This window comes from Haliotis cracherodii, unplaced genomic scaffold (genome assembly GCF_022045235.1).
Source record: "Haliotis cracherodii isolate W230 unplaced genomic scaffold, xgHalCrac1.p SCAF_8, whole genome shotgun sequence".
Taxonomy (NCBI): Eukaryota; Metazoa; Mollusca; class Gastropoda; order Lepetellida; family Haliotidae; genus Haliotis; species Haliotis cracherodii.
The window spans coordinates 61,856,347-61,928,435 of record NW_027266341.1 but is presented as its reverse complement, the minus strand read 5'-3'; the positions used below and the strand labels follow the sequence as shown (position 1 = coordinate 61,928,435).

Here is a 72,089-nt window from a genome sequence, read left to right as displayed (position 1 = left end):
CGGTGTAATGTATAACTAGTGGATTAGCTTCTTGTGTAACGTCGTCTCTCTCACCCACATTCATATCCGGATGGTGGGTCAGCCCAGAAGATAGCAAGTTCACAAATCTCGGACGTGTCCTGGTTTCGATCCCCACACGTGAAGGATTTGTGAACCCGTGGCCCAGTCTTCGAAGACGACGTATACTAGTAGTTCGTGGAGTTGCGTCCCTTAGGCGTGGGCTCAAGTCCCCGGATGTTTGGGTTTGCCTACGCCATACCCGTGCTTGTGGGTTATAACAAAGGGGTACAGGCCTAAGACCTACTTCACTTCGAGCTTTGCTCCCACTTCAAACTGACCCGTGAAGATTCCTGGGTAGCATAGGTCTTCAGCAACCCATGCTTGCCGTAAAAGGTGACTATGCTTGTCGTAAAAGGCGACTAACAGGATCGGGTGGTCAGGTTCGCTGACTTGGTTGATGCATGTTATCGATCCCATTTGCTTGGATCGATGCTCATGATGTCAATCACTGGATTGTCTGGTCCAGACTCGATTATTTACAGACCGCCGTCATATAGCTGGAATATTGCTGAGTGCGGCGTTAAACAACAAACCAACCAACCCACTTCAAGCTGAAATGCCCTGATATAACTTTAATACTGTTCAAAGCGGCGTAAAGCAAAACTCACCCCTCACGACTCACCCCTTACCCCCGGATTCGCGTTCGCCGTACCCCGGCCCAGAGCGTGTGAACCAGGTATCAACGAACACACCAGCATGACTAATGACCAGTGCTGCACAATTGCTCCAAACATTTCTTTGTTGTATGTGGGTTTGACAGTGAAATTACGTGTGACGCTGCCTAAAGCCTACTCATGTGGCGCTTAAAAGATGCTATTACGGACTCTATTGAATAAAGAGATTGCCGGAGTGATCAGTCCCTGAATATGTAGAACAAGAAGCAACCGACAGCAACACACGTATAAAACATAGGTAGTAGCGTATGTGATGTATCAGCGCAGTGAGGAGAGTGTTATATTTAGCCCTGCGATGACTCACTAAAGCTGATGGATAAAAGTTTGTGTACATTAATGACACGAGAAATAACAGGCAACCTGTATCAGTGTTAGACTATCCTGCATAACGTAAGCGGACCAGATGGGGATATCATATATCAAACTGCGCACTATAAATTGAACTGAAACTTTTGCGATCAAACCGTTATATTTACAAGATTGACCGAACAATCGATGCACTGAAAATTTAAGATATGAGCTGTCAATTCCACTCTAGTCAGTCGTCAGGCCATATTGAATTAATTGTTATAGTTTCACTCTCGCCCGTCACTGCCTAACACCCTCCGCCTCCTACACGTCTTCTCCCCAGTACCCACCAGCACAGACAAAGAAAATCGCTACACGTATAAGTCTGGAAGTTAATTTAAGGTACCGACGTTTACTACAATATCTGAAAAACTATCGGACCTACTCCAGTCAAAGTTGGTATGAGATTATTAAACAGTCATACATTACTTGAAGACAATCGGTGCATGAATAAAAAATCTGTCTATTCAGCTATCACTATATTTCATCAACAATCAGACCTGTTCGTCACGGGTGGAACGAGCATTCATTGTACCAGCCATCTGCATGATGCTACCCCTGCGTCACAGGGCCATATGACACAGTTGAACCAATCAACTCAACTCGAAAGGGTGCACGGGTTGCACGGGAAATAGTTATTTGCTATTGTCATAATGTTAATATCTCATCGTTCTTCCACGTAAGCATATATTGTTTTCTGTTTCTGAAACCCGAGCAAAGTGTTTATTTCGCCCCATTGTTCGCTAGCCATTTTAAGCAAAGTGAGTGAGTATTGTTTTAAGCCGCATTTAGCAATATTCCAGCAATATCACGGCGGGGGACACCAGAAATGGGCTTCACACATTGTACCCATGTGGGGAATCGAACCCGGGTCTTCGATGTGACGAACTTTAACCAGACCTCTCCCCCACCGGCCCCTTAAGCAAACTAGGTCATTAAGTACCGACACATAAATACTATCAAATAAACTGCTGTAGCGTACAGCAATAACCAATATGTTGTATCCATACTGCTATCCCCCTAAGCGCTGCTTGTCAGAAAGTATGGTATAGAGACGTCGGTTGAGACAAATACGGTACCCATCAGAGGTGAGGTGAGGTGAGGTGAGGTGAGGTGAGGTGAGGTGAAATTGGGTTTAACGTCGCGTCCAAGATTGTTGCACTTATGTAGCTACGTGTATGCACGTGTGTGTGTGTGGCTGCTTGTACTAGTCCGGACTGATGCCGATTTATAGTGCTAGCCCACTGAGATACCATGCCGCAGTTTATCATGAATACCCCACTTAAACACACTATACTGACTCCGAGCCGACCAGTCCTTGTTTTAGCCCCTTAATGCCGAGCGCCAGACAGGGTAACAACAAGTACCATCTTTTAACGTCTTTTGGTATGACGTGGCCGGGGATCGAACCCCGGACCATCCGCTCTCTGGGGGGACTTTCTACCTCTAGACCACGGAGGCGGTCGGTACCTATCAGACGATGATCTGGTTTGATGCATGACCCGGCGTTGCAGCTGACATTACGCTATGACTAATAAAACGAGCAGGAATTAAAAAAAAACAGGTGTGGACAGCCCCGTGGTTCTTTGGATGACGCAGTGGTCCGCCGCCCATTGTGAATCACCCCTCCATTGATTGTTGCTGACTTTGGGTGATTATCGTGGTGACTATTATCAATTCCGACGACAGTGTAAGGGAAATTAATACAACAAGTGCAACCCCACATTTACACTGACACACCCTGACCAGTACCGCTATGAACACTTACCTTATTAAATGTTATTTTCGATTGAGACACCGGTCAAGTAGAGACGTGAAGATTTAAAAACGTAATTTTTTTGGACCCTTTTAGAGGAGCTTCAAATACACTGTTTTGGCACATGCACGACATGCCAGTGTGATATCCAATCCCACCAATGTTTACATACCTCCGTTGTTCCACAGAACCCATGTGTTATTGAAGGGGCTCTATCTAGCTTGGCGCAGTCACAATTTACATTAAACGGATCGATTTGGTAAGTAAGTATAAACATGTTATATTTTTTAAACATTCCTGTGCGTTCTTTGTTGTTAGAGGCACGTGTGGGTCTGTATGGAGCCGATGGACACCTCACTAGACAAGTTCCAGAAAACAGTCTATAACAGAGGCGACAGGATTCCAGAAACCGCACTCGCAAAGATAGCCCAGCCCGTGAGTAGTCTGCGCATACCCAGTCTGGAAGACCCGAATACGTCACAATTGAAGGACATCGGTGTTATTATTTCCAGTTAGGATCCCTATGTAGAATCTCCCGTGTAGCCTCAGGGAGAGCGGTAATGTAAGCCTCGTTCTGGTATAAAGCAGGAATTGTACAGAACACTCGCATCCCCCCGAGGCAAGGGAATTAACTGACTATAACAGTCCAGTTTCCACCCTTGCCACCCGACAAGGCTGGAATTACGGAGCTAACGAGTCTACCCATAGTCCAATCAAAAATCGCGTGACGAAATCGCCATCCCGTTCGTAAACAACATGGCGACTGTCGTTAAGATTTCGGTAGATTGCGGGATTTGTAAAACATGTGTACCTTCAACTGGTCGTCGACAAATATTTTCCAAATGTTTTCATGCTTTTAATCACCTTACTCAAGTGGTTGGATGCACCCCGCGAGGTAAGACGCGTTTATTTACGCGGAGTCACAGACGAACTGTTTAGCATTCACAGACTGTTTAGAAGTCGCAGACTGACTGCTTAGTCGTCGCAGACTAACTGTTTAGTAGTCACAGATTAACTTTATAATCGTTGCAGACTAACTGTTTGGTTCCCACAGACTGACTGTTTAGTAGTCGCAGACTGACTGTTTAGTTGTCTCAAACTGACTGTTTAGTAGACACAGATTAACTGTTTAGTTGTTGCAGACTAACTGTTTAGTAGTCGCAGACTAACTGTTTAGTTGTTGCAGACTAACTGTTTAGTAGTCACAGATTAACTGTTTAGTTGTTGCAGACTAACTGTTTAGTAGTCACAGTCTAACTGTTTAGTAGTCACAGATTAACTGTTTAGTCGTCGCAGACTCATCGTTTAGTAGTCACAGAATAACTGTTTAGTCGTCGCAGACTAACTGTTTTGTAGTCACAGATTAACTGTTTAATCGTTGCAGACTAACTGTTTGACTGACTGTTTAGTAGTCGCAGACTGACTGTTTAGTAGTCACAGATTAACTGTTTAGTTGTTGCAGACTAACTGTTTAGTAGTCGCAGACTGACTGTTTAGTAGTCACAGATTAACTGTACAGTGGCCACAGACTGACTTTTTAGTGGGCACAGATTAACTGTTTAGTCGTCGCAGACTAACTGTTTAGTAGTCACAGATTAACTGTTTAGTAGTCACAGATTAACTGTTTAGTCGTCGCAGACTAACTGTTTTGTAGTCACAGATTAACTGTTTAATTGTTGCAGACTAACTGTTTGACTGACTGTTTAGTAGTCACAGATTAACTGTTCAGTGGCCACAGACTGACTTTTTAGTGGGCACAGATTAACTGTTTAGTCGTCGCAGACTGACTGTTTAGTAGTCGCAGATTAACTGTTTAGTAGTCACAGATTAACTGTTTAGTAGTCACAGATTAACTGTTTAGTCGTCGCAGACTAACTGTTTTGTAGTCACAGATTAACTGTTTAATCGTTGCAGACTAACTGTTTGACTGACTGTTTAGTAGTCGCAGACTGACTGTTTAGCAGTCACAGATTAACTGTTCAGTGGCCACAGACTGACTTTTTAGTGGGCACAGATTAACTGTTTAGTCGTCGCAGACTGACTGTTTAGTAGTCACAGATTAACTGTTCAGTGGCCACAGACTGACTGTTTAGTGGACACAGATTAACTGTTTAGTCGCCACAGACTGACTGTTTAGTAGTCACAGATTAACTGTTCAGTGGCCACAGACTGACTTTTTAGTGGGCACAGATTAACTGTTTAGTCGTCGCACACTGAGTGTTTAGTAGTCACAGATTAACTTTTCAGTGGCCACAGACTGACTGTTTAGTGGGCACAGATTAACTGTTCAGTGGCCACAGACTGACTGTTTAGTGGGCACAGATTAACTGTTCAGTGGCCACAGACTGACTGTTTAGTGGGCACAGATTAACTGTTCAGTGGCCACAGACTGACTGTTTAGTAGTCACAGATTAACTGTTCAGTGGCCACAGACTGACTGTTTAGTAGTCACAGATTAACTATTCAGTGGCCACAGACTGACTGTTTAGTGGGCACAGATTAACTGTTCAGTGGCCACAGACTGACTGTTTAGTAGTCACAGATTAACTGTTCAGTGGCCACAGACTGACTGTTTAGTAGTCACAGATTAACTGTTCAGTGGCCACAGACTGACTGTTTAGTAGTCACAGATTAACTGTTCAGTGGCCACAGACTGACTGTTTAGTAGTCACAGATTAACTGTTCAGTGGCCACAGACTGACTGTTTAGTGGTCACAGACTGACTCCTTACAGACTGACTCCTTACAGACTGACTCCTTACAGACTGACTCCTCACAGACTGACTCCTCACAGACTGACTCCTTACAGACTGACTCCTTACAGACTGACTCCTTACAGACTGACTCCTTACAGACTGACTCCTCACAGACTGACTCCTTACAGACTGACTCCTTACAGACTGACTCCTCACAGACTGACTCCTTACAGACTGACTCCTCACAGACTGACTCCTTACAGACTGACTCCTTACAGACTGACTCCTTACAGACTGACTCCTTACAGACTGACTCCTTACAGACTGACTCCTCACAGACTGACTTCTTACAGACTGACTCCTCACAGACTGACTCCTTACAGACTGACTCCTTACAGACTGACTCCTCACAGACTGACTGTTTAGTTTGAGCAAGAAAGAATCATGATGATTGTTTTATGTGTTGCATTTTTGTGGTTTTAATTATGATGTGAAGCCATTGTTTGTCAAGTACGTTACAAATTTTACCATCCATTGTGCAATAACAGAAACGAAAGATATGACAAATACACCTTTGATATGCATTTAAAACACATGAATCTTTTCAGGAAATTAACTTCTCTATGATTTGTAACGATGTTTCGAGATCCCTTCATCATGTGAAATATAGCATTTGTTATCCATTAACGTTTCATGTCTTCTTTCGTTTACTTGTTTGTAATAAACTTTTCATTTCCATTGTGTTTCAGTGTATATTCCCCCATCTATTAAAGTCTTCCGGGGAGAAGTTAAACTATTTTGAGATATTTTGAGTTTTGGATTTTTAAGTTTGACCTTTAATCCAGGTGATACAAGGCTTAGACTTCCTGTACCAGAAGGTGAAGGTCACACAGAGGGACTTGAAGCCTGCTGATATCTTACTGAACGCTAAGGGAGAGGTGAAGCTCGGAGATTTCGGGGTGCGGTACACGCAGCGAGGAGCCATGGCGCGACCACGTGACAACGGCAGGTGCCCCTACATGGCCGTGAGTCATACTTATAATAACAATGGTCATTTGTATTGCGCCGAATCCACACGCAGATACATGCTGACGGTTTACATTTCTTATCTAACAAGGATCAGTTTGCTCGAACTTCATTCTCAGTTGCATGATGAGGCGCTAGGTCATCCATCTCATCCTACCGGGTACCCATTAACTGCTTGATGAGGCAAGGTCAGATATGTTGATGTAATACACATTATGTAAGTTAACAGAACACCCAGTATCAGACATTAACGTTCTTACTGCTATTGCAGCATCCCATTAATCGTTCATCGATTATTGTGGCAAGCGCGGATCATACGTTATAGGGAAAAATTGGCGTTTTTTAACATACTGGGGAGGCAGTTCGCAAAATAATTAATTCAAGATGGAAGACGGGCGCATTTCGCATGTGCACAGCACCGTTGCAGCGAAACGGGCATTTATTTCTATAAAAAAAAAATAAAAAAATAAAAAATTGTATAAGTAATTAGCAATATACGGTCCATATTTTCCTTTCTTAGAACGGTATATATAAATGTAATAATATCAATCTAACTTTCTTTCTATCCAGGTCACATGTTTATAGGCTAAACATTCATTTTTATTTTGTGTAATAACTTTGTTTGTTTGTTGTTTACCGCCGCACTCAGCAAAATTCCAGCTATATGACGGCGGTCTGTAAATAATCGAGTCTGGACCAGACAATCCAGTGATTGGCATCATGAACATCGATCCACGCAATTTCGATACGATGACATGCATCAACCAAGTCAGTGAGCCTGACTATCCGATCCCATTAGTCGCCTTTCACGGCAAGCATAGTCGCCTTTTACGGCAAGCATGGGTTTTATTCTACCCCGGATTGGGTAATAACTGATTTCACACAGAAAACTGTATTTACAGGGGCGGTGGGTAGCCTAGTGGTTAGAGCGTTCGCTCGTCACGCCGAAGATCCGGGTTCGATTCCCCAAGCTGATATTGCTGGAATATTGCTTAAAGCGGCGTAAAAACATACTCACTCACTCATTACAATGTAAACACATAAGACCCGAGTTAGAACAGGTCTTCAGCAACCCACGCCTGCCGTAAAAGGCGACTTTGCATGTCATCGTTTACCAATTGCGTGGATTGATGCTCATGATAACATTCACTTGATTGTCAGGTCCGGACTCGATTATTTACAGACCGACGTCACACAGATGGAATATTGCTGAGTGCGGCGTTAAACAACAAACAAACAAACAACAAACATTATAATGTATATTCAATGTTTTGTTATCAACGACATGGTGTTACACAATGATCACTCTTCAACGGTGTGTCGATACAGCCCGACAGAATTGACCCTCCCGAGCCGGATCCAGGGGAGATAACTCCAAACACCATCCACACTGAGCGCTGTTCCAGACTGTCGGTCACAGACCCTCGAGCTGATGTTTGGAGCCTGGGGATCATTCTCGTGGGTGATATTTTGTCATTTACAGCCGCTTAGTGTCTGTCTGAGTAGATTTGTTGATATTCATGACAAGGCTGCATCAGGGGCGATTAGCCGGCCTGTGGTTATAAGGTTCTATCGTCACTTCTAACCGGCTTAGATTCCCCAGACGGGTACAACGTGTGGCTCATTTACTGGTACCCACTTCTATAATGTTGCGGGAATACTTCTAAAGAAGTACTAGCTCACTCACTAACCTATTGCACACTCCGTCGCAGTGGTGACTCAGCATAACACCACTGCCACAGGCTAATTTGCATATCACGTGACCGGACTTTTCTCTTGTTTGTAAACAAACGCGCTTTTTCAGAAATCAGTATAGAGCGGACTAATGTAAGTATTTGGGGGCGCTTTAAATATTGTTTTGCATAAATATATAGATATGATACTACAACTGCGACAGTGAGTTGCATGACAATATATATTTATGCATGAAAGTGACCGTGTCGCTAGCTCTCCGTTGGGCTTTGATGACAGCACGTGGAGCCGTACAACCAATGTAAACATAGGATAACTACGCAAAAACAAGTAGATTTTTACGTATTTGCATACTTTCTCAATGAAATTAACCATTCTTTGACATTTGTGTATGAAAATGTGTAGACTTGTCAAACATGAAACGGATGAAAAGTATATGCAATATCTTGAATGGACTGTGAAAGATGTGACGATGGCCTCTGGCAGCGGTACTATGCTATGCTAGCTGGCTGCCGGCCGCATGGAACTCTGGGTAGGAGAGTGTAGCCTATTGGCCATGTTGTTCATAGGAATCCAAAACGTGAAAATACGTGGATTGTTGATGTCTATGACGTTGACGTTTATACAGTTATTTGAAATACTCCAGATTTAACAAATGCCGTTGCAGGTTGAGTTGGCGACGGGAGAATATCCCTACTCCGACTACGGGCCACAGTTCGAGCTGCTCGTCAAGATTGTAGAGCAGGACCCCCCGCGGCTTACATCCGGGGAGTTTTCGTCCGAGTTTGAAGACTTCGTTTCAGTTTGGTAAGTTACTAGTCATTCCTTAACGGTGATGGACGTTTGGTGATGTTGTCATCTGCTCAAACCATTGTTTTTGACCGTTTCGGTATTTCCTGCCGAATCAGTAGACACTTTTGAAGTTTGTCTCCTATGAATAATCGTTTTTCAATAGAAAAATTGACATTCCGAAAAAGGATTTTTGAAGGAATATTTGAAAAAATTCATTTATCATCCAAAACTGGCTCCCGCAGGAGATATCGCTTGGATGAGATCAAGCGATATCTACATTGTAGATATCGCTGAAATGAAATTGCATCACAATGCTTTGCAGGCCATTTTTACCATGACGTCACAATCAAATGACATCACTGATGGTTCTGCTACTGAAACTGTTACAGCACTTTTTACACTTAAGACACTGCTTATTAATGTCTACAAACTGAAAAAAATTGGAAGAATGATGTTGGATGATAAATATAATCTCACCCTCATGTCTTATGATATCAAATATATCAACACTCGTTGGCATGAGGGTAAGATTCTCTATATCGAAACCACTTCTCATGTCTTTTAGTTTGAAGAAGAATTACCGTGAAAGGGCGACGTTTGAGCAACTCCTGACTCACCCATTTCTCGAAGGCGGATCTGGGGGTATAGACATGGCGGCCTACTTGAATTCCTACGGCGAACTGGCCAAATGTTGACTGCATAACACTGCTGTCATTACAGTCTTACAACTGCAGTGGATTTCCTGTTGAACATAGGCACACGAAGCTTTCAGAAAGACCACGTCTAATTTTCGTACTGTTTCGATGGATACTGTGTTTGTTCTGTCTGGATGGGAAGCAACTGTTCGAATGTCCAACACATGCAACGTCTCAGATATATATTTCGGTGCACGTTCTCCTTCGTGTACTTACCGTCTTCAGGAACTGAATGTACTGCTGGTTCTATGCTATTATTTATCCTATTGTGCAACTAATGCTGTCAAGCTACGTTTTGAACTTTTGTAATGTTTGTATTCGCTGGATTCGCAAACGGATGACTTGACCGCAAAAGTAGTACCGGAAGTGAATCGCCGGAAGTTTGTTATCCGGAAGTGAATTGCCGGATGTCTGTCTCCAGAAGTGCTTGTCCCGGAAGTTGAGAACCCACTCTGCCTCGGCGTATTAGTCACTGTTTCTTGCCAGAGCTTCTTTGTTAGGTGGTTTTGGTGTTTTAAAATACGTCTTTAAAAATATATTGTATTGATGTACGTAAAACAGTGACCTATTGTGATATAGAGTGTATATTTACGTCAAGAAAATGCAATGTCTGTGATATGGCTTTGGCTGCTTAAACATTGCCATGTATTTTGGTCGACAACCATCCAGCATAGATGTAATGTAAATAAAATTATTCATTGTTATGTAAGTTAACAAACTAGTGAGGTAGGAAAATGGTCTATATACGATTGTCTATATTTGAAAGTTGTTTTGAAATCACGAACGTACTGCCATGAATTCCTGGAATTGATGTTTTTACGGTGAATCCTGTAAATGAGAAAATGTGTGCTTATGGTTTCACATGCTCAGCCGCAATGCTGACACGTGACTCGGCTGTGTTTTGTTTTATGTCAAATATACTTTTTCAGCTTGTGCTTTTTGTGATCAGAAAGTTCATGTGAATGTCTGAATTCCCTTCCATTGCTCAACATTACCATCAGTGATATTTGTTTCCAACAAGCCTAGAATGGCGATTTGTAAATTGCTGCAAACACGATGGTAAGAATAACTCCAGAAAATGAAAGAAAGACGTAAAGGACGTATGTTCTACCAAGCCTTCTCGCAGTGTTCCAACTTTGCATACATGAATTCGAAGTTCTGATTAGAATGATGAAATCTTAAGATTTTTTCTGTGTCAATTTCAATGTCGTATTTCCACGACAAAATGGACGCTATTGGGAATTGTACGGTCGTAGGTACTCGGTATGAGCATACCTTTGAAACCATTACTTTAAGACCAGATGTATGTCTTTACTGAACGATGTTTTAGCGATAAACGTACATCGTGTCATACTGTGGTGACTTCGAATTCCATGTGGGGAGTTGAATACATTTTGTGTAATAGAACGATGACAAAAATTAAAATGAAGTTTAGACCAGTGAATTAAATCAAGGAAGCTAGCTTTCACAAAACCAAAACCTTTCGTTTCCAGTCATTCAGTAGTTCTTGAATTACAAAGGACTATTTTGTAATATTTCTAATTTTTGTATAATTTTGTATAACATATTTGTATGGTATGGTACTTCCACATTCTACAACGAACTTGTTCTTGTCCATAATGCTGGGCAGTATGAGGGAACAGACTCTACTATCTTCCCATTGTTATTTTTTTCAAGTTATACACATTGATGTTAAACGCATTATTTGTTATTGTATGCATGTCATATAACGCGCCCGTGTCTGCATCTTCCCGGGGCAAGGGAGTAAACTGACTGGAATTTCTGTGTTATATTTGGCTGGCCTATCGAGTCTAGGAATAGTCCCATCAAAACCCGCGTAACGAAATCGCCATCCGGTTTGTAAACAACATGACGACTGACTTGCAGATTTCAGTCGATTGCAGGAATTGCAAAGCATGTGTACCGTCAAGTGAGCATCGACAGACCACCCAAATTCATGAAATTAAATCAATGTGCTCAATGTAGTTGAAGCACTTTGCGCGAGGTAAAACCCGTTTTATTACAACATGGACCTTGATTATCGATCAGATCATCTTGACTTGGTGCCGCCATTTATGTATGAAGCAAATGCAAGAGATGTGAGAGGTGGATTCTGATTGGTCAATAGGAAGGACAAAGAAGGTGCAAAAGTCGTAATAGGCACTGGTCGGGACTAGGGACGAAACTGGAATTTTATAGTCAGTTAAATGCCTTGCCTTGGGAAGATGCTGTTTCTGATGCAACATGTTAATCTATAACCTGACATTAAAATTGTGTTGATATACTTTGCATTATCAGGTGATGGATATCGAATGTAACAGGTGCATTTATTTTCTACAGGAGACATTAAACGCATTGAATGAGTGAAGGGTTGGAGTGGGATGAGAGGTACCAATAAGTGATTGAAGATAAAATGTAGATTCGGAACTCGTTGAATAGGAAATAGGGTTTAACGTTGCGTTCAAAATATTTTCACTTCTATAGCGACGTCTATGCACGTGTGTTTCTACTAGTTGGAACTTGAAGACACCATGTCCGATGCCTCCACTCAGACCCAGTGCTTGGTTTATCTCCCCAATGCCGAGCGCGAGGCAGGCAGGGCAACAACAAGTACTATCTTTTAATGTATTTTGATATGACGCAGACAGGGAAGGTCTGGCGCTCGAATTGTCCACGACCTACAGTTACTGTGTGTATGGTCATCATAGTGTTATGCAGAGAAGATATTATAAGTCCGTTTTAATCCCGTAATGTTATAATTTGGGAAAAATACAATTATACCAAAAATGTCAATTCCTGCCATATTATTCCCTCTTCGGAGGAACCAGTGTCAATGGTCTAACGCACCATACCCCACTGTACAGAGTTGCGTACCTTAACCGTACCAGGATTCGATGGCCGATTTGACCTGATTATGACCCTTTGTATGTCCGTGCACCAAGCACGTGCACGTGGGCTGCACTGAACTTTGAGCCTTCTTCGAACAATGTCGACATGTCGTGATATGACCGATTACTATTTACAGCCGAGTTTTAAAAAAACACAACCCATCCAGTTATTTCTGGTAATATGGTCCCATAGTACCAAACCTGACAATCTACAATTTCCTTCCCTTCCCCGTGAAAGATATTAAGACCAGACATAATCCCTATGTATGACATAGGCCACCTGTTTTCCTATGCAGAAAGGAAACTTACATTTAACGGGTCAAATGCCAGTCTATATTTCGTCCAAGCTCTTGGCTTCTGTGTAGTATGGCCCTGTGAACCGGTGTTGAATGCTTTTACAATGCTGGGTAGTCTGCTTCTGTCCACAACTGCCAAAAGGCACGAACATGTCATATTTTCTTTTAAAAGCAATAAAAATATTTGTGCTGCTCTGTTTTTGTTTTTGCCCGTTAATTCAAACTTCGCTGGATATTAACAGTCATGCAAATATTGAATAAGGAGGAGACTGCTTTGAAATGCGAGCTGTTTGTATTAATCTATACAGTGGCTTGCTGTAATCGTTGAAAATAATTTTGGTGCTACTTTCGCGACAACGTACAGTATGTTCTACACTCCGCCCTCGGGTTCACATGAATCAATTTAACCTCTTGGTGACCTGTGAACCTTGTTTGCCTCATTAAACTGTCATCTGAGACAGATGATACTTGATGAGTTTTTCCCAGTTCGTCATATATACTCTTAAAACAAGTAGGGGATCGTGCAATATGAATGTTAAAACCAAATATTAAAACAAAGATAAGTGTTGACGACATTCATCCTATGCAAAAGCGTAAACTTTACGTCTGTAGAACGTAACACAAAAACACATCCTTTTTGCACGTAGCTAGGGTGTCATTCCTTATTTTGACATTTTCAAGGAAGGACGATTTATCTCTGTGGACCATTATTTCTGTCAATTTTATTGATTCTGCTTATCATACATGATTTTGTTCATAGTTTGTTTTGTGGATGAGACCTCGGGACAGATGGTTTGGGGTGGCGTCACTATAATTGGACGAGCTCTGCTCCTTATTCTTCAAGGAAGGGTCAGACAGAACTATCGGGGCAACATACTGACATCCTTTTTTGTCCCGTTTGCAAGGCGTGTGGGTCGACGTTTTGTCTTTCAGGACGACAACGCCCGTGCTTACCGTGCATGGATGGTCACTGCTCACCTCAGCTGATAGATCAAGAATACCGAACCCTTTTGATTGCACAGACGGGACCCCGGCAGTGCGAGTGACCGACTTTTGGTCCGATATTCAAAGCGCGGCGCTAATGAGACTTTTCAAATTTTCTTATAGCTGTCCTGCGTACTAACAACATGGCGCTTAAATTACCATATGCTGAAGAAATTGTTCCAAAAGGATCTTGAGCGTCGGTATTGTTCTGTTTGCAAACACAACTGCAGGCACATGTTGTAACAGTTTGCAACCGGTTTCAGTTTGGTCTGTCTACGAACGAAAGTTGTTATGTATTTACGCTTAAATATATATTTAACGTGGGTAATAATACCACACTCATTTCACTCGGTCAGATACCATAGGAAGTCCACTCGTTTCGTCAAAATGGTATCTAACGAGAATGAGTGAAATATATCGTATCAAATCGTCATTTAGATACAATGTGCTACCCCCAAATCGTCATATAGATACAATGTAATACCACCAAATCGTCATATAGATTCAATGTGATACCACCAAATCATCATATAGATTCAATGTGATACCACCAAATCGTCATATAGATATAATGTAATACCACCAAATCGTCATATAGATTCAATGTGATACCACCAAATTGTCATATAGATTCAATGTGATACCACCAAATCGTCATATAGATATAATGTAATACACCCAAATCGTCATATAGATACAATGTAATACCACCAAATCGTCATATAGATTCAATGTGATACCACCAAATCGTCATATAGATTCAATGTGATACACTCAAATCGTCATATAGATTCAATGTGATACCACCAAATCGTCATATAGATATAATGTAATACACTCAAATCGTCATATAGATACAATGTAATACCACCAAATCGTCATATAGATTCCATTTCTGGTGTCCCCCGCCGTGATATTGCTGGAATATTGCTAAAAGCGGCGTAAAACTATACTCACTCACTCACTCATATAGATTCAATGTGATACCACCAAATCGTCATATAGATATAATGTAATACACTCAAATCGTCATATAGATACAATGTAATACCACCAAATCGTCATATAGATATAATGTAATACACTCAAATCGTCATACACGCCCAATGTAAGTTGAGGCCAAGTTGCCAGTGTTAACGAGGTGGACTTGTATAATGACTGTAACAGTGACTGGTATCCTGAGGTTGAACTCACCAGTACTAACTGACGTGATCAGGTCAAATGTACGACAAAATATTTAGGGTTTGTGTCTGGAAATAGAAATGAAACCAAATTTACTGAACACATTTCCTAAGGCGGGCTCTTAATAATCAAGAGTGATCAAAATGTTGTTTTTTATGCATCATTTTTAGAACCTCAATTTTGCATTGTGAAAATATACATTCATATAAGCGTCGTTTCCAGTTCTGGATTAAACATTTGGAATGAATTAAATTACTTGCTATTTACCTATTGCAATATTAACGTTTCCCAAGAATCAGAACAGTAAAGCGCGACAGCCCCATGGTAGAGAGTGTGGCTCTCCTCCTACACTTTCCTGTCCAAAGGTACGCACGTGCGAGATGTGATCTCTGCATCACACAAGGAATATATGTTTTGCTCCACTTTGTCATAAAGATCGCGTGCTGTACAAAGGTATCGTGTCCTGATACTCCCAGACGACTGGGCCACCCGTGCCCCCTGAGACTAATGGCCTACCATTATGATAATACATTGGTTTCGCTTATCTCTCACTCAATAAACTGTGTTTAGTTTCCATTGTCAACTGGAATGACATGATTTATATTTACTCTTCCCCATTTTGGAAAACTAAGTTTCCTAAATCAATGTTGGGCTTCTGGCAATTTCTGAGGACCTTTTTAACTAGTAATGAGCTGTTCTCTTGAAATGTCCTTTGAAAAGTACGTATGTACTCCGTGAATCGTGCACTCGTCCATAACACTCGCCGACTGGTTCAGTCAATACAACAAAGAATAATCCAAGCAAGATGTACGTCAAACCCTGGAACTGGTTACAAACGACATATGTGTTGAGAAGTAAAGGAGTTTGATCAACTGGAAACAAAGTACTGAAATATTTTGGAATATGTATTGTTATCCCAAAGAAGTCTTTGTAATGAGTTCTTACTGTCAAGATTTCTTTAGATGATGTTTCACTGAAGTAACTATGCCTCTTACACCTATGACATCAAGTATGACGCAGTTAGTTTATACATACACTTATCTAAATTCTGATGTAAGTGCCCACACTTTACTGCCCCTATCATTCTTACTATCATGCTTTGTGCAACTCACACTCATGTAGCCACAACGCATATCAATAACATCACAAAGACCACACGATAAACGAACTTTTCAAAGTGCATAACACAATTATTTATCATGTACGCAACGTTCTTCGACTGGACGAGTAACACAGCAACCAACTGTTCCAGTGTCGTCTCAGATGTGCCCATGTGTGTTTTCTTTTAGACAAAAGATTATCTTCATGTGTCTCTTGCGTGAAATAGATGTTATTCAAATACGTCTCTTACCAGACAAGCCTTTAGTAAGAACTAATCATGACAATCGTTTTCCCCAAGCAAATGAGTCCCTTGGGAGATTTGTCTTAACGTATAATGAGTACTTTTCGTCTGTGACGACTAGACCATGGGTGGTTTGTTTGGCGTAAAAAGCTGTAAATTATTGAAGCAACATCGTAGACAGCTGCCTTAAGGTCTTCAGATTGCCTTCACCCAATCCCCTACTGTGCATCACATGTTGAGTGCAGTATCGCGAATAGCATCACTCAGCAATGTGGTTATTGGTACTGAGGAGAGAGACCGTGTGCTAGTCTATCAGATCAAGCTCAAGTGGAAACACACTTGGTGAATCATGGAATATTTTGTAGCGTTCCTGTTGCTTGCATTGGTAAGATCACTATATTTATTTCACCCAAAACATTCAAATATTTCCACGGTACATGCAAAACATTATTTTTTTAATTTAGCTCAACGATAGAAGTTCAGAGGGAATTATTATTCTCCTTTAAAGATATTGTTTTATTATTAGTGGCAACATTAACTACTTCACAGGACATGCAACCACTCGATATATTTTTCAGGATCTATTGTGTTGCTGACGACGCCCTTGATTAGAGTAGAGAAGGAACACTCCTCAACGGGACTCGTGAAGATCCGCGTTAGAATAGGTCTTCAGCAACCAATGCCTGACGTAAAAAGCGACTTTGCTTGTCGTAAGATGCGACTTACGGGATCGGGCGGTCAGGCTCGCTGACTTGGTTGATGCATGTCATCGTATCCCAATTGCGTAGATCGATGCTCATGATATCACTCACGAGATTGTCGACTATTTACAGACCGTCATATAGCTGTGTACGGCGTTCAACAAGAAAACACAAAAACACACCGCGATCATATAGCTGGAATATTGTTGAGTACGGCGTTCAACAAACAAACAAACAAACAAACAAACAAACAAACAAACAAAACCTCGAAGGTTGTTGCTCCTCCATAACGCTGACATTCCGTGATTTACCATTGCTGTGGTGTTAAAACTCAGCTCACTCAATAACCTAACATAACCATATGTTTCTCTCTATCACTTAGATGTCAATCATTCCCATCTCTGGGAATCTCATCTCATCTTGGCTGAGCAGAAGAACCTGTGGAAGGTTTGCAAGGTGTATATCAGGGTCTGGAGCCGGAGACAATCCTGACCTTGAGTCAAGCAGTACCACTTTCGTTGAGAGTGTAACGGAAAGACAATCAGACTCAATATCTTCAAGTAAGGCTTAATATGTAAAATGTGTGTGTGTGTGTGTGTGTGTGTGTGTGTGTGTGTGTGTGTGTGTGTGTGTGTGTGTGTGATGTTATGTAAAAGTATCACCACAATAAGGCAAATATTCACTCAATACATTGATGTTATGTAAACGTATCCTCAATACACGGACCGCCTCCGTGGTCTAGTGGTAGAGCATCCGCCCGGAGAGCGGAAGGTCCGGGGTTCGATCCCCGGCCACGCCTTCTCAGATGTGTGCATTATAACCTCATTGATGCGTCTACCCCTTGTCCGTCTCGTCTACTGATCGACTATTTAATACATGTCATACATGCAGGAATTAATCTGAATGATCTACATTTTAAATACATTCATTTCTATCAGAATTCAAGGAAAAGTCCGTTCACGTTGCCCCGATAAGGAGCGCTAGTCAATCCTGGTTGCCGGATACATCAGCAGCGGATTCAGGATCTGGAGCTAGCGACAGTCCTGGTCTTGGGCCAAGTTCCCCTTTCCTTGGGAGTGTAACGGAAAGGAATTCACACTTAATGTCTTCTTCAGGTGAGGCTTAAATACATTAATCAAATGAAACTATGTTTCCAACTCAATACACCGATAGTATGTGTAGGGGAAAACACGCCCGATGATGACGGTTTCAAGTCTCATAAAAACCCGAGGGACGGTGTTTTGTCCAACTTACAAACCGAAAGGGTTATGGTTAAGGCAAAGGTTGTACATCTCATAAAAACCCGAGGGACAGTGTTTTGTACAAATATCACCGCAATGAGGCAAATATTCACTCAATACACTGATGTTATCTACATTTTAAATACATTCATTTCTATCAGAATTCAAGGAATAGGGTTACATCTCATAAAAACCCGAGGGGCAGTGTTTTGTCCAACTTACAGACCAGAAGGGTTAGGGTTGGGGTTAGGGTTTTACATCTCATAAAAACCCGAGGGACGGTGTTTTGTCCAACTTACAAACCGAAAGAGATCCATTGTAGTGGATATTATAACATCCCCGTTTATGATACGTACCCCGATTGGAGAACAATAGGATGACGAAACTGGGAGTTTATGGGAACAAGTAACGACCATACGTACAACCTGCTTACATGTGTGTACTCACAAGTCATGGACATATCAGACATATTTTAATAACATTAATGTAAAAATTATGTTGGATGCACTATACACATTATCAGTAGATGAATTTATTTCAGAATTCATAGAAAATTCTGTTCATGGGGTCCCTAAAAAGAGCAAGTTGCCAGAATCGTCGACTACTCACCACGAAACATCAATCTACAAGAAACAGTCAACAACTCCGATCTCAGAGGCTCCATTTGAGACATTGTCTGATTCTGATATCCCAGTAGATCCTGAAAAAACATTTCAAACTGATACATTGGAATATATCGATGACTCACTGTCACCAAGCCCCGAGTATATACTTATGGATAAAACGTATGTGCATGTTCAAGCATATAAATCAAGCTTATTTCCTCTGATCCAGACATCTCATGACATGTCAGTAGGGGATGTTGACACCATGACACCCGGGTCCATGTCATCCTCTCAGTTCAGCATGACAGTATCCGCTACAAAACCCGAAAATACCTGTATCCCCATCACCTCACCCCAATACCTCACGGCTGTGTCATCTTCAAATCCTCAAATGGCTGCATCTCCAATACAACAAAACACTCTGTCGGCTGTGGGCACAACAACGCCAAGAAACCCATTCCCAGCGAGAGTGGTAAAGGAGGTTTGCAAATGTTTCTGTAGGAATCTGAAGCGTCTTCATGCGATCACTCCAGAAACAGTTGGTGCCCTCAAGAAGCACATACGGAGAGAACTACAGGTGGACAAGACCAACCTCTCCAGCCTGATTCAGAAGAAGGTCAGCAGGCCTGATGCCCGACCCTCTGCTTCAGCAGCTGGCTACCTGGGCCTGGTGCTCCTGTGTCTCCCTTTCCTCCTCATCGTCTTCGCCGACGCAATGACGGTGACCACAGCATTGTTCTCAACCACCAGAGCTGTACCTCCGTAGGGACGCCCCGAGCCCCCAGCCTGGGGTTTGTACTTTAGCTGGTGTTCTTGTTCCTTTCAGACATTTACTTTTTGCCCCTCTACCTAATCAAAATCATGTTTAGATATGAAATTGTCAACCTCTTCAGGACTGTTATGATGCCTAACATTCTGTGTACGCTGTCTCCCATTCATCTGATGCTGTTCTGGTTATCGTGCTTTCTTTCTCAGCAAACAAAATGCTTTGTCGCACTTGGAAACGTGAATTTGGTGAATTTATGTGAAAAAAAATAGAATTGCAATCTATAGACATCTATTTTGTCTTTGATTCCTTACATAAATGTCCTTTTCAAATTATAATTCATCATACGTTAGCACAATTACATAATCATCATATCTACATGAAGTAAGTTTTTTAATGTTGTAATATATAAATACAAACACATTTATGCTATGCTTTACATTAACGTGTAGTGCTTGGTTAGGTGGGGTACAATGATGCACAATCAAATTAGCCTGAAAACCCAATCTGTTATGTTTGTTTGTTGTTTAACGCCGCACTCAGCAATATTACAGGTATATCACGGCGGTCTGTAAATAATTGAGTCTGGACCAGACAATCCAGTGACTGATATCGTGAGCATCGATCCACGCAATTGGGATACGATGACATACACCAACCAAGTCAGCGAGCCTGACCACCTGATACCGTTAGTTGCTGAAACCTATTCTACCCCGGATCTTCATGGATTCAGTCTTTCATGGGGGCACGGGTGGCCCAGTCGTCTAAGGCGCCGTGATTCACTGTGCCGAGTTGCGTCCCTTGGGCACGCCAGAAACCTATGATCGTGGGTTTCACTGAGGTGGTAAACGTCTGAGACCTGCATCACTTCGGGCTTTCCTTCCACATTAAGCTGACACGCCGTGATATAACTTGAATACTGTTTAAAGCGGCGTTAAACCCAACTCACTCAATCTATTATGTCGCCTCACATGACAATCATAAATATAGGCTGCTTTCAATTAATTCTATGAAGGCATGTTTGGAGTGACTGAATGAGTAAAGTTTGAATCGGCAATATTGCATCTATTCGCGGCCGAACAAGTATTCACATACATGCACAACAAGATTTTTTCAAGTTTCGTTTCGTAATAACAGCATTGGGATTCTGTTACATAAACGTATCTCCAAAACAATCATAGACTTCCTCAGTCGATATTGTGAAGAGACACATACTCCGTCTCTATTTGAAGTCGCTGAAAGATTTATAAGTGAAAACGCAATATCAGCTGTGACAACATTAAACCACTAAAATAAGGTCCGGTTGAAACCATCAGAAATAGTGCTCCAAGCTCTGAAGGGACACTATCTAAACATATGCTCTGCGTGTCTTTCTAAGCTGTTGCTGGTAGGTTTCCATGGACCGATGGCCCAGAGGGCATACATATCCCCTTGCGTCGTCAGTTTGTCCTGGTGGGACTGACACAACAGCCAGGCCAAAAATGATCCCATTATTGTCAAATAATCTCCGTCCAGGGACCTAAAGTAAACACAGCTGGCACGTTATACACAGGAGGTTTACATGCAGGTAACTCATTACTCCGTCTAGATCTAGTTCCTGGCTTTACGAATAATAACAAGCTTTACGTAATTATCTATAACATACTTTACCAGGTGTACATCACAAACAATTACCATTCTAAATGGATCAGGTTTATCAAGGATATATAGGATTGTTGTGGTTTAAGCTTTGTGTGGTTAAATTGTTGGCAACATACAATGGCTGCTGTCCACTGTAGAAAGTAGGCTTAAAGACCAGTTTATACAGGGATGACACAACGACCAAACTATGTCATCAAGAGGAACATTTCACTCTTGTATCAAACCAGAATATGGCCTTGAACCGTATATTTATAAAAATTATATAAACTTACTACCACTGACTAAATTTAGAACCTGCAAACACTCTCTACCTGTTGAGAAAGGACGATGGATAGATTTGCCCTACGTTGATAGGATCTGTCCACGTTGTAATACTTCTGTCGGTGACAAGTTTCACTACTTGTTTGGGTGTACACAATTAGAAACTGATCGTCAGCGCTATCTCAAAAAGTACTATTATGTCAAGCCTAATTATCATAAACCTCAAGAACTATTTACTACTCCTAAAGTCTCAGTGTTAAGACTCGTCACGATATGGCTGAAATATTGCTGATGTGACGTAAAGCATAAACTCACTTACTCACTCAGTGTTAAGAAACCTCAACAGATTTGTCTCTTGTATACTTAAAAACAGCTAGAGTATATTCCTATAGTTATAATCATGCGAATATCCTCTGCTATTAAATGATGTCCTTGCATTTATAACCATGTACCACTGTGGTTGGTTAGCTATGGAATAAACTATGTCTATGTCTATGTCTATGTCTATGTCTATGTCTATGTCTATGTTAAATGTAGTATCCGGTGTGGTAGATGGGGCTGTTTGTGTAATTTCTGTTTTTAATTGATTGTATTGAGCTAAGTGAATCTGTGAGGATCAGAAGTTTGTTTTTTGTTTTGTCTCTGCCATATAGATTGCTGTTTTTTCGGCGGTATGTATGGATAGGTGGTTTGGGATGCGTGCTGATGTGGTGGTTATGTTTGGTTTGGTTGTGTGTATTGCGAAGACTGTTGTGTGGTCCGTCGGATTGTGCGTCCCGTCCTTCTATGTCTACAATAATTGGAACAGGTCAAACCGTAGCTGGCAGCTTAACTTCGTTGTGGCACTCTTCCGGTAGAAGTTGAAGTTGGGCGATTCTCTCGCCCTATAACATCTCCGTCAGAATGTACCTGTAAGTTTTGTAACTTAGATAAAGTTGAGGACGAAACGCACTTTTTAGTTACTTGTGAGCTTTATTCAGATCTAAGATATCACTTATTCCATCAAGCGTCTTTAATTAACCTATTGTTTGTGGCTATGACTCCTACTAACCAGCTGGCCTTCTTAATGTAATGCGATGAATGATCGACAAGCCTTGCCGCTTTAGTGAACCGGATGTTTCAGCGTAGAAAACATTTTACAATAACTAGTAATATGCCATAGGCCCGGGCGCACGTCGTCTGTCTCGCATTGCTATGTTGCACATGTAGTTGTATCTATCCATCTATTATATTTATCTATATCTATCCAATCATTTACTTAATGCGGGATACATGTCGCGCGCCCGTGCCACTTACACGTTTTACACCGTGTATTTTAAATGTATTTTTTTGTAACATTTGTGTTTTTAGCACACTATGTGCTTTTATATGTACTTATGAGATATTTGGTGTCCCATAGGCCGTATCAGCCGGATGATATACAATAATTGTTATTTACTGTTTGCCCTTATGTATGTATATCATGCGACACCTTAAAAAAGTATTTTCTCCTTCTTCTTCTTCTTGTATGTCCAATCTGGCCAGTGTTGCTGTATGTAATCCATTGGCATTATGTTTTGTTCGTACTTGTTGGATGTTATTTTTGCGATGTTTGTTAGACCAGTGTCTGTAGGAGGAGATGGCAGGTGATACGAGTAGTCATGAATGACAGCGGTGAGTTTTATGTTTTTAAGTTTGTATGTTTTGAGAAGGTGGTTTAGCCGAATGGTGAATGGAAGTCTTCGTCTTTTTTTATTAGTTTGACTTTCTGTCTTAGAGGTCGATTTTCTGTTGTTGTCATGTGGCTGCTTAACAATGGGTTTGTGCATGCTGTAGCTCAGTAGTTTAGTGTGATTTGTTTACGTTTAAGGGGGAGAGCTATTTTCCCAGTGAGCTTTAAGAGAGATGTGAGTGCGGTGCCTGATACTGTATTTAGTGAGATTGTAAGTGCCTTGTATTGTATTGAGTCTGATTTCTTGGAGTCTGTTTGTGTGAGTGCGTCGTAGGCGGGTGTGGCGTACTCTAACTTGGGTCGGATGAATGTTTTGTAGACAGTAAGTAGCGTGTGCTGGCCTGCTCCTCAGGTTGTTCCCCGTAAGCTGCGCATTAAGTTGAGATCATGGTTGCATTTTGTGATAAGATGTTTGATATGGGATGTGTATGTTAAGTGTTGGTCAAGTATTAGGCCTAGAAATTTTGATTGTGTGCTGTAGTTGATTTTGGACTTATTTAGAGTTAAAGATGTGGAGTAGTTTTGCATGTTAGGTGTTTTGAAGAGTATGGCTACTGTTTTGTCAGTATTGATTTTAAAACCCCATATCTTTGCCCATGTGTCAATATGATTGAGTGCTTGTTGGATGTGTTCCTGCGCTGAACCTGGTGTTTTGTGTTAAGTCCAAAGTGATGCCTTCTTGACCGTGAAGCTTATATCTTTATATTCTGTAAATCTTGAAATTAACGCGATCGTGAATTGAATGCGGAGATGCGAGTGCTCTTTGCTTGCATTGATTAACTTCGGATTTATGTCTCCAAAATGACTATCAACCATAAGACGGCTTCACTGAACACTTTGTATAGCGGAAATACCACTTGGAATGTAAACACAAACACGTTTATTGAGCAGCAGTTGTAACAAGTATATAACACCGCATTCAAAGAATAGGAATTACACAATGAGCAATCGGTGAGTTATCACTGCTGGGGTCAAGAGTTTCTACCCACTTGTGTCAAACTAGACATCATAATATTGGCTACAGCAATCCAGACAGACGCCACCCATGCAACACTTCCTCAAAGGCCGACACGAACCAAAGCGCACAGATAGGCTTCACCACACTCCTCAGATCTACAGCCTTTGTCTTGTCATCTGCCTTCAAGTTTGTTGAAAACATTCTCAGCACATCAATCAGTGAAATGTTGTTGGTTCAATTATTTTATTGCCTTTGAACTTCCTTAATGCCAGTCAACGGAATACACAAATAAATAGCGTGTTGTTTTTAGGAAAACTCTTTTAATTGTTTTCATGGAAGTGCTCTATTCAGCGGAAATAAGCGGCGATATTTTCTGTTTGACTGGATAATGGTAATCATATACAGTAATAGTAATAGTAATAATACATAGCGAACTACCACTGAACTAGTCATAACATTCCTTGTACCTAACTATACAAATATACACAGATTGCTAATATCAAAAGTCATAGTGTCAATTGAAACTTACACATAGGTGATATGTGTCTTGGAGTAAATGTACCACTAAATTACTAATCAATGGGATAAATAATTATTTCTTAGAGAGGGACATTGATGTTTACAATACATACTACCATACTTCTAGTCACTTTCATGTTATTGTATTTGGGGAATCGGTTGAACATAACATATGTTGAAGATATCTTTGTGTTATCAAGAAAGTTTATTTGAAAGAATTAGAATTCACACATTTCCGCCAGATTCAATTTAAATGAGATTATTTTTGAATAAATCGTTCTGTATCAATTGCCTGTACAACAGCACTTCACCTGAGTTTTTTTTGGTAATTTGAATGTACAGTAAAGTACGGTTATAACGAACTCAAGGGGACTACTAATTTTAAGGGGACTACTAATAACCGTAGTTCGTTGTAAGTATATATACAGCAAAACTATAGCAAATAGTCGGGACCAAAAAAGTAAGTTCGTTATATCCGCCAGTCCGTTATAAGCGTGTTCGTTATAACCGTAGTTTACTGTAGTTGAATTTTGAGAAATATAGTAAATCAAGGAAATGATTGGTGAGAGTTCGTGACAGAATGTCCATCCATGATGTAGTAGTATATGACTACAGCACCATGGACTCTGAAAGGTCGTCAATCAAACTTACAGCTACAACGAATGTGGTCTCCGTTCACCCTATGCATATTGGAACGAGTCATATTAATTCCTTGGGGAAGAGGCATGAGTGATTTTGGTTTTATCCTTGAAGTAGAGATGTGTCTGTATAATGATTATTAATTGGGAGGTATTAATATGTACGAACAGGCATGTCGCAGACACGCACATTAAAAGTTATGTTTAATATTGTAATATGTGCTCCATAGAATGATATTTAATAAAGCTTACTAAGCGCTTTCGAACCAGAGAGCGGAAGGTCGCTGATTCGATTATCTGGCCGCGTCATACCAAAAGACGTCAAAACATGGTACTTTTTGTTCGGCAATAAGGATGCGTTCACACAGTGCCGATTATGGCTCCCGTTGGAGATCAGACGGCGCTACGACACGAAAAGTGAAAGAGTCGGATTACTATCCTCAATGATCTGGAATGTCCTATCATTGTCTGAACGCAGTCGTATACGTTCGTAAGAGAGTTCCCCGGATCGGAAAAGGCCCAGAGAGGTCGGCCAAGCATTCCCGAAAGTATGGTGCGTCCCGTAACATATTCCAGCTATTTGACGGCGGTCTGTAAATAATCGAGTCTGGACCAGACAATCCAGTGATTGACATCATGTGCATCGATCCACGCAGTTGGGATACGATGACATGCATCAACCAAGTCAGCGAGCCTGACCGTCCGATCCCGTTATTCACCTCTTACGACAAGCATAGTCGCCTTTAATGGCAAGCATGGGTAGCTGAAGACCTATTCTACCCCGGATCTCTAGGTATCCTGGGTCATGTTTAGGGGGAATGCTTGCAACCGATAATGACGCTGGAATATTGCCCAGAATGGCGTAAAAAAACATTCTAATTCTCTCACTCACTGAATCTCAAGAGTTTCATTACCACACTCATGTCACCACACCCATGTCACCACACCCATGTCACCACACCCATGTCATCACACCCATGTCACCACACCCATGTCACCACACCCATGTCACCACACCCATGTCACCACATCCATGTCACCACATCCATGTCACCACACCCATGTCACCACATCCATGTCACCACACCCATGTCACCACACTCATGTCACCACACCCATGTCACCACACCCATGTCACCACATCCATGTCACCACACCCATGTCACCACACCCATGTCACCACACCCATGTCACCACATCCATGTCACCACACCCATGTCACCACATCCATGTCACCACACCCATGTCACCACACCCATGTCACCACATCCATGTCACCACATCCATGTCACCACACCCATGTCACCACATCCATGTCACCACACCCATGTCACCACACCCATGTCACCACACCCATGTCATCACACCCACCACACTCATGTCACCACACCCATATCACCACACCCATGTCACCACATCCATGTCACCACACCCATGTCACCACACCCATGTCACCACATCCATGTCACCACACCCATGTCACCACAACCATGTCACCACACCCATGTCACCACACCCATGTCACCACACCAATGCGGATCCAGTTTAGTGCGACAAGTTGCTTCCCTTAGGCGTGCGAGGATCCAATGGTCGTGGGTTCCAATCCCAGTTTGGACATGTTTTGTCAACGTTTGTTTCACCAGAGAGATAAACGTTCGTCCCCGCCCCAACCCATTTAACCAGCCACCTCTAGAAAAACACAAGGTTAAACTGATGTCGGCTCATGTATTTATTGACTTTATGAATTACCAACGCTTTGATGCAAGTGCAGACACACGTGACGTTGCTAATGAATAACTTGCATCCTCGTACATGCAGAGGTCGGAGTACGGTTCCCGGTAGGAAGTGACAACATGGAGTCGATGGTTTGCGGTATAGACAAGTTTACTCTATACAGGTAGATTATATACAAGAAGCACTGTATGCCAGGTCAGCATATAGTAGTCATGGGAGTAGTGGTTGTTGTCTTGGTTAGCACATAGCCATCGCCACGCCCCCAAAGACAATCAGCACCACAGGGACGAGATAGCCCCAGGCAAGACGGTACACTGTGCTGTCCGTGCATTCGGCCTGAATCACCCACACCAAGCCTGTAAGAAAGTGAAAAGTGAAAATGTTAGGCGTGACAGTCAAGCAGCTATTACTGATAAAGGGTAAGACCCAACCCCATGGAAGGACATACAGAGTAAACTGTGGATTAAAGACGGACACCGAATTTACAAATCAAAGCAACCAGTCTCCATATCCGGTGCAAAGGATCAAACCATACCAAGACACCGTTCAACATCTAATCATGTAAAGGATCAAACTACCATCAAACCATAGAAAGACACCGTCCAACATCTAATCATGTAAAGGATCAAACTACCATCAAACCATAGAAAGACACCGTCCAATATCTAATCATGTAAAGGATCAAACTACCATCAAACCATACTTAGACACCGTCCAACATCTAATCATGTAAAGGATCACACTACCATCAAACCATACCAAGACACCGTCCAATATCTAATCATGTAAAGGATCAAACTACCATCAAACCATACTAAGACACCGTCCAATATCTAATTATGTAAAGGATCAAACTACCATCAAACCATACCAAGACACCGTCCAATATCTAATCATGTAAAGGATCAAACTACCATCAAATCATACTTAGACACCGTCCAATATCTAATCATATAAAGGATCAAACTACCATCAAACCATACTTAGACACCGGCCAATATCAAATCATGTAAAGGATCAAACTACCATCAAACCATACTTAGACACCGTCCAATATCTAATCATGTAAAGGATCAAACTACCATCAAACCATGCTTAGACACACATTTCATGAAGCACTATCAAACAACAAAAGGTGGGCGTATCCTGCTCCTTCGGTGGCACTAACTAACAATATATCAACTGTCCCCCGCTGTGTTGCAAAACGAATATATTAATTCTTTCACGTTTTTCTTTGATCATAAGAAGCAGGATATCTGCACTTGTACACAGCATACGTTATTCAGAATTAACATATCGTTTCAACAAAATCAGTAAACAAGCTATAGTGTTCCTGGAGTTTCACTTGTTTACTGACCTCTCTGTTTGTTTACAGGTGGCCACGGGGGCACTAGACGGCATGAACAACAATCCTTGGGATATCAGGTACCAGTAATACAACAGAGACCACGAAGGAACCTTCCAACAGTCGCCTGTGTCAATTAATGATAAGCAAATATCTGCCAACAAAGGTGTGATGGAACCTACCGACAATGAACCATATGAAGATAAATACGGCGACGGGTGCAATGAGTTTCAGCATGGTCCTTCCCTCAACACAGTGACAGCAAATCCAGATGGCAAATGCGATGGGGATGCTCATTGAGACAAGCCCCTGTACAACCAAGAAGGCCCCCAGTTTGGTGTCACCAGGACAGGTGTCGATGTGCATGGCTCCTGAGAAAAGAAAGTATATTTCAATATGCATATACACGGGATAAGAGTGAGTGAGTGAGTTGGGTTTAACGCCGCTTTTAACAGTATTCCAGTTATATCACGGCGTGTCAGCTTTATGTGGGAGGAAAGCCCGAAGTGATGCAGGTCTCAGACGTTTACCACTTCGGTGAAACCCACGAGCACGGGTATGGTGCTGACAAACCTAGAAACATAATTGGGGTGAACCGGGATTCGAACACACGGGATAAGAAGCCTCATTATCAGTTCATTGTAGTTGTACACACGCTGTTGGAGTGACTATACAACATCACCTCGAGAGTAATATAATGTTGCTATGCATGCACACCCAGACATCACTATTTTCATCATGCATTGTACATAAATGTTTTGTTTTGTTTTGTTTTGTTTGTTTGTTTGTTGTTTAACGCCGCACTCAGCAATTTTCAAGCTATATGACGGCGGTCTGTAAATAATCAAGTTTGGACCAGATAATCCAGTGATTGACATCATGAGCATCGATCCACGAAGTTAGGATACGATGACATGCATCAACCAAGTCAGCGAGCCTGACCACCCGATCCCGTTAGTCGCCTCTTACGACAAGGATAGTCGCCTTTTACAGCAGGCATGGGTTGCTGAAGACCTATTATACCCCGGATCTTCACGGGTCGAACATACATGTAAAGAATGTGAAGAGCATTACCTACAATCATCATCGAGAAGGGGACGGCAGTGAGTAATATACAGCCGATAAAGAAGATGATACTACCTGAAAGTAAAAGTAAACCGAAAGAATTATATTGTGCACTTTGGCACACATTTATTTGACGAATCCTCTTATGAAGCATGTCAAGAGTCATAATAAAAACAAAGCATTCCAAAGTTTTCTTAAACGAGCCAAGGATGTGGGACATAATCTCAATGCCAGTGTTGATTTTGTTGATGGTTCTGTACTGTACTACAGACATGCGTGTCAACCAAGCGAAGTGCAATATCAAATCGGCCCAGATTATTTTTTTCAAGGAGAGGACATCTGAACGACCACTGCATCGCGTTAACGTGCAGTGTGTTGAGACGATTAGCAACCCTGCAGAGTCCTTGGTTAGAATGCAGGTCGTCTGGCCTGAAAAGTGAAACAGAAGACTTTCTGTTTGCTGCTCAGGACCAGTCTCTTCCCACTCGAAAAAGTCAATGTGTGATTTTGCATCAAAATGTAAATATGAAATATAGATTATGCAATGAATTTAATGAGACTGTTCAACACATTGTTAGCGGATGCCCAGCTTTGGTAACTTAATCGACATGATGGAGTAGCTCGATCATTTTATTACCGTCTTTGCAATGCTTATGGTTTTGACACAGAGGTCCATCCATGGTACGACCGAGAATATCGAGGTAAAATGATAAATACAAATTTCTTTGGAACAGACCCGTATACAGTCTAAGGCCAACAAACCCGATCTTGTCGTTTTTGATAAATCCAATGAAATCATTTATAACATTAAATTGTCTGTCCCTCTTGACACTAATGTGATTGACAAGATTCAGAAAAAACATGGCAAAAATGCGGACCTGGCTTTCGAAATGTCACACTTGCATCCCATGTACCAAGTTGTCCGACTCCCCATGGTTCTTGATGCCCTAGGTTTGGTACCTCCCAATCTGTTAACTGACATTGGGAGAGTACCCGGGTTTGCTACCAGGAATACAGCCCTTCTGACAACCTGGGTAATGCAGACGGCTGCAGTGTTGGGGAGTCTTCAAATTAACTGAAAACCTCTGGGTGGGTTTGACTTGGCAGCGCTTCCTGGGAGAAGTCCCATTCGCTGTCTGGGCTGCGTGTAGAGGGGGCAAGGGCCCTGAGCTGATGATGAGCCTAACCAACCTGACTGTGCCAGGATCACCCAGACCCCCTGCACTGCTGCATCGTTTTTATTCAAATCTGTAATAATAATACTAATTTGTTTTCGTGCTACATCTCATGGGTTAATGTAAGGATGTAAAAATATGTCAATGTATACGAAATACCTAAACATTTAAAAATGCAGTTGAATATTTTAAGAGCTTATCATCAGATTAAATGTCGCCAATAACTTCTCTGCTAATTGAAATCACTGTAACCATTAAACTGATAAAAGGAGTCTACAATATGCAGAATTAACTGTTACTGACTTAAGGAACATCTGTCATGGTCTGGAACGGCCACATTGTCCCCTGCAGGAGTAGATATAGTTGGCGGGGGTCGGGCTGTCGTGCGCAGGGCTGGCTGCTGGCGTACTGTGAAACACAAACATTTATGAAGTACTCACAAAGAGGCATACGCTCCCCAAACTGTGAGGAATAAACTACATCAGCTGAATTATACATAAAGGCTTCTATAGGAAAAACAAAAATAAACTATTTTTTCAAAATCAATATTTTAAGATAAAACGTTAAGGCAATATATGGCATACAAATATATTCAAAACGTCAAACGCAAGAGAATACCGTCTCGAATACCCGATGAAAGTGATTCCATTGGGTAAAATACAAACTAGCGGTAAAAATTATATGAATGGATCACTGAAAATTAGTAACGACAAAAGTGTACGCGTGTCCTGTGTTGTAGAGTTCACAGTATAAATACTAGTACCCGTCTGTTGTCTGGGTAACGCGACGACACATGTGACTTGAGCTGTGTGTATGTTGCCCTCGTCGTCCTGTGTGACTCCAATGTGACTCACGAGGCCTACAGTATTACCCTGAGGGTCTCGCGCCACAGCTGTGTGCCTCTCCACTCCGTAAATCTTTCCATCCTCGTCGAGTCCAAACTGGCGCTGAACTCCTGTAGGCCAAGTGAAGCAAACCGCATATACAACAATATGTTCATGTGTATTATACCCCATCTGCGCGAGGCAAGAGAGTTAACTGACTCTCAAAGTCCAGTTTCCACCCTTGCCGAACTAGGCTGGTATTATGGAGTTACATTTTGGCTGGACTAACGAGTTTTTGCATAGTCCAATCAAAATCGCGCAACGGAATCGAAATCCGGTTCGTAAACTGTCGTGCAGATTTCGGTCGATTGCAGGATTTGTAAAGCATGTGCACCGCCAACTCGTTGTCAACAGATATTTTCCAAATCCTTTCATGTTTTTAATCAAGGTGCTGACGTGATTTGATGTACCCGTTGTATCACAATACAGATCTTGATTATCGATTAGATCGTCTTGACTGGGCGCCGCCATTTTGTTTGAAGCAAATGCAAGTGATACGAGAGGTGGCATCTAATTGGTCCATAGGAGAGGCATAGAAGGGACATAACTCGTAATAGCCACTGGTGGCGCTACGATCGAGCCCAGGAATTCCAGCAAAGTTCGGCAAGGGTGGAAACTGGACTTTTAAAGTCAGTTAACTCTCTTACCTCGGGAAGATGTTCTCAACATGGCAAAAGCTAACTGTTCAGATTTATTTGAAAGGTGTTAGAACATCTGGACAAGGCGGAGAAAAAACAACTACTCTTCAGATGAATTGGTAAAAACAACATTTGTCAAAGTGAATATAAATTGCCAATGCAAGAGAATAACTAGCCTAGATTTTCTGCCGAAACAGATTCAACTTGGCGTAAAGGTCCAATAGCTGTGGAAATTGTATGCAAGGACCCCCGAAAATCAGTGGGGACACCAGCTCGCGACAAGGGTAAGCATGTCCTGCCCTACCGGTGGCAACCGCCATTCATACAATTTGCATAAAAATGATCTACTGCCTGACCCCGCACAGCAGTATTCCTGTCATGTGACGGCAGCCTGTCACCCGGTTAGTGCCGTGACTCGAACAGAAAAACACACACAATTGTAAGAGTTATGAATGATATAGTATGATAGGCAGAATAGTAACATGTTAAAGTAGACAAAAATATTTTATTCACAACCTTTTTATTATACTGTAATTGAGACGTTTCGGTGTAGATTCTTTGTCAAGACATAAAAAATGTCTACTTTGTCAAACTTCTGAGAAATGCCTATCAAACAATAGTAAAATCATCTTTCACCAACATATACTCACGGGCTGCTATAGCATCGGCCATTTTGGTGACTGTCTTGAAAGCGATCGGTTAGCAATATGCACTCCTGAGCGATTGTCACATGTAAACATGTACAAGGAAGTAGTGAGGTCTCCAGTCAGGTTTGGCATGCCATTTTGGGAATCTGTTCGTGGAACTATATGAGGAAGCGGCGAAGTGGACGAAGTGAAAAGGGGATATCGGAATGGGTGCTGTCCGTCCGTCCCGTTTCGTTTCAGGAACTGAAATCAAAAACCTTTTGGGATATCTTAATCACACTTGGCACATAGATAGGTCTTGTGGTGAACTGGTGCCTTTTGATAGTTTGGGATTTAATTATTTTTTAAATATATGAGTTTCCATGGCAACAACTTTGACGTAGGCTGAAAATTGGGGTAGTACTCCTTTCCGGAGCAGATCTTGAACACCGAACACTATTTCTTGCCTTCTAAACAACCGGACATGTCATAGTGGTGGGGGATATGAGTATGTCATGCTTGCTCCCATTGCGCTTTGTCTTCTTAAACCTGTCGGGTAGCCTCGTGGTTAAAGCGTTCGCTCGCCACGCCGAAGACCCGGGTTCGATTCCCGACATTGGTACAATGTGTGAAGCCCATTTCTGGCGTTTCCCGGCGTGATATTGCTGGAATATTGCTAAAAGCCGCGTAAAATCATAGTCACTCATCCACTCACTCACTTCTCTTCTCAAACTTCAAGAACATTTTTTTTTGAATTTGCAGTCTTCACACTATTTAACACCTTCATTTTAAAAGGAGACAAAGACACATACAAATGTTCATAAAATTTCAACAGACAATAAACATAGCAAAAAAGCATTGATTTGTAATAAGCAGATCTAATCATCACCACAGCCTGCTGCGTTGAACAAACAATAGGCAAAAAAGGAGTTACTTATGGATTGGAACCTTGGAGCAAGTCGAGTATTATCATCAGTAGAGGTGTTTGTAGACACATACCATGTAACATAATCAGGTACTAACATAACTGTCAACAGCTGTGTAACCTTATATTTTTAATAACATGCATTGTAAGACAGTATTAGACGTGTTTTGCTACAAGATCGCAACGTGCATCTCTACTGTGAGTGTGGTGGATGTACAGCACGGTTGTTTCGCCATAACATAATCAGGTACTAACTTCTTCTTCAATAGTTGACCGCCTCCGTGGTCTAGTGGTAGAGCGGCCGCCCAAAAGACGTTAAAAGATAGATGGTACTTGTTGTCCTGTGTGATTAGCTATCTGGCGCTCGACATTAAGGGGCCAAAACAAGGTCTCAGTGGGCTAGCACTATAAATCGGCATCAGTCCGGACTAGTACAAGCACGCACGCACGCACGCACGCACGCACGCACGCACGCACGCACGCACGCACGCACGCACGCACGCACGCGTGCAAACACGTCGCTATAAAAGTACAATAATCTAGGTTGCGATGTTTAATCCCATTTCCCCTCACCTCAACTCACATGACGTCGCACTGCGGCAACCAGGGAATCTATATCGAACTATTGACCGCTGGCTTATCGATTACCAATGTTTACAGACTTGTATTAGAAATGTGTGTATCATGTTTGGTTAATTTGCAACTTTTGGTGGGTATATACAACATAAGAAACCACTTGCTCTAAATGTTCAACGTACAAATACACACAGAAAAGGCGAATCTGAATACCATAACATGACATAAAAAGCGTCAAACAAACATTTGAATAACAAAAGTTGGGTACAAATGTACGTAGAATTATACAGACGAATGCTATCAAAGCATGTACATGTTTAATAAGCTTGTATCCGCATGGGAAGTCCCATGTCTGGCGCTCGGCATTTAGCGGCTTAAACAAGGACTGGTCGGCTCGGAGTCAGCATACTGTGTCTGAGTGGGTTATCCATGTTAAACTGCAGCATAGTATCTCAGTGGTCTAGGACTATAAAATTGGCATTAGTCCGGACTAGTATAAGCATCCACACACACACACGTGCATGCATATCCATATACGTGCAATAATCTTGAACGCGACGTTAAACGCCATTTCACCTCACCTCGAATAGCTGTGTAACCTTGTCTTGTATTAAATGCATTGTAAGACAGTATTAGTAGTGTTTTGCAACAAGATCGCAGCATGCGTCTCTACAGTTGTTTCTACATGTAACATTATCAGGTACTGACATCATTTTCACAAGACTGATTCTTACGGACCACTCCTTATACCCAAGCCATGGCTTCAGGATATTAACAAGAAGATAGTTTCCCTCTAGGCCACTCTGACACGAACTCAATGCACTGAGATAACATGTCCCTTCTGCGCTTCCGTAGAATGTCATTGAGACACCCACAAAACGTATGTATTCACGCGTTGAGATACGGGGGTCATGTCGCCAGGGTTGTGTTGACCCGACAACGTACAGACTGAAGCCCAGATTTGTTATTGCGCTGGGATATACACGTTTCCCCTATCAATTAGCAAACAATTTTGATCTAAACTATTTTGACCAGCTAAAATCGATGATAAAATCATGATTTCTTTCCAACACTAATAAAATGTAATAATTGCTAAGTGCATATGACAGCGCATGATTTGTGAATATAAAAATATGTATGTGAAATATGTACCTCATTAAGGAAGGATGTAAAGTGAAAGAAATGTACAAAGACATATATACATATTACAGGGCGTAAATGAGGTGAGGTGAGGTGAGGTGAAATGGGGTTTAACATCGCGTCCAATATTAATGCACTTATATAGCGACGTACATGCACGTATCTGCTTGTTCTGCTGGTACTGATGCCGATTTATAGTGCTAGTCCAGTGAGATTCCATGCCGCAGTTTAACATGAATATCCCACTCAGTACCTCACTCAGACACAGTATACTGACTCCGAGCCGACCAGTCCTTGTTTGAGCCCCCTAATACCGAGCACAAGACAGGGTAACAACAAGTACAATCTTCTAACGTCTTTTGGTATGACGCGGCCGGGGATCGAACTCCGGACCTTCCGCTCTCCGGGCGAACGCTCTACCACTAGACCACGGAGGAGTAAATGAATACATACATAGGAGTATCGTGTATCGTGTGAATGTTTTACTATTATGTTTGCATGTGAAATAAGTATGTTAGTGAGAAAGAATGAAAGGTGAATAAAATGTACAAAAAAATATGTACATATTACAGAGCATAAATTCATGCCTACATATATTCATCGTGTATCGCGTGAAATGTATGTTTGAAAGAGCTGAATGTACGTCAACGTAATTAGATATACCTAGCTATTGCTGTTTTTGTTATTCCCATTTGACTACCCAGACCCCGGAAAGCTCTACGTCTATATTCTAGTACAGGGGTATTGGTGGTAAATAGCGCTTACTAAACCATTAAGTTTGTTTGCAGTTGTCATACAGGATAGATAACGGAAGTTGTGACTCATTGTACAACACACGGCGTGTATGTACTTATAGTTATGGATTGAGCCACAAAGCTTTCTTAGAAAATGTCCTTGCACAACAGTAGTTCCCTTGCACAACAGTAGTTCCCTTGCACAACAGTAGTTCCCTGGCACAACAGTAGTTCCCTGGCACAACAGTAGTTCCCTTGCACAAACTAAACATGGCATTGTTGCAGTAATAGGGGTAGAGGTTTATCTGCCACAAAAAAGAAGACATTTTTGTAAGGTGTTTTTCTTAAAAGAATATTTAGGCTTACAGTTGTAATTCAAAAATAACTGGTTTTTAAAGAGAGTTCTTTACACAATTTATTGGATTCGGTTTATTTTCAAAGACTAACATAGATGGACTTTTTCTTCAACAGAATATGAAAGCAGCAACACGACATTGACTGGTATTATCTACAGTCTACATTGTGCGCACAAGAAACTTGAAATAGTAGGCATTGTCGTTAACACGAAATGTCCACCCTCAGTTTATTTTATTATTAGTTATTGAAATGAAAAAGAAATACTTATGAATTGGTATCATTGGAACAAGTCGAATATATACCAAGATATATATCAAGTATATAGTGAATATCTAAAGAATATCAAATGGTCGATCCCCAATGACGATATTCGCGCAACAACATGCTGAATTAGGAAACTGTCCCACAGGGGCGTATGTCTCAATCTCCTTTCGGTTGACAACGCTCAAACATATTATCCGTCACAATTATATACACTTGTTATCCCAGTTATCACAATTCCATCACAATGCATTGTAGACCATTGTGACGTCATTGGTTACATGACGTCACAATCAAATGACATCACTAATGGCTCTGCTACTGAAGCTGTTAGCAGTACTTTTACACTTAAGACACTGCTTATTACTGTCAACAAACTGAAAAAGTTGGAAGAATGATGTTGGATGATAAATAAAATCTCACCCTCGTGTTTTTTTATATCAAATATATCAACACTCATTGATAAAAGTGGAAAAACTCCTCGGCAAGCCTCGGAGTTTTCCCACTTTTATCAACTTGTGTTGATATATTTGATATCAAAAGACACTCGGGTGAGATTATCTATATATCAAGGACTTTATTTATCACATTCTAGCAATCGATTTCCACGGAAGTTGACCAACGGAATAGATGAATGCCGTCCTAGTTAATAAATATGTATTTAATATGCTTTTTCTTCCTATTAACTTGAAGAGATGTGCTATTGTCATTTGAATAAGATCGTGGCTACGCGAACAAGGAAACAGACCCGATAGACTGCCCTCCCGTGTCATATGAACCTAACACAGAACGACGGGCAACTTTAAGTGATGACATTTCTTTTACCACGAATACGTCAACAGTATAACCGTTACATTGTTACCGATCAGGATACAATTTACATCTGCGATAACCGAGATGAGTTCGTGAGTCAATCTGTTTGGTTTAACGCCGCTTCGAACATTTTATCATTTAATTCATTCACGGTATGTCACGGAGGAATGTGAATAATGCGGGTTTACAGCGAAAGTCACCTGTACTGGTATGAAACTGACAAGTCTGATATAAAAAGTAGCTAATTATAAAATCATATCCAGGGAGAATCGGGATTGGAATCCACCATCATGGGATTCTCGCCCGACTAAGGAACGGGACTCACAGCGGATAGACAACTGTCTCGCCCATGCCTAGAGGGCATACTACGTACATAAGGAAGAGAATTTATGGATGTCAACTTCTTCATCAACATGGAGATGATGCAGTAATGATAAAGACGTTGACATCCATACATTCTCTTCCTCATGTGTATCACTTCTAAATGCCTTTCAAAGCATTGATAATACGTTTTGCAAAGATTAGTGCGTGAGACTGTGTAATTTTACGTCGTCGAACAATTTGTGACAACGGACTCTACTAAATAATGAAAAATGACAGCATGGTTCTGAATTTGAAAACAAAAACAATTACATGATATAAACATTTACATGTCATTAACAATCTTTATTAATATGTTACCCAAACAAATCTGGGACCGTTTGAATTGAAATACAACTAATGATAGTTGGCGATATTAAAAACAACAACAAATGTACAATACTATTGGTAGATCATGTAGGTTAAGTCTGTGTTTCAGTTGCTGAATCCTTATGAGTGTTACTTCGTTAAAGACGTCCGCTGTCCAACACACTCAATCACTACAAAAAGGGCTGCACACCAAACAGATGATTCCACTTGACAGAATAAACCAGAAAGGCGCTGTATAACCCCAGGCCAGTCTGTGCACCGTGCTGTCCGTGCAGTCTGACATAATAATCCACGCAACCCCTGCCAGGAAGGAAAGGGTGAGGCACAACATTAAACAGTCACAATGATTAGTATTTGCATATTAATATTACCAGTACAACTGAATTTATCATCCAAAACTGGCTCACACAGGAGATATCGCTTGGCTGAGATCAAGCGATATCTACATTGTAGATATCGCTGCAATGAAATTGCATCACAATGCATTGCAGACCATTGTGACGTCATCGGTTACATGACGTCACAATCAAATGACAACACTAATGGCTCTGCTGCTGAAGCTGTTAGCAGTACTTTTTAGACTAAGACACTGCTTATTACTGTCTACAAACTGAAAAAGTTGGAAGAATGATGTTGGATGATAAATAAAATCTCACCCTCGTGTCTTTTCACCCTCACCCTCGAAATCAAATATATCAACACTCGTTGATAAAAGTGGAAAAACTCCTCGGCAAGCCTCGGAGTTTTCCCACTTTTATCAACTCGTGTTGATATATTTAATATCAAAAGACACTCTGGTGAGATTCTCTATATATCAAGGACCGCCTCCGTGGTCTTGTTGGTAGAGTGTCCGCCCGCAGAGCCAAAGGTTCGATCCCCGTCCGCGTCATACCAAAATACGTTAAAAGATGGTACTTGTTTTACTCTGTCTGGCGCTCATCATGAAGCTAAAATATGTTAAACTGCGGGTTGGTACCTCAGTGAGTTAGCACGATAAATCGGAATCAATCCGGACCAGCAGTGTTACCAGCAGAAACACACACACACACACGCACGCACGCGCGCGAATGCACGTCACTATATGAGTACAATAAACTTGGACGCGACGCTAAACCCAATTTCACCTCACCTTATATCAGGGTAAGTAGCATTAGTAAATAAAATCATATTAAAATAATCTTAATCTTAATTTGAACAGAAAATTAAACTAATCAGTAAAGGTTACGGACAGAACGACAATACATCAGACGAACGATCCACACCATGTAAAGAAACATATAACATCAGTGATTGAGTGAGATGGGTTTAACGCTGCTTTTAACAATATTCCAGTTATATCACGGCATGTCAGCTTATTGTGGGAGGAGGTCTCAAGTGATGCAGGTATATGGTGCTGACAATCCTAGAAACATAATCGGGGCGAACCGGGATTCGAACCCACAATCATAGGTTTCTGGCATAGCCAAGGGACGCAACTCTGCACAGCGAATTGCGGCGCCTGAGACGACTGGGCCACCCGTGCCCCCTTACACCAAGTAATGTTCACTCATGCATAGACCTTAAAATAAATTCCATACAAGACCCTAGCAATAATTCCTTTTATTTATGTAACAGGGAATTATGTGAACTCTTGTTTTCGTGTTTGGTTTTTAAAGAAGAAAGTGTACGAGAAAACCTACCGACAAAGAACCATATGAAGATAAATACGCCGAGGGGGGCAATGAGCTTCAGCAAGGTCTCTCCGTCAACACAGTGACAGCAAATCCAGATGGCAACTGCGATGGGGATGCTCATTGAGACAAGCCCCTGAACGATCATATAGACCCCAATTTTGAGGTCACCTGGACAACTGTTGATGTGGATGGCCCCTGAAAAAGAAAGCATACGTAAATATGTATTTTAACATAAGATGCTTTATTACTTCCATAGTTTTTTTATGTCTTGTAGCTGTACACGCGCTGTGAGGGGTTGCCCCTGAGAAAAGAAAGTATATGTTGATAGGTAAACATACTGAGAGGAATAGTTATTGGCTCACACTCTCCAACTTCAGGTAACTTGATATTGGTTGCATAAGTAATGATGTGTGGAGACATCCTCATAAAAAGAAAGTAGGCCTGTGAAGATGCGGGGGAGAATAGGTCTTCAGCAACCCATGCTTGCCATAAAAGGCGACTATGGTTTTTTTTTGTCATAAGAGGTGACTAACGGGCTTGAGTGGTCAGACTCGGTGACTTGGTTGATGCAAGTCATCGTATCCCAATTCCGTGGATCGATGCTCATGTGGTGATTCACTGGATTGTCTGGTCCAGACTCGTTTAATAGTATCCAGGTAATAATGGATGTATACATACAAGCACATACATATTACGATGTAACCGCACAACAAAACATTTATAAACAATTATTACCTAAGATCATCATGGAGAGAGGGATGACAGTTAACAGAATACATCCGATGAAGAAGAGGATACTCGCTGAAATGAATATCAACAGAAACGTATTGATACACACATGTAAAAATACGGTTGAAAAATACATTAATACTGTTTTAGCAGCTTAGAATATTGTGTTAAAAATATGGTCAATTGAAGACTGAGTAAAGGCTATGCGAGCACCACCAGAGATCCTGTGGTTAACCATCTACACCAGTTACAGGTTTCTGAATAAGGAATTCAATAAAAAAATATTTATTATGTTTTACTAACTTAAGGAGTATCTGTCATGGTCTGGAACGGTCACATGATCCTGGGAAGGAGTAGTAGTGGTAGTTGTAGTGGTAGTTGTAGCAGAGGGCGGGGGCAGAGCTGGCTGCTGACCTACTGAAAATAAAACCCACAAAAACCCTTTCCATAATCATAATAAACATTCTTAAGTTAATTGTGCGATTCCTTTTCTTCATAGTCATGTGTCTATGAATCACTGTGAAATTGTGATGATACCTCGTGTTCGCGAAACGGTGTGAGTAATTTTGTCCTACCGGTGGCACACGTCACAAACACATGCTAAGGCAAGTCAGTTGTTTACCCGGGAACGTAGGGTTCCTTTTTGACAAATTGTTCTGAAACTTTGAAGCTAGAGATGGAACTACTATCATATCTATGATCTCCACCTAACACACGCAATTCTGTCGGTAGGGCGCCGAAGACCCGGGTTCGATTCCCGACATGGGTACAATGTGTGAAGCCCATTTCTGGTGTTCCCCGCCGTGATATTGCTGGAATATTGCTAAAAGCGGCGTAAAACATACTCACTCACTCACTCACTGTCGGTAGGGCAGGACATGTTAACGCCAGCACCTGGTGTCATCACTGATATTCAGTGACCAATTCATATAATTTTCGGAGATATTTTGACTTTTACGCCAAAGTGAATCTGTTTCGCCAGATGATCGAGACTGATATTCTCTGGCCTTGACGTTTTATATTTACCCATCAAGTGGACATGCGCTCCCCGAACTACAGTTGGGGAATACATTACATGCAGCTGAAATGTATAAGCACATTGCTATGTGCCTTGGTGTCCAAGGTTAAAGGTACACATTAAGGTACTTCTCGTGGGGAGAAACGTAAATAGACCTCTTTTTCACTATCAAATAAACAATAAACAACAGAGAAATAGACAAAGGCCTTTCTGAAAGTGGTCAAATGTGACATATGTTATACTTGTGATTACACCTTCTTAGTAACGTACACAGTCTAGTTCTTTTTTGTGTTGTGTCCCATCCGGGATCGAACCCACAATCACAAATTAAGGCACCTAATCGCCAGCAAACACAGTCAGCGACCTACCCCACTCAGCCAAGCCTTACTCTGAGAGTGTGGGTTTGAATCCCGGATGGATCTCAAACCAAAACCAAAATGTTACAATACATAGGAAGGTCCAAACGACAAGGCCATGTTTGTGTGTCGGAGAAAGTGTTAGTAAAGTGTTAGAAAGTGAAAGTAATAGTACCCGTCTGTTGTTCGGGTAACGCGACGACACATGTGACTTGAGCTCTGTGTATGTTGCCCTCGTCGTCCTGTGTGACTCCAATGTGTCTCACGAGGCCTACAGTGTTGCCCTGGTTATCTTGCCCCACAGCTGTGTGCCTCTCCACTCCGTAAATCTTCCCATCCTCGTCGAGGCCATATTGGCGCTGAATTCCTGTAGGCCAAGTGAAGCAAACCGCATATATACCAATATAAAAACACCCAACCCCAACCCCAACCCCAACCCAACCCAACCCCAACCCCAAATCAATCCCAACCCACCCCCCCACATACACACATTAATAAAAGAATTAAAACATATACTCACGGGCTGCAACAACATCTGCCATTGCTGCTGTCTGTCTTGAAAGAATTCGGTTGTCAATATATACTACCACTCTTTATGCCGCATGCCCCGCCTTCTCTTGAACAAGGAAGTAGTACATTCACCAATCAGGTTTAGCTCACCTGTAACTGGTTCTGTGACCAACTGCACGGATTGTCAACATCAAACAAGGTAACATGGCCAAGACGTTTAACGTAATATGAAAGTATATAGAGGATTTGATATCGTTCAATAACCATCAAATAACCAGCCCCCTTCCACTGATTTACCCACCGGAACTAAAGAGGCCAGTGAGACGGACTCCCATGTTTAGATTTATGTCAAAGATTCAGAGTGACAAAAAACTCTCCACAAGACTATGAAAAAATGGATGACTTCTATTTTTTTCCTTTATGTCGAGCAATATTCCCAAAGCTCCAGTCCTTGGTGACCTTTCACGCCTTTTTAGGTATAATCGAGTATGCACCTTCTACCGAGATTTCAAAGAGCGTCATACAACTCTTGATCAGAGGTTTGATCAAGGTTACAACATTCAAGGCCTCAGTAAAGCTTTCAAAATGATTTATGGTATGACATTTCCAAATTTATGTCCAATTCTATCCGATTTTGACTTGTACCATATGTTCCCGTGTGTTTTAGGGTGAACAATTGACTTGCCTTTGCATGTGTTTGTGATGAGTTACACCGGTAAGGCATGGTACGCTCACCTTTTCGCGAACACCTGGTATCATCACTATTTGATGGTGATTCATAAACACTGCTCGTGATATAGTCGGAATCTTACAATCGACTCTGCTTTTGGCTGAGATTTCTGACAAATATGGAGACGGTTTTGTCGCTTTTATTTATTCAGGTTTGCCAACAAAAAACTTATGGAACCACATAGAACTCTGAACTGTTAGAACTGTATTGGGAATTCGGGATATCTACAGTTAAAACTGTACTATCAATGTATCTTAAAAGAAATTGTGTTCTTTGTTCGTGGCTGCCTCATGATCGATGCTCATGATGTCAATCACAGAATTGTCTGGTCAAGATTCGATTATTTACAGACCGCCGCCGCAGCTGGAGTATTGCTGAGTGCGGCGTTAAACAAACAAACAAACAAACACACAGTTGTCAAAGCACGCTGTCAGGGTCACAAATTATGCTTGATCTGTCGACCCGTGAAGATCAGGGATAGAATAGGTCCTCAGTAACCCATGCTTGCCGTAAAAGGCGACTATGTTTGTCGGGATCGGGTGGTCAGGTTCTCTGACTTGGTTGATGCATGCCATTGTATCCCAATTGCGTGGCTCGATGCTCATGATGTCAATTACTGGATTGTTTGGTCCACACTCGATTATTTATACACCGACGTCATATAACTGGAATATTGCTGGAGTGCGGCGTTAAACAACAAACAAACAAACAAACGAACTTGATCTGTCAGCATGAGGTGCTACATTCTTCAAACCAGTCAAGCCCTCTGTTAATCACTTATAATTAGTGTACTAGAATATTTTGTATTTTAATCCCATTCCACTACTGAAATGCTCTGCTTGACGACATACGGATGAAAGTAAGCAAATCATATTAATTACCATTGACACGAAATGTCGACTCTTTTCTGTCGACTGTTTTCGAGAAATTCTATATATATAGAAAAATATAGTTTTTAGTTTGTTTTTATTATATAGACAAAAATACCAATGGTCATCATTATTAGTTGTAGTGTTAGGTACTTAAAATTCATAATAAATAGAATGTTGTAACAAATGTTATATTTTAGATAACACTTTTTGGCAAAGTACATATTCTCGTACTTTTTGGGGTTTAAGTCCCGTCCGGGATTCGAACCCACACTGCCAGTGTGAGGCATCTATTCGCCAGCACACAAAGTCAGCAATCTAACCCACTCAGCCACCGAGGCTTTCACAAAAATGAGAGTTCGACAACTGGTAGTCTAGATCACGTACTTTGTGTACCCCTCTGACAAGTGTAAATTGGCACAGCTCCCATGGCCGCAAGCTATGAACACACAATGCCATTTAGAAAGTGGTCAAATTTGTTACATTTGACCACTTTCTAAATTGCATTGTGTGTTCATAGACAGAATATTAATGACAATTGAATGTTGGTATACGCAGGGCATGGCCTCGATAGGTTCAGCCATGGCCACGAGGCATTCGAGGTCTCAACATACATATATAAGTCTTAGCCCACGCTATGTCCCTTCCACGGTTCCGTAGAAATGCGAATCTATTGATCAGCAAGTCAGGTATTATTAGGACTGAATTCAAACGTCCTTGTGCCGCGGTGGGGGGAGGGGTGGGGGGTGGTGTGTTATTGACAAAGCTCTAAGTGTTTACGTGTGTGTATTAATATACGTATTGTTTGAACCTTCCAGGAAAGAACGTCCAGGCACAAGGGTAGTTCCACGAATGTACACGTATGCTCTGTCAACAGTCCCGTGATGCTATCACCTGCGGCTACACTACTGCCTAGAAGTTCATACACGCATGGGCAACGCGTTGCGCAACCAGTGTGCATCGGGATGGTCACTCGTGTGATACCCGTGTGCACCCCGTCCGCCACTCGTGTGCAACGCGTGACACACTCATTAGAAGGGGGACAAACTTTTGACCAAAGGAGGACCCGTGTTAAGCTGAACCTGGAGGTGGTAACAAGGAGAGAAAATTTTGTTATCCTGACGAAAAAGGATAATACACATGTATTTGCTAATGTCTCCTTTCTGTATGTGATTTTGTGGGAATAACATGAATACTGTTGTGATTAAATAGATATGTCTTGTTTTAAACGACCATTGCTTCTAAATCCGATGGTTTTAAGAGAATACATGGTCCTGGTACATGTTATTACAATTGAAATGCTTTTATTGTGATTTGACATTAACCGTCTGTAGTACGACTTTCAATGACACTATGTATGAGGTTTGGCGGCGCATTGTTTTTATTGGACCCTAATTACTTTATGATGACTTGGACTCTTTATCTCAGCTCCATATCCGTGAGGCTGGAACAGAACAGAACAGAACAGAGTTTATTCTCAAAAACACACAATAGTGGTATAGAGAACACACATGACGAAGTGTAATACAATTGTATAACGAATGTAGCACAATACAAGCAATTTGGAGTTAAAATATAATATGCATTATATATACATTCTTTATATACATTCACATTTGCATACACTATATACATCATATTTGCATACATACCTGCGTAATTTCATGCTCAGTTATAGCATCATCTAGTAAATCATTATCATGCATATCGCTAAGGTTAAAATCTTTACAATCATCAGTCGGGTGATCATTCATACTTTTAAAGTGTTCGAACAATGTGTCAATATTAATATCGTTTTCACTTGATTTAGGATTAAATGATTTCACAATTTTCTAGAACGTTTTGGTGTCTTTGTTTTTTTTGTATCTTTAAGTTTTGCACTACAGTTTTGTTTGTATGTTTGTTGTGATTTCCTAAGTAATTTACTGTATGATTTAGCGGCTTTCATGAAATGCTGTTTGTTGAATTCAGTCTTGTTTAGGCCATACCGTTTTTTATGTTTATGGTATTGCTTACGAGCAGCTCTACAATTACTATCGAACCAAGGTTTGAAAACTTTAATTCGCTGTTTTCTACTGGGATTAGATGCAAAGCCGAACGTATTGCCCGCTGATAATATGATTTCATCACGTAATAACTGTGTCACATGACTACTACCTTCTTTCAGGTTGGCATTTGTTATCTCGTCCATGTTATTACATAATGTTGGAATAAAGTCGTTATTCAACTGAGAACAAAATTCATTTCGCAACCTGGGACCCCATTGTCTCGGGCGTTTGTTGTCCAAACCTTGGTTACGCGGTACATGTAAACTGTTGGTTACATCATGCGTGAGCTTAGGCGCAAAACGTAAACAGATTTCTAAACGGCAATGTACATCTGAAACGACAGGGTCGAAATCTTTTACAGTGAAGTTCATTTATAAAAGTGAAAAACATCAGCCGTAGCGAAGCAGTAGTCGACTACACTCGAATCTTTACAAGTAAATGACCCAATTCCTTTATCCAAACCTACCCTTCCGTTAACAATAAACAAATTATCAAGTAGATACAGATACTTGATACAGATATCAAGTAGCTTGTATTCATATGAATTCCTGCTATTGTCCATAGAGTTTCTATCAACGTCAAAACCATTATCGCAGAGTAAATGAAGCTTTGCACTAACCATATCGCTGTCTATGTCATAAGCATTGATTAAAGTGTCATTAAGTTCAACATAATCCGATCGGTTTTTAGTTCTAGCATTAAAGTCTCCCATAACTAGTACATAGGGGGTAATATTATTCATATCAATCAAATCGCGTTCTAACTCATTAACGTGTTCTACAGACGAGTATCGGCTGGAAGCGGGAGGTATATACGCGCATCCAACTATTACATCTTGGTTAACTGTAAGACAATTAGATGAGATGCGACACCACAGAGCTATGTCATTTGATTTATCTAGGATTTTAGTGTAATTGGACAGATAATTTTTACAAGCTATTGCAATTCCACCCGATACTCGTTTTCTACCATTGTTACATCTGTTATTACTGTATACAGTAAATCCTGGTATATCAATGATATCTAAGTCGCATAATTTAGTCTGTGTTAAACAGATTAGATCAAATGTATCGATATACTTACAAAAGTCCGGGTTTGACAGCCGTGAAGTAAGGCCACGTACGTTAAGAGAAAGACATGAAATTTACTATTTCCAGCCTGCTCTCTATTGTCCTATGCTGTATCCATAGAGTTTGGTTTAGCTCTAGTTTTCATCATTTCTTCTAATCTGTGTGTGTGTGGGGGGGGGGGGGGGGGGGGGGGGGGGGGGGCACGGGTGGCCCAGTCGTCTAAGGCGCCGCGATTCGCTGTGCAGAGTTGCGTCCCTTGGGCACGCCAGAAACCTATGATTGAGGGTTCGAATCCCGGTTCGCCCCGATTATGTTTCTAGGTTTGTCAGCACCATACCCGTGCTCGTGGGTTTCAACGAAGTGGTAAACGTCTAAGGCCTGCATCACTTCGTGCTTTCCTCCCACATTAAGCTGACACGCCGCGATATAACTGGAATATTGTTAAAAGCGGCGTCAAACCCAACTCACTCACTCACTCTAATCTGTGTGGTCTCCTGAGTATCTCACTCTTAGAGTTGTGTACAGGTTTCCCAGGCACATACAGCTGATTGTTGATATAAAGTTTATCAACTGTGAGCGCTGTCCTGTCACAAGCATGATAGGCGGTTCCACGCACTGGGCACAGTAGTTTCCGTCGCTGTTCTGTCTCCTTTGGAAACTGTTCATTGATGTAATAGCTCGTCCCTTTCAGTTTATCATATGATGATTGTCTCACAGTTTCCCTCTCCTTGTAGAGATGGAATTTGGCCACGACTGGTCTCAGTCTCGCTGATCTGCTGTCAGTGCGGGGTGCACCCATCCTGTGAACTCTCACAAATTCTCTTTCCTTTCTAATCCCAAGCTTCTCGTGGATAAACGCTTGAGGGAGAGAATACTAATTACCGTACTACAGGAAGAGACCTGTAGACGTAAGCGCGGGGTTGTGTTTTAGCTGGCCGTTCGATAATGGCCGCCAGGAGAAATGAGCTTTGACTGCGTCATCTAAAATAAATAATAAGATACAGCAGTGTTATTTTCACGGGTCTGTTGAATAAACTCCCAGCGCTACGGTCAATGTATCTTCTACTTGATCCTTGATACATCATTTTGGCATTCACAATATATAGTATTTCAACGTACAAAGGAGCACTGATCTAAAGCAAAGCGGGAGTAGTTGTTACCTGTGCATTACTGTATTTTCCCAGTGAGTACCCGGATGATATAGCAGAAATCTAGATTTGTTCGCGACCTGTGCTCGCCATTCGTAAGCGCATTTTTATTGATGGTAGAAGGACGTATGGTCACATTGATCAACAAAAATGACATACAGTTTTGGGAATGTAGATATTTGTGGGGAGCATCGGTAATGGTGATGCAGTTTTGATAAGTCACTTGCTTGGTAATTGTGCGATCTTCGTGTACACTATTTTGACTTGCAACACAAAGTAAATATTTCATCTGAACATTGCTTATTTTACCGTGTGTATATGTTTACATTCAAAATGTAAACAGATTTCCCTAAGGAAATTTATTAAACGCCTAATTATTCAGTTTATTTTACAAATTAACTGAAAAATATGTCCATCTTTATTTATATGATAACGAATTCCAAATATTTGTTTATGTTTAATATCATCACCAAGTACAGTTCTGTATTGTTTGGCTTCTTTTCTTAGCATAATTAATATATTGTGATGTGTTTAAGCTCTTTTGATCGTCTTTATCATTTTTAGTCAGTCGGTTAAATAAATGAATGGATTATTTAGTCAATTTGTAAAATGACTGAAATATTTAGATATTTAATAAATTGCCTGAGTGAATCATATTTTACACATTGACTGTAACATATACACGCTTACAAAAGAAAATACTTGTGAAAACAACGTCAATCGCGCATCGAAAAACTTCCCAACCAAACGGAAAGGAACAAGAATGATTCTGTTCAAAGCTGCAGCGAATGAATGAAAACAAAATGCAAATATCATTATTACAACCTACCAAAGTTATAATGTATCCGGGAATATCAACATAAAGGAACAATATCCATTGCGTCTGCAGCTGTACAAAAATATTTTTTCGATGTCAAATGTCTATGTGAGAATCAAATACTTTAATAATAATTATTTGGAAACAATATTTGGAATATATATGAAATATATTAAAATATTTAAATATATCGTTTTAAAACGTTATTTAAATGTATCGAATATTATAACCCGTGTTTGTTTCTTAACTGATCACTTAGTTTGTTTCAATCGTTTCACATAGGTGCCAAGTTAGCTGAGAAAGCCCACGTGACAACTATTTGTATAATGTCCACAGTTCTTAAAAACATACATTGAGTTAGATAACAATGAACAACCAGTCAGTGTGTTATCGGTTACCCTTTGAACAAAGTATGTTGTTTTAACATCTGTACTTCACGCCATGATGTGAGTGTATTCCCTAGGTTTAGTAAAACTACCTTCACATGTAAACACATACTTTTGACATATCCGCTGTGCAAGATAACAGTAATTAATCAATCAACGTATTTCCTGTTGATCCTTTGATGTCTGGGAATGGTCCGTTGATTTACAAAAAAAGTAAAGCAACTGATCATACATCTCTTGCTGGGCTGCCACGTGCACATCACATAACTCACATTCCACCTCACTTCAAACCTGGATTTAGATTGAATAATTACCCCAGGTACAAGAAAGACCAAATTTGAACCTTTATCGGGTAATCTGAGTGGTGCTACAACTAAGTATACATGTTATAAATTCATTAACTGAGCAGCAAGTGAATTACGACAAATACACAAGTCTAGGGTTATACCAGAAAATATGGATGACAACAAGGGAGTAGTAATTGTATCATCCACGCAATCCGAAATCCGCAAATGCTTTCACTCAGGGATACTTTTTTTATTATTAAACTGTAACCATCAGGGGTATTTCCAAATAACGACATCCGATGAGCTTTCGCCGATATTTGTCTGTTTGTTTAGGCTGAAGAAATTAATTACCATGCGCCCTTTGTCGAAATCTTCATAGATCACGGGTAACCAATCAGTTTTCAAAAATGCGTAAGTTTATTTAGCTGTCCTTGCAGACTGGTAGCCCAGTCTCTTGTCACGCTCGGTTGCGTTAACGAGCAAATTGACTCACGGCAGCTGGTAACCCCAAGCGAAAATCCAAAGGTCGTATTACCTGAAGAATCAACCTTCATTTGAGAAATATCTACTGCTCTCAAAATCAATATTTCTCCCAATACTAAAAGTCAGAACTTTCTAAACAGGGATTACCAGTTGAAACTGGTCGATGGCTGAACATTCCCAGGGAAGACAGCCAGTGTCCACTCAGTGATTTTATCGCTGTGGGAGATGAATTTCATTATTTATTCCGATGTGAAGCTTTTCACCGACAGCGATATGAACTCTTAAATAAGCAGTATCTTAAGTTTCCAAACATTTAAGAAAATTATGACCACTAACAGTGTAAGAAATCTAAAAGGCCTATCTAAATTCCTTAACAATGTGTACAATGCAATTGGTAAACTGTATTAGAATCCACGTATCCTATTTTTATTATTTTTTTGTGTTAAATTGTACATACTAAAAATTGTAGATAATTGTATGTCATGTTATTCTAAGAATAAATGAGTTTGAGTTTTGAGTCCGACACCCGAGAAGAAGCCAGAGATTAGTGCCCCTTTTTGAATAGTTTACAATCATGTGTTTTAGGGTTAGCTGTGTTGGCTTAAACGTATTTTTATTTCAAAAGAAATCTGGATCGGTAAACAAGCAAAACTTGCTTATGTAATACCTCTCCAGGTAACAACTTAACAACAGCTGGATATATATATAAGAGAGTGATGAACATAAACATACAAAATGCACAAATGAAATACACGAAGCCAATACACTGAAGCAAGTGGTGTCTGTGAAATAAGGTAATGCAGTTTTCCTTTACTACATGCATAAAATTAAGCTACTCAAACCTTTAGCTTTTGACAATGATGTCGTGAACTGATTTAAGAAGAGTCTTGTTTGTAGAACTGCTTAACTACTGCCATGTAATATCATTTTTAGACCATACCCATGTGTGTAGAAATACACAGTGTTTCTGATATTATCGTATTTTTTGACAGTTATAGAAAAAGTGCATTGCATGTTCAAGGTGATATCCACAAGTGCAGTCTGGTATGTCTGATACATGTCGTCTAAACGTATCAGCGTTTAAGTCACTGCAGGCGAGTCTTAGGCGACAGTGGACAATTTGGCATGATCTATGAAAATATTTGAAGTCAAAATTATTAATAATTGCATCAGAACGATTAATGAAGGATTTGATTTCTTTTAATGAGCGAGCATTAGTTACTTCATCGGATAGAGGGTTCCGCAGGTTGATCATATCCAGAAGAAATGATTAAGCATAGGTTTGTGTTCTACATTTGATTGTTTGTATGTTGAATCTATTTCTAAGGTTATATTTGCTGTTATCAGAGAATTGAATATACACTTTTCAAATATTTTGGCTAAGCAGCTTGTGAGTGCTACAGGTCTATGATTTGGGCATTCATGTTCATCGATGACACTGACACCGCATCAGCCCGGCAGTGGACTTGACACAGTTATTTGCGCACTGATTATATAACTCCTACAGACAGGGTGGGGTGATTGTTCAAAGCCAAACGGACGACCCCGTCTGTTATCTAATAAATGCTGTGCGGCGCCCTTGATCTTGCCTCCAACCATACACCTTATAGTAGTAAACGACGATCAGGATGGCCTGGAAATAAACACAAATATATATAGAAAATCGATTTTTCCCCTCAGCAAATATTCATTTGCTTAATTGCATAAGTGTGGTTTATCAGAAGATGTACAATGCTTTCTTACGCTTGGTGAGGTAGACTGAAATTGAACATTAGGATAACGTCAGCAGGGATAAAAGAGGTCATACCAAAGAACTTTATTTACTAGTGGAAAAGTCAGACATTCCGATCAACCACTACAAGCCCCGGCCGGATCTCAAGGTTGGCCAGATCAACACCCCAAAGGAACATCTCTACGCCAAACAAGGAGTCCCTTTCGTCATGGTGCACAAGAATGGGGGGCAGGACATCGAGTACGACATCACAAACTACACAGACTTGTACCACTTCTTCCAGAGTAGTGGCGTACCGACCTCAAACCACTTCGTCGCCAATACCGCCGCCCTCCTTGCCAAGAGTCTCTACCAGAATCCCGACCCCCAGGATGAGAAGCTGACCAAGAGACTACCACAAGGATACCGCCGCTAGACTTCTAGCCACACACGCTCGCCAGCCGACGCCGTGCCTTCCCACGCTTGCCGCAACCCCCCCCCCCCCCCCCCCCCCCCACGAGCCCAGGCCCAAACTTTTCCATATTATTGAATTCTTTTATCACCCACTCCCACCCAGCCAAACCCCAACCCCCTTAACTTTATTAGAATTGGCTGTAAACTTATATATTTTTGGGGGGGTTGCACTTCTTTATTTAATCATTACGCTTTTTTACCCTAATAGTATAAGTGCTTCCCCGTGTGCGAGATAGGCTTAAGTCGGAAAGCGCACGTTAAATCTCCGAGGTACCTATCTACCAGAACTTTATTTGCTGTTCTGATCATACATAAAATATATGTAAGTTACATACATGGGGAGGCTAGATTATTTACAGCTTACAGCAATATAGTGCAAATATTATGTTCAATAAAAGAAAACGTTGATAGATCTATAACACACTTTTTGTACTATTCGACTTTTAAGACATTTTCGCTTATTGTTATAACATCTAGCTAACAAATCATGTCTATCTCTGAAATCCACAAGCATAGTTGCTGTCAAACCTAAAAAAACATATTCAGGGAGGTCAGTTTTGACTTGCCAAGCACCTTAAGGTGAGTTTTAATTTTTAAACTGTCAAAAGTGATTGTCCCTTCAATACTAAACTAGTGTCCAAAAGAAACGATACCAACTTATTTTCAAAATTGTTTTTTACTAAGTGAATTGTCTAGTATGAAAACATGCCAATTCGTATTGCACATCCCAAACACAGCATAGTCGATAAAAAATACCGGGAACACGTGATCACTTCCGGGAAAAAACGTAAATTTCGTGAAAGTGACATTTCCCTCTCTAGCATGTTCTGCACGTGCATAAAAACTGTATAAAACGGCTGATCAGACACGTTGATATCACAGCAACAAAAAGAACACAAGATATGCCACGTTTGACAGCCATCGAGAGAGAGAGAGAGCCGTTGGAATGGTCCAACAAGAAATGGTCACACGTCGACGTCGCCAGAAGGTTGGGCTGCGCACGCATCACTATCACCAGGTTGATGCAGCGGTTACGTCAGACAGGTCAGACGTCAGACAGGCCCAGGAGTGGAAGACCACGAGTAACCACGCCCCGTGAAGATCGTTACATCCGGGTATAACACCTGAGGAACCGCACCGTAACAGCGACGTCCACGGCGGCTACAGCACTGGGACACAGGATCAGTCGACAGACCGTGTACAGGAGACTACGGCAGTATGGTATCGCGGACCGCTCCTGACGCCTCGACACCGGAACAACAGACTGATCTGGGCCAGGCGAGTTCGACGTTGGCAACGGCGGGACTGGGCACGTGTTATGTTCTCTGATGAGAGCAGATTCCTCATCTTCAGAAACGATGGACGGCACCGACGATTTGGTGAACGTTTGGCGCCTAACTGTATCCAACAGGTCCGGCCGTTTGGAGGTGGAGGGTTAATGGTTTGGGGTGGCATATGTGGTGACGTCAAAACGATGCTTGTCGTAATTCGTGGAAACCTGAATGCACAGCGTTATCTTGATGACATCCTACGGCCTGTTGTGGTGCCCTTTATTCAGCAACAGCCTCGTGGACTCCTTTTCCAACATGACAATGCAAGGCCACACACCGCAAGATTGACACAGAACTTCCTTGCCAACGCCAACGTACAGGTTTTGCCATGGCCCGCATGTTCACCGGACATGAATCCCATCGAGCACTTATGGGACCACCTCGACCGGCAAATCCGACGTCGCCGTGTGCCTCCAGTCAACGCCCAGGACTTGGAACGATGTCTCCTCGAGGAATGGCAACGCATCACTCCCAACGTCATCAGACGTTTGACGTCATCAGTCCGTAGGCGTGTTCTGGCATGTATTGATGCTCACGGTGGACATACCCGCTACTGACTTGACTTTGAGACGTGTGGTGTGACATTTCCCGTTGTTTCTGTGATCAGTGCTCTAACGAAATGTTCATTTTTCGACCCCACCCATCTTTAATGGCTTGTCATATTGGTTGTACAGATTTTATTGAAATGAAATTTTTGTACAGATGTTGTGAAAGGATTTCTCAAAAGCATAACACCAATCCTAAACTTCTGCATTGTTTAGTTTTTCTTTTATGTCGTTGCAAACAGGTGGTATCGTTTCTTTTGGACACTAGTTTAGTATATATCTGGAAGCTGTCTCTCGGACTGTTATGAGTTATGATGTATTTTATGATATTACTGGGGAATGTTCAAATTAGTTACTGTCATTTAATCCAACGTTCTAACTGTCAACTGTCTCAACAGGATAATAGGTTTGGTTATATATCTCCTCCCTGTCTCTATGTCTTAAGTTGTTAATCAGTAACTGCGGTCCAACTGTATCAACTTATTCATCTATTGTTGCAAACTTGACTGATTTAAACATATCTAATTGATCATGAACTACTCAGTCAGTCAAGCACCTGTATCAGAAATGTAAAACCAGCCATGTTTCATGTAGTCCCAATATCACTGAAAAATGCCGATGTAACGTGACATATAAATTTACTCACAGACAATATATTTTTCGTGAGAGTGAAGCACAATTTTATTAAAGTTTTATTAACAATTTTCATAAACTATAATAATATTAATATCAAAATTCATCATCACTTGCCAAGTTTATGAAAATGTCCCCATTTGGGAGATGTCACATATAAACAAGGATTCGAACTAAGTTTGATCGTTACTTACTTACTTACTTTGGAGATTTAACGTGCGCTTTCCAACTGATGCGTATTTCGCACACAGGCCCGGCCAGGCCATTTAATGTGTTTCCGAGAGGGGCGAAGGTGGTCTGTGCAACCCAAGAGGGGGCTTTAGGGGTTGCTTATATATAATTTGGGAATTTTGAGATTTGGAATAGATACCGATGGGGTTGGGGAGGAGAACTAAGGGAGCTGGGTATGGTGGATGTTTGTTTGTTTATGTGATTTTGATTTGGTAGGTTATTATGTTTTTAGATGCGTTTTATTAGTTCCGTTTTGATTAAGAATACGCCTAAGGCCTTGAACTTTTCTAGTTTATTTTGTGGGTTTAGTATTGCTTCTAGAGTGAGAGCCTTGTTTAGATTGAGGGTGGTTTGTAATGCGGTTCGATGTATGAGGTAGTGTGTGCAGTGGATCAGTGCGTGTTCTGGGGTTTCTAGTTGTTTGCAGTGTGGGCAGTTAGCTGTAGTGAGTTTTTAAAAAAAAAAATTAGGTGGTTATTTAGGTTGGTGTGTCCTGTTTGGAGTTTAGTGATTACTCTGTCGATATCTTTTGATGGATGGAGAATTTTTGGTTTGGTTAGTGGTTTGCTGAGCACTTTTTTGATTTGGCTATTTGAGTTTAGATATAGGTTATGCCATTTTTTTGGATTTTTTTGCTTGTTAACACTTTTAATTTCTGATTTTGAGATGGGCAAGTTTAAGCTTATTTCTGGGATTTTGAGGGATAGTTTAGCTGCTTTATCGGCGTTTTCATTACCGTATCTACGTGGGCGGGTATCCACAAGAAGGTTATTTTTTTGCCTGCCTTAGTTAGGTCTTTGGAGCTTTTAAGTATTTGATTTATTAATTTAGGTTGGTTTTTGGTATTTTTGTTTTGGAGGGCTTGCAGTCCACTTAGGGAGTCGGTAAGTATTTGGATTTTTTTTGTGGTTTTTGGATTCTTGATTATGGAGGGCTGAGGCCATGCCCATTAGTTCTGCCGTGAATATTGATTGGTTATTTGGGAGTCGGAAGGATTGTGTGGTTTTAGTTGGTTGTGTGGTATGGACTCCGAAACCCGTGTGTTTGGAGGTCGGATCTGAGGATCCGTCCGTGTAAATGTGACACCAATTTGGCCAATTTTCGTGTATGTATGCTAGTGTGGTAGTTTAAGCTATGTTTGGGTCGGTTTGTTTATTTATTTGGCTAGCTAGTGTTGTGTCTATTTTGGGTATTTTAAGTTTAGGGGTGAGGATATTTGATTGTTTGCAGTTTTGTTTAAGATTTTTAATTTGGTGTTCATTTAGGTAGTTTGTTATTCTTTGGGATATTGGGGTAAGTAAGGGGTGTTTACGAGCTAGAGCTTGGTTTTTAGGGCTGATGTTTTGGTTTATTAAGTTTTGGATGAGAGTGTTTGATTGGGACGCGGCCCAGAAATTTAAGCTTAGCTGTTCCCTGCGTAGACTTAGTGGCATTTCTCCTGTTAAGGCCTGAAGTGAGGTGTCGGAGGTGCCATGTTGGGTGCGTGTAATTAGTTTGAGAGCCTGATGTTGTATTGAGTCAAGTTTTTTAGATATAGAGTTGTTTAGGGTGTTGTATATGGCGCAGCCGTAGTCTAGTTTTGATCTAATTAGTGATATGTAGAGAGAGAGGAGAGTGTCTTTGGAGGCTCCCCAGTTAGAGCCAGTTAGGCATCTTAGGGTGTTTAGGTCTTTACTGCATTTAGTTGTTAGGTTTTGGATGTGAGCATCCCAGGTGAGATGTTCATCGAAAATAAGTCCTAAGAATTTGGTTTGGTTTTGAAATTTGATTGTTTGATTGTTTAGCTGGAGGATTGGGGAGGCGGGTTTCATGTTTTTATGTTTGAATACTATTCCTGTTTTTTTTTCTGGGTTAAGGGAGAAGCCCCATTTGTCAGCCCATTGTTGTATTTTATTAAGAGATTTTTGGAGTAAATTCTGGCCATTTTCATGCTTTTAGTGCTGATCCAGATGGCTCCATCATCCGCGAATTTTGATGTGTTTACTTTAGGGGATAGGCCCTCCAATAGATCGTTTATCATTATATTGAAGAGGGTGGGGCTGAGGATACTGCCCTGTGGAGTGCCATTTTCTAGGGGACATTGGTCCGATAGTGTTTGGTCTATACCCAAGGTTATTTTACGATTGTTTAGGAAGACCTGGATGTAGTTTATTATCTGACCTTTGAGTCCTATTTTGTAAAGTTTTTGTATTAGCCCATCGTGCCATACCAGTTTGATCGTCTTTGACACTGAGGTTTATCCCCACTTTGCCAGCAAACTGCAGAAAATTAACAGTGAGTGAGTGAGCATCGTTTCTATGTTTATACAAGAAAAGATGTCATGCCAAAAACGCTCACAGTAGTTAGTGAGTAAACTCACGACCTGTCATGACCTGGTTGAGTGACTTCCTCCAATCAACGTGAAAGGATTACCCACAGAGAAAGAAAGGATTAGAGTCACCCATAAATCTTATCCTAACGTAGTATTCCAACTTCTAAATGCTTCTCAATCGACTAGAATCCTAAAGACATCCTATCTACATGATATAGATACTCACAACCTCTAATAATAAACTGTTACGTTTGGTAACCCCAGCAATACTCACTATGGTCATTGGGTAAATGTAAAAATCACAAACCCTAGCGAGATTCTGTCTACATGGTCACACCCGGTGATTGTGAAGATCTCAAATTCTATCAACAGTCAGACAGCATGGCTGTTCATATTCATTTACAACATCCTCTTATAATTAGTATAAAAGTGTCCCACACAAAACCTTCTTTTATTTATTCTTTCAAAATACAAAACAGAGAGTGGGGTGTGGGGAAATGGGACATATTCCTTAATGGTGAACATTTACCAACCCGCGACAATCGTGTCAACACGGGGATTCCCCTAGCAATAAATTCGCATCTAAATTCACTAATGTTCTACTGTCGGCTAGCCACAATGGCTAGACTGGACCTTAGTGGAATGGTTCATGCCATAAAAGTCTAGCAACCGAACACTAATTAAGACGGGCCGAGCTTGTATTTACGGTCTGGTGAACACAGCTCAATGGCCGCTCATTAACTCAAATTTCACATCTCACTGTTTTGTTTTTTCTCACTATTCATTTGATAAATTTGTCAACTTCAACTGGAACCCGGTCCCGTGTTACACGCGTGGCAACGGGTGCTCACCCCATGTGCAACCTGTTGAGCACCCGTGTCACATGCGTGTTACACGCGTTCTCAACGCGTGTTAGGGGAATGAACTTTTAGGCAGTAGTGTACAAGGTCATGATAGGTGTGAGGCAAGGCACGTGCGTGAGCTATGGGCATTTATACTGAGTAAGTGAGTATGGTTTTACGACGCTTTTAGCAATATTCCAGCAATATCAGGGCGGGGGGCACCACAAATAGGCTTCATACGTTGTACCCATGTGGGGAATCGAACCCGGGTATTCGGCGTGACGAGCGAACCCTTCAACCGCTAGACTACCCCACCGACCCGTTTAAACTGAGAATTAAACGTATTCATGGTAATCATTTGGGTACTGGGATGATAAATCATTTTTAACAAACGTTACAAAAGTCAAATGTGTATTTCTGTCACGCGAAAAGAAATGAGACACATGAACGGTTTTGCCTCCACAAATTACATGTAAATTACAATATTGACCCCGGGTGTTCGCGAAACGGGAGAGCGTGTCTGCTGTAACCGGTAGCGTTAATATTGTCTCATTTTTACATGGATGTTAAAATGAATTCAAGGTTTTCATATAATAACACGTGTATTCATTTGGTATAAGTCATACCTTTTTGAGAGCTTAAGGGGCGGTCGGGTAGCCTAGTGGTTAAAGCGTTAGCTCGTCACGCCGAAGACCCGGGTTCGATTCCCGACATGGGTACAATGTGTGAACCCCATTTGTGGTGTCCCCCGCCGTGTTATTGCTGGTATATTGCTAAAAGCGGCGTAAAACCATACTCACTCACTCACTTTTGAGAGCTTAAGCCTGTGATATCGATTTATATTCAGTTAATAATGAGGTGAGCTTATGGTGTTACACGCTATTTGTTGTTTAACGCCGCACACAGCAATATTCGATCTATTTGACGGCGGCTTGACAATCCTGTGATAGATATCATGAGCATCGATCCACGCAATTTGGATACGATAACATGCATCAACCAAGTCAACGAACCAGACCATCCGATTCCATCCGTAGCCTCTTACGCCACGCATGGGTTGCTGAAGACCTATTCTATCCCGGATCTCCATGGGCCTGGTGTTACACGTAACATTCGCATAAGGTCGATTAATATAGATAACATGTAAGTGATCATATGTGCGTATGTGTGCAATAACTGCAAAGTTGTTTTTTTCTAAAATACTAGTATCGCAATATTAATTCCGTTAAAGCCGCGTTTCCTTGTCCTGGTATCATCCCTATAGTACCACATGCGTAATATATAGTCGGAATCGTACACTGCACTCTGCTTTTAGTATAGCGACTTCTCATGATGATGTACGTGTTATTCCCACAAAATCACATAAAGAAAGGAGACATTAGCAAATACATGTGTATTATCATTTTTCGACAGATTAACAAAATTTTCTCTCCTTGTTACCACCACCAGGTTCAGCTTAACACGGGTCCTCTTTTGGTCAAAAGTTTGTTCCCCCTCTAATGAGTGTGTCACGCGTTGCACACGGGTATCACACGCGTGGCGGACGGGTTCCACACGAGTGACCAATCCGATGCACACTGGTTGCGTAACGCGTTGCCCATGCGTGTAAGGGAAATGAACTTCTAGGCAGTAGTGTACATGTTTTTTCTCGCTTTTATATTGCTATTGAATTCAAACCTGTCATATCAATATGAAGAATGTGTATAAGTGGTTGTTGGTTCCAGCCTCCGATTCGCCCCGATTGCTCGCTGATTTCACCATGCGGAAATTCGCTCAGCAGAGTCGGGTTGCTCAACCGTACCAGGATCTGCTCGACGGGGGTCAAGACTGCCTTGCTTATTCAACAGGATCTTGGTCAAGTAGAAGGAAAACGCACCGACCTGAGTCAATGTTATCTTTTCTTCCACATCAAGATGACAGGTGATAAACTTTTCAAAGCTTTGTTTTACCACCAATCTCAAATACAACTTGTATTCTGATCGATTAAATTATTTTCTATAGGTAGCAGGGCGTGGAGTCATCTAGCAGGTGACATCCTTACCTTGTCAGCTTGCTGACGGGGTTTACCTCCTTGGTCGTGTGGACATGGCGTCCGACCTCGGATCAGAAAATCCGTGGTTTGCATCCCAACACAGAATTCTGAAATGTTATGGCCTCTTCATTGGCGCCCAACGTGGGGCTGAGCACGTTCATATTACATTTGAGCAAAATATGTCTCACACGGGGGAGTATGTAGCAGGGCGTGGAGTCATCCCACAGATGACATCCTTACCTTGTCAGCTTGCTGACGGAGTTAACCTATTTGGTCATGTGGACAAGGCGTCCGACCTCGGATCAGAAGGTCTGTGGTTCGAATCCCACAATGGAACTCTGGAACGTTATGGCCGCTACATCTATAGATACGTCTGTAAGCATTTCATATTGATGAAGTCGTGTGAGAATTAGTTGGCAACAGGGGACGTCCCTTGGACATTCCAAAGATGGTGGGTTCGAATCTCAGATTATTCCTGATTTTGGTATTTGGTTTACCAGTACTGTTCCCGTACCCATAGAAAACGTCTTAGACCTGCGTTACATCCGGCGTTCCTCACGCATCAGGCTGACACGCCGTGATATACCTAAAACACTGCCCAAAGCTGTGAAATAAATGAACGTCTGTTCGAAACGGTGTTACTCCACTATAAGCGTTGGTTCACATAGAAGGTAAATAGCTACGTTGGTTTCTTTTGTCGAATTATTGTCATACAACGACTGAAAACTCACTTGAAACCGACACACACCCGGGTGTTTGTTTTATTTCCAATCAACATTTTATTGCTATATTTCATAGTTTAAATGGAATATCAGGCATACAAATATCTCCCTTACCCCCCTTAATATGGACTCGTCTGTACTAACTGAGTCACGACTGTCATTGTGGCCAAAGTCGTTCAGCCTAATTATTACTGAAGAAGTGGGTGACAGTTAGGACAGAACTGGTGATCTGAACCATCCTAAAGGCAGGAGTGAACCAAACAGTGTCAGCGAACGGAAGCTAGTTTGTTTTGGCTGTTGCAACATGAGTGTTCCTGATTTCTGTCTGCAAGCCGCTGTTTTAGGGGGGGAACTTGACATGACTGACCTCCAGAGGCGTAGATTCTTTATTTGCTTCGACAGAATCTTTCAACCCACCGCGTTCATTTTCTTTGTCACTTCTAAAATGGGTCATTTGTTGATCAATCTCATTAAAATCAGATCTTAGTTCTCTCTACCGCTAATCAAAGATCTGAGGACTTCCCATTGGGGGTCACGTCAGACCGACCCTTCGCGAACTTTGACCGACCAATGGAATGACTGACAGGAAGTCGACATTAGCCTATCAGAAAGTAGCTTTCTCATGCTTTACGGCACTAATGTCTAATTGGCAACTACGCTTCGAAACATATTTTGACAAATTCCCGATTAAAAAATTGAAACCTGAACAAAAGAACATTCTGGGGTGGCTAATAGAAGGTCTAACTTGTGTGGATTCAGTCGTAAAGCCCGTAACTAACGTTCGGAAAACCCTGTGTTGAAGTTTCCGAGGCTGCATGATTAGGAATTACATTCCGACGGTCACTTTCGTGATCTGGTAAGCGAAGCTCTGATTGGTCGGATGAAAGGTCGTTCTGACGTTACCCCTAATGGAATGTCCTCAGATCTTTTTTTAGCGGCAGCGAGATTAAGGTTCTGATTTTAATGAGAATGTCTGTTGATTCATAGCCAACCTTGTCGATGGAGACGCGGAAGTATGCTCCCCGACGATCATGTTGGTCTTCATTGCCCCGACGGGCAAGGCGAAGTGTTGAATCAAACCAGACTGTCTTCATTGCCCCGACGGGCAAGGCGAAGTGTTGAATCAAACCAGACTGTCTTCATTGCCCCGACGGGCAAGGCTAAGTGTTGAATCAAACCAGACTTTATAAAGTAGACCAATGGGATGTGACAAATCAAACTTCTCACGGATAACTCAGTTAAGTTCTGTTTCCGTAATCGCGGAATGGTGTTTTGTTTCTTCTAGACCCTCTTGCTTTAACTTTCTTGTTACAGACACAAACAAACTGCTGGCGGTAGATTCCTCATGTTATCCAGATTCTCCCATATCTGATGAATACTGCCGTTCACGGCGCCATTCTGTTGATTTAAGGAAACCAAAAAAGATAAGTGGTTTATTCTCCCTGCAGTGTTTTATTGTACGATAAACAACAACCACGAGTCCGTTATTTCTGATATGAGATATCAACATAATGTAAAGCCCCTTTAAGTATGAGGATAAAATCAACAATCCATATAAGTATTTACCGTATTTTAATAATGATGACGCCCTGAATATAATCCGACCTCGGCAGTGTCGGACAAGTCCATTTTATTAACGGGTGGGTTTGATATTAGTATTTCCGGGATATTCTTACAATCCCCACGTCGTTTGCCTTTACTTTGTCTTCCAGTAGCAACTGTCATATCTCTCCCACTTTAGGAAGCGATTGTAAACCACTGCGTGTATCAATGTACCCCAGCTACATCTAAGGGAAACAACTCACTAGACACTTCATTCGTGACCAACTCGTCTCAATCCGGGACAAGCCGAATGTAGCCTCGTGTCCCTCTCGTAGGATTCCCTATTGGCGAATGAACACGAGTACCACTTAAAAAAAGAACGATCACTCTTTTTCTACCTGCGCCTTACAGTAAAATGAATGGTGGTGTTACAGCAGCAAGCGCACATTCCTGTTGTAAAAGTACTGAACCTCTGATACTGATATATCATTTTGTAGAAAAGTATATTTGGCAAGCCATCCAACTCATTCTCTCTCAACTGTTTATCATATATTAGCAATTTATTCATTTTTAAATATAATAAATTAAAAGAAAACTGACCAGACGAAGGTGTTTTTTTCTGATTTAGGTAATTTCAACAATGAATTTCTAAGACATGTAGATGGAGTTTTCGATGCTGCAAACGACATTCTTTATTACTCATTTATGTCATGACTGAATTTCAGATGGATTTTTCGATGCTTTTTCGATATTTCATGACTGAATCTCTCCTTTCATGGACAGCCTTAACAAATAGTACACACATTTTATATCAATTTATTACAGAAAGATCATGAAGGAATATCATATCCACCATGTCTAGAGATTACGAAGTGCAGTCACGAGTACACACAACGACAAAACGAAACAAGGTAACAAATGGGACATATTTCGGCCAAATCCAATTTGAGGAAAAGGTTCCAAGCCGTTGAGGCCTACAAGCACAGACATGGAAACAAATGCTGCTTGGCTTGTGTCCTCGCTAAATTGTTTCGCAATTTATACCTCCAAAGTTGCCCAAACTTGTAAAATGCCTTAGCTGCGTCACACTTAGACACTGAGTTTCAGTATATTAGAGTGTTCTTTTGATAATGGTAGCTGTAATCCCAGTAGTTTCTCCAGATTCCCAATGGTTAATTCTGACGCGATCGCCAAATGATAAGGGCGACGCCATGCTTGTTTATAAACTGAAACACTCGACCTTGGATATTGGTATCTCAATCCGATGTGACCCCTAACGGATATCGTTTCTATCCGTTGGCTTTATCCTGCCGAGAAACCAACCCATCATATGATAAAGAGAGTTTTGTCGTATTTAATTCAGCTTTGTATAAAATCCGTGTGAGATATAGCGTGAAAACAACACCAACGGTCGTTTAGGGACAGTTTTGCATACATTTTTTGTTGTCGAAAATATACCTGCAAAACATGTACATAAATAGGTCTCTACTGTATGCGCCGACTGAAGGATGTTTACTGGACTTAGGCTGTAGTTGAGTGACATAGAGGAGGCGGATTAAACAAGTTTTAAATATTTTAGCATTTAAAATCTTTGTCAAAACTAAAACGACTTCAATATAATGTTTTAAATTTGTTTCCATAGTAATGCCAATCCTGAAAGGTTAACCTGACATTTTGTTTGTGACATGACCCGGGTAAAGAAAAATCCAAATGTGCGTGTACTTTCAATTTTACTTCAATTTTACCGATGTGCTTTTCTTTACACCCGCTGCATATAATTAAATATACTCTTCGAAAAAGGAAACGCAAAGCCAGATTTGTGTGAGGTTGGAAAATACGTTTATACGAGGGAGCGTACAAGGTATTGAGCCAAAATGTTGTGGAGAGAACACTTGGTGATTGTAGTCATCTCATTTATCGGTACATAGGTCCAAGGTGAAAGTCAGCTACCATCAATAACGCGTATGGATACCAATAACGACGGAGGAGAAATCTTGATTCATCGCTGAACCAGACATCTCTCCAACGCAGTTGAGGCCATACCCTGTGTTGACGACGACACCAATACAGTCGTTGTTGCTCCATGGCTCCTTTGTTAATGCACTGGGTGCGTTTTTCCGAATCGTACGTGTTTCCGAACTAATGGTTTGCATGTCCTTGTGATCATTTTGATCCGGGAAATTTGTCACTGATACTATAACACATTGAACCTCTTCATTTTGCACCTCTTGGTCCGCTAATTTTGCTTTTATGACCAAAAATATCCGTATTGTGGGTGTTGTTTTGTGAAGAGTCTATATACAAATATTCTCTTCAGCAATCAAAATTCTCTTTCACAGTAAATTATTTTTGTTGAGCGTAATATTAACAGAGGAACCACATTGAATATCTTTACAAGTAAGGCTTTGGAAACAGTTGGGACACAATCACCCGAGTCAAATTTAGAAGTTACAAAAAAATCAGATTTGTTGTAATTACCCGTGTTTCACTCTGTTTACGTGCAGGTGCGATTACAGATATGTACCTATTGACATAACTTGACCTGAAGATCTAATGAGTTCCTGTAATGTAGTAAAGTTTATAACTAACCATGTCATGAGTGTATTGAAACACACTGTCAACCCACGTTCAGATACCAAATTGAACCATGTGCGATAAATACACAATGCACTGATGTGTCTTCAAACTGAAACATAAACACATATTTTGAAACGAGATTTGTTTTAAGCACACATGCAGGGCTGACCAACCTTTCAGGAATTTGGTTCTTCGCCTTTCGAGTTAATAATGACGTCCACTTATTGACAATAGCATAATATTTCTCCACGGTTAATCATGTAGATACGTTAGTTAGTACTCGGTAGTTGTAATTACACATTAACCTATTTGGATAACGTGGCCTGAAGTGTTAATTCATTATGAGCCTCTTTATTGTTGTAAGCGTCATAGAATATCAATTTCGAGTGTCTGTCGAAACGGATTCCATTGGGCAGAAAAAGCACAACTGTGGTGTAAAAGTATATAACTGGATCACTGAAACTCAGTGGTGACACCAGGTAATATGAAACATAGCATAAGGGCGTAGGGAATCATACTGTCAGCCTTCGCTCCACGACCGCCTCCGTGGTCTAGTGGTAGATCGTCCGCCCGGAGAGCGGGGTTCGATACCCGGCCACGTCATACCAAAAGACATTAAAATATGGTGCTTGTTGTTACCCTGTCTGGCGCTAGGCATTAAGGGGCTAAAACAAGGAGTGGTCGGCTCGGAGTCAGTATACTGTGACTGAGTAGGGTATTCATTTTAAACTATGGCATGGTATCTCAGTGGGCTAGCACTATAAATCGGCATCAGTCCGCACTAGTACACACACACACACATACGCACGCACGCACGCACGCACACACACACACACACATACGTGCATGCACGTCGCTATATAAGTGCAATAACCTTGGACTCGACATTCCACCCCATTCCACCTCCACCTTCACAACGCTTCCCCACCTCCCTCAGCAACTTCCCCTCCACACACAAACATACATCCACGCACACACATATGACACACGAACATCACAGAAGGCCTAAAGGATCACTGTCGTGAACAGTGTGATCAAAACACCACCCGTTAAAACTCATGTGGCATGTTGACAACACAGTCATGATCATGCTTCGACCCTTGATCTACACGTGCATATTTGCAGAAGGTTATTGGACAAAGTACTATCATGTCGGTAGCCTTCAAGGACGGTGAGATTCCGATCATGCTTCTTCGTTTGTTCTTTTTAGACCAATCCTTTGTGTACCACCTGAAGTTGATTCAAATAAAGGTGAAATGGGGTTTAACGTCGCGTCCAAGATTATTGCACTTATATAGCGACGTGCATGCACGTGTGTGTGTGTTTGTGTGGCTGCTTGTACTAGTCCGGACTGATGCCGATTTATAGTGCTAGCACACCGAGATACCATGCCGCAGTTTAACATGAATACCCCACCCGAGCGCCAGACAGGGTAACAACAAGTACCATATTTTAACGTCTCTTGGTATGACGCGGTCGGGGATCGAACCCCGGACCTTCCGCTCAATACGTCTTCCTTATATCATATTCATACACAATGTATTACAGTCTATCATACATATTATGCTGATTATGATTTCAAGAATAAATGTAACTCTTTAGTCGTGTAAATCATTCGACTTAACATAAGACATTAAAGTGACAAATGCATTTATGTGTTTTCTGTACATTTACAAACACTTTATGGTTGATGCATGTCCTCGTCGCACCCTGTGGCTTCGTTCACCATGGTCGTGTTTTGTGGGATCGTCAAGGTCTGGTGATTAGAATCTCATTTATATCAACTATTTGACTCTGATACGATTCGTCTCTGAGATTGGAAGACCATTTCCAAATACGTGTCTTGACGTTGAAATTAGTGTTAAATTATGACAGTGTTAAGCTGAGGTCGACATATGAATAGTAAGTTTATTCAGAAGTAATATGGAACATAGGCCCAGGTCACAAATCGAAAAGTACAGAATGATAAAGTTAACTAATGTCCAAAAGAAACGATACCACACATTTTTCTAAATATTTTTTTTTATGAAGAGTTAATTTTCGTCTGAAAAGGTACTTTTGCGTATCCTACGTTCCAAACCAAACGTATTCGGTCGATAAAACCGGGAACATTTGATCAATTGAGAAAAAAGCGTGCAATTTGCCCAAATGACGTTCCGTCCCGTAACACGAAATGCACGTGCATATCTTCTGTATAAAACTGCTGACCCTACACGTTGGGATCACGGCAACTAAAAGCACACCAAAGAAATTCCACGTTTGACAGCGATTGAGAGAGAGAGAGAGAGAGAGAGAGAGAGAGAGAAGAGAGAGAGAGAGAGAGAGAGAAAGAGAGAGAGAGAGAGAGAGAGAGAGAGAGAGAGAGAGAGAGAGAGAGAGAGAGAGAGAGAGAGAGAGAGAGACGTAGGAATGCTCCAACAGGGAGCTTCGGACCGCGACGTCGCCAGAAGGTTAGGATGCGCGCGCATAACCGTCACCAGGTTAATGCATCGGTTGCGTCAAACAGGTCGGACAGCAGACAGGCCAAGAAGCGGGTGACCACGCCTATTGAAGACCGCCACATCCGGGTACTTCACCTTCGGAACCGCTTCGCAACGGCGACGTTAACGGCACGGACGGCACTGGGACACGTGATAAGTCGACAAACCGTGTACAGGAGACTGCGGGCATATGGTATCCGAGCACGTCGCCCCTACCGCGGAGCGTTCCTGACACCTCAACACCGACTCAACAGACGGATATGGGCCAGGCGACTTCGACGGTGGCAACGGTGGAACTGGTCACGTGTCCTGTTTTCTGACGAAAGCAGATTTTGCATCTTCAGGAACGACGGCCGGCAGCGTGTGTACCGAAGAGTAGGTGAACGTTTGGCACCGAACTGCATCCATCAAGTCAGGCCATATGGAGGCGGAGGTTGAATGGTTTGGGGTGGAATCTGCGGTGACGTCAAAACGAGACTGGTCGTTATTCGAGGAAACCCCAAATGCGCAGCGTTATCGTGATGACATCCAACAACAGCCCAATGGTATCATTTTCCTGCACGATAATGCGAGGCCTCACACGGCAAGGCTGACCCAGAACTTCCTAGCAAACGCCATCGGACATGATCCCAATCGAACATATGTGGGACATTCTCGGCCGCAAAGTCAGGAATCACCCTGTGCCTCCAGTTAACCTCCAGGCATTGGAACAATGTCTCCTCCATGAATGGCAACGCATCCAATCCCCCCCCCCCCCCCCCCCCCAACCCCCAACGTCATCAGACGTCTGACGACATCAGCCCGTAGACGTATTCTAGCGTGTATTGACGCTCACGGTAGACATACCCGGTACTAACGTGACTTTGAGACATGTGTTGTGACATTTTCCATACTTGACTCATCAACTGTGTTCAAATGCAATTCTCATTTGGGACCCCCCGCGTCTTTACATGTCTGTCCTCATGACTCTAAAGGATTGATTACTATGAATTTTGTAACATTACTTACAAGTCATATACCAATTTGAAATGTCTGTATCTTTTAGTTTTTTTGTAATGTCCTTTCAAACACGTGGTATCGTTTCTTTTGGACTTAGTTTATATAATAATGAACATAGCTTGACACATATAAACATAAGAATATTATACTTGTGTATTATGTTTCAAAAAGTTGACAATTCGGATATATTGTTCAACAACGAAGAAAGGTTAAAATAAGGAGTATCAAAATGTTTTCGTACTATTTAGTAATGCAAAATGCCAATCTTGTTTATACAAAGCTTTTAGCTTTCCTAAAAATTTATTGAAACATAACGTTTCATTTCGTAACATCTGTTATTGTATAACAAATCCGCAACACAATATATTTGTACACTCTTACAGAACCACTTTTCATATTTCGACAAATTCCCACCTTTTTTTAAAAAAACTGTATGGAAAAATATATTTTCCATATTTACGTCAACCAATTCTCAAAACGCCCCCAAATCACAAGTTTGCCCTTTTCACGAAGTCAAAAGCATATGGATATCATGATCGATCACAAATATTAACTAAAAACTGATAGGGAACTAACATATCTTGAGAGAACATCAAAAATTCTGTTCTGATCAGGTCCAGCACATAATTTATACGTCTCTAATTGTTGCACAAATCTCAGCTCAGCTCATCGAGTAAAGCGCTGTTCGAATGACCTGGTTCATTCATGCTGGGACAACTGCCCAACCTACCTCCTATTTAATCGTCTATGCAGCACCATTGGAACATAAAGCAAAAGCTGATCAGGGACAATAGGCCAAAGAGGATCCACAGGGTTATGGCGAAGCCGAAGTTGTGGTCCCATGTATCCTTGCAGGATTCATTACTCAGCATGACGATGGTACCTAAACGGATAAAAATGTTTTCCTCAATGGTAGTCCAATGTTTCGTATCAGTAAACAAAATATTTGATTAATATTTTTTCATATATTTCCTCTACATTAATCCTTTTTAAGAACGGAAAACTATTGCCCCAGTGGCCCTAAGTTCGTGTACAAATGGTATTTCAAATCTTTATAGTGCACCTCTTAACGTCTGTACAACCTGGATATTTGAATCTGCCCGTAGAGATCTGGTCCAGACTCGATTATTGACAGACCCCCGTCATAAAGCTGGAATATTGCGGCGTTAAACATCAAACAAAGAAAAAGCTATATGAATCATTTAAAATACATATTTCTTTAAAACTAGACATTAAATGATGGTTATCTTTATGAACGTATAAACATCTGTATCATGGAGGTTCAACTCCTTATGAATGTCACGTCGAAAATGCAACCAACATAAAAAAACAAACAAATACGTTAATGACGATGATAACGCCACGAATTACCATGGTAACCTCACCAAAGATTCCCCAGGCGACATTAAACAGTCCAATGATGACACAGCAGCTGATTATGAATTTTCCTGAAATACAATGGCAGCAGCACCACCAGGAGGCCAGGATGGGGATGAAGACGGAGGTGGCGCCCTGGGCTATCATGTAGATTGCATACGTGGTGTTTCCTGGACACTGGTAGTAGTCAATGATGCCTGGTGAAATGAGAACATCACATTTCTACATGAAATACACTGCATAGTTGGAAGGCGTTCTTTGTACTGTACTCTGTCAACACATTAAGCAGTCATTCAATGGGAACTTGAGGTTCCTTTTGATGTAGGTTTCGTCAAGATTTAAGATGGTCAGTTATATACAGGTTGTGATGGACGATTTGGCAATCTATGAATCAAAGCTCAACAAGGAGTGAATATGATACTTATAGCGGAGCACCTTGAGAATATAGAATCACAACTTCTCATGAGGATGACGTCTGCCTTAATCAAATGCTACTAAGACAAAAAAAAGGTTTTGTGCGAATCCATAGGACTGCACATTTTTACCCTGTCACGTCTGAGACGTTACGGAAATGAACGGAAATGGTCGAATTGGTGACGGACAATTACAAAGAACTATATGTGTAGATTGTAATAACGCCATTTCTGTCATCGCAGAATGATTCCAAATTTGGGATCTTACCAAAGACTGTCATTGCGACAGGAACCGAGCCAAAGATGATGGAAAAGACGCACACCAGCACCTCTAACAAGGAAACAGAACATTAGTGATACTGTCTTGAAAAATATATACATTGAATTTCAAAATTACATAGATCTTCAGCGTTGTGCTCACATCCTTTTCGTCGCCTAACTATAGGTGAGGTGAGGGGAAATGGGGTTTAACGTCGCGTCCGATTATCGCACCTGTATGTGCATGCACGTGCGTGTGCGTGTGCGTGTGCGTGTGCGTGTGTCTGCATGTCCTAGTCCGGCCTGATGCCGATTTCAAGTGCTAGTCCGCTGATATACCATGCCGCAGTTTAACATGAATACCCCACTCAGACAACAATGTACTGACTCCGAGCTGACCAGTCCTTGTTTTAGCCCCTTAATGCCGAGCGCCAGACACGGTAACAAGTACCATCTATTAACGTCTTTTGGCATAACGCGGCCGGGAATCGAGCCCCGGACCTTCCGTTCCCCGGCGGACGCTCTACCAGTAGACCACGGAGGCAGTTTACATACATATAGCCTCCCTTGGACACGAGCATCACTGTATTAACTGGCTGTTCGTTTGTCCACCCTCAGCCCCCATTCGTCACCACTCGCCCCTTTCCGTCACCTGCAAGAAGACTCGTCCCCCTATCGATGAATGTTATGTGCGAAAATACGACAATCCAATCAGAATGCGCGTATGATTTCAAGTTCTTCGTCAAAGAATCCCTCAGAAATAATTTTTAATTTTAAATATGTCTTGCATCTAAAAATATACCAAAGACACAGTTAAATGTGTTCAATCATACTGTATAATGTGCTTTAAATTGCATCTGAAATATATATAATAAATGGGGAAAATGTGTGAACCATTACGCAACGAGTTGACAATTGTTTTAGGTATGCCCGTTTGCGCTAAGACGGAACCCGGTCGCAAAAATGGCCACGAGAGGGGCACGAGTCGCTATTCGGCTTGTCCCGGAATAACACGAGTTGGTCACGAATGTGTGTACAATGTTATGGAATGAC

At 41.3% G+C, this 72,089-nt stretch overlaps 4 protein-coding genes across 4 annotated transcripts in view; 2 read left to right on the top strand and 2 right to left on the bottom strand.

Annotated features, from left to right (window-relative positions):
• Nucleotides 1–13,111, top strand: part of LOC139449762 (dual specificity mitogen-activated protein kinase kinase 6-like) — a 19,800-nt gene extending 6,689 nt beyond the window's left edge. The window contains exons 4-8 of the mRNA XM_071231290.1: nt 3,157–3,273; nt 6,379–6,558; nt 7,889–8,017; nt 8,919–9,058; nt 9,609–13,111. Of these exons, the coding sequence (XP_071087391.1) occupies nt 3,157–3,273; nt 6,379–6,558; nt 7,889–8,017; nt 8,919–9,058; nt 9,609–9,738 (696 nt within the window). The 3' untranslated portion in view covers nt 9,739–13,111. The remainder of the gene's footprint in view (nt 1–3,156; nt 3,274–6,378; nt 6,559–7,888; nt 8,018–8,918; nt 9,059–9,608) is intronic.
• Nucleotides 13,112–16,779: 3,668 nt separating this feature from the next.
• Nucleotides 16,780–19,743, top strand: LOC139449364 (uncharacterized). Its single transcript, XM_071230705.1, has 4 exons — nt 16,780–16,815; nt 17,514–17,691; nt 18,070–18,246; nt 18,914–19,743. The coding sequence occupies exons 1-4, from the start codon at nt 16,780–16,782 to the stop codon at nt 19,741–19,743; spliced, it is 1,221 nt and encodes a 406-aa protein (XP_071086806.1).
• A 7,699-nt stretch (nt 19,744–27,442) lies between these two features.
• On the bottom strand, nt 27,443–31,806 carry LOC139451126 (uncharacterized). The gene is made up of 5 exons (XM_071232923.1): nt 31,554–31,806; nt 31,094–31,198; nt 29,625–29,690; nt 28,733–28,921; nt 27,443–27,561 (listed from the first exon to the last, which is right to left on the bottom strand). Exons 1-5 carry the CDS (start codon nt 31,804–31,806, stop codon nt 27,443–27,445), a joined length of 732 nt encoding a protein of 243 aa, XP_071089024.1.
• Nucleotides 31,807–38,450: 6,644 nt separating this feature from the next.
• LOC139450686 (uncharacterized) lies at nt 38,451–42,752 on the bottom strand. Its single transcript, XM_071232490.1, has 6 exons — nt 42,731–42,752; nt 42,386–42,577; nt 41,140–41,253; nt 40,843–40,908; nt 40,114–40,302; nt 38,451–38,734 (listed from the first exon to the last, which is right to left on the bottom strand). The coding sequence occupies exons 1-6, from the start codon at nt 42,750–42,752 to the stop codon at nt 38,598–38,600; spliced, it is 720 nt and encodes a 239-aa protein (XP_071088591.1). The 3' UTR covers nt 38,451–38,597.
• Nucleotides 42,753–72,089: the final 29,337 nt, after the last annotated feature.

What these genes read in the sequence shown, in the direction of transcription:
- LOC139449364 (XM_071230705.1), top strand. Translation starts at nt 16,780, where the DNA reads ATGGAATATTTTGTAGCGTTCCTGTTGCTTGCATTG. An exon ending in CGTTCCTGTTGCTTGCATTG is followed by an intron (nt 16,816 to 17,513) that starts GTAAGATCACTA and finishes TCTATCACTTAG; the next exon opens with ATGTCAATCATTCCCATCTC. An exon ending in ACACTTAATGTCTTCTTCAG is followed by an intron (nt 18,247 to 18,913) that starts GTGAGGCTTAAA and finishes AATTTATTTCAG; the next exon opens with AATTCATAGAAAATTCTGTT.
- LOC139451126 (XM_071232923.1), bottom strand. Translation starts at nt 31,806, where the DNA reads ATGGGGTATAATACACATGAACATATTGTTGTATATGCGGTTTGCTTC. An exon ending in GTTACCCAGACAACAGACGG is followed by an intron (nt 31,199 to 31,553) that starts GTACTAGTATTT and finishes TGTGTTTCACAG; the next exon opens with TACGCCAGCAGCCAGCCCTG. An exon ending in CTTCTCGATGATGATTGTAG is followed by an intron (nt 28,922 to 29,624) that starts GTAATGCTCTTC and finishes TTCTTTTCTCAG; the next exon opens with GAGCCATGCACATCGACACC.
- LOC139450686 (XM_071232490.1), bottom strand. Translation starts at nt 42,752, where the DNA reads ATGGCAGATGTTGTTGCAGCCC. An exon ending in CCATGACAGATACTCCTTAA is followed by an intron (nt 40,909 to 41,139) that starts GTTAGTAAAACA and finishes TATTCATTTCAG; the next exon opens with CGAGTATCCTCTTCTTCATC. An exon ending in CTTCATATGGTTCTTTGTCG is followed by an intron (nt 38,735 to 40,113) that starts GTAGGTTTTCTC and finishes CCTTCCTGGCAG; the next exon opens with GGGTTGCGTGGATTATTATG.